Genomic DNA, 72,089 nt, shown 5'->3' with positions numbered 1-72,089 from the left:
TTTACCACATTATCTCCGTCCCTTTCAACTGCCTTGCTCTACCATGGAACTAAGGCTATATACCATATTGGTGGAAGTCACGAATATCGTATTTAAGCCACTCACTCTTAGCAGAACATTCCGGGCTGTTATTCCATGGTCGAATGGTTTTCACCTTGAAATCCACCGTAGCGCCCCATGTGTGCAGGATATTTTTCGAGGGGGGATCATAGCTTCTTTTAGTGTCCAATACACACTCTCGCTTGCTAGTGACTGCAGCAAATTCCGTTCACACGTGTTCCCGCGCAATGGCGTGACGTTACGTGCTATGAATAGCCGAGCGCGATTGGCCGTTGTGTGTAGCCGTCGACCACTGTGGCTATCACCCAATGCTAGAAGAGTGGTACACATGTTTTTCAGCACCGTCATTGAGATTTCATTAAGTTTTAGCCCTCGCCCTTCCTACTGCTATTCCTGGAGTGTTCCACAATCTCAATGACTTCTGTCCATAGCCTTTCATGCTACCTGCTTGTAGCTGATGGTATTTGCGTCCTATCAAAATAAATGTGATGGTCTCCTGGCTGCAAACTAAGTTCCGCAACAACGGATCTGTCATTCGCCCCCATTCTGTAATTGCCTTGTGCTCTTCTAGTCGGTTTTCACCGCTCTTCTTGCATTACGCACGTATACCTCTCCACAGCTACATGAAATTCAGTAAATTCCTACTTTTCCTAGAGGTTTACGAGCGTCCTTGGACAATTTTAGGTGATACTGTGTCTTTCGAATGGTTTTATAGAATACCGCGATGTTCCATTTTTTCCAAGATTTTTCGCATGCGGTCAGTAACGTCCTTAATGAAAGGAGTTCTATTTCTCAGGCACTTGTGAATTGCTATGGTTTTTGCGTGGCTGTCTTATTGCTGTCTTTCCTCAAAGGACTAATAAGCATCCTTGAGCAATGCATTGGTGAGATGTTTTGGTTCCGCCTCAAGGAGGCCTTGTTTGCAGATCTTCATTGTCCTATCCGCCAACGTTTTTATGATGCCCCGCTTTTGCTATCGGTAGTGGCTCGAATCTCGACGTGTGCGTGGGTTTTCCGTAAAGCATGTGGCCAGAGTTATCGACTTCTTTCTTGAGAACTAGCACACGAAGAAAATTCAGTGTTTCACCTGCCTCCCTCTCCCTGGTAATATGAATCCTCGTATTAATCCCTTTTAGATGCCAGTGAAAACGACCAATTGCTCTCCACCATGTCTCCACAAACAAACGAGAATCTAATATACAAGCTAATAGCATTTACATGATATAAAACGTGTCGGTTCCGAAACTTGTATGATTCTTAATGTTGGACAGAAACTAACGACTGCATTTCATGTTAAAGTCCTGGTACATGTGCTAGCTCTTTCTATTACAAATTTTGATACTTTTATTTGTGAAGCACAAATATTTGGTAACGACGAGTTTTTGCGTTCATCGTGAATACTTTTTCTTTGTATTAGCGTGTTTGGAAAATAGTTTCCGATGGGCTCTAGTATTTTGAAATCGATTTAGAAGTAAGACAGCGAATTATGTTTCATTTCTAGTAAATCATCTGCAGAGAAGAATGGCTGCTTAAAGTACAAAAAGTATTAGCATTCTCGTTATTGCTTTCGTGATTACAGATTTAAGTTTTTTTAACACATTTATATTAGGACGTTTCCTTATGTCTCTCTCTGTCTGGTGCAAATACTGCAGTTGATTTGAAAATAACTTCCCGATACAGAGGCTACTTGAAAATTTACAATGAGTGGAAGTTGGACGTCTATGATTCTGCTGTGAGCATATGTAAACTCTGAGTGTGAGATATTATTATCGAGAGTATTAACGAGTGAACAGTTGTCGAGTGGAGTCTGAAGTGGCGGGAGGTAGGGTGAGGGGGAGAGAAGCCCTACGACACGAGAGGTCGCAGCATGCCGTTATCATTCTAGTAGCGCTAGAGGAGACTTTGGAATTAATTGAGGACTTTCTGGTACTTTGGCTTTTCGCTGCACGTAGTTATTGGTTGCTTGCGGACAGGATGTATTCTGTCAGATTTTTGTATGTATACACTCAGAGTAATATTCGTATCTTTGTTGTGGCCAGAAGCGTGCTTATTGAGTGTAGTTATTGTGGAATAATGGAAAGTATGAGTAAAGTTTGTCACAGTTTAAGTCATCAGTTTCCTGAATACTGTTATTGCCATCGTTAGAACGGTACACACATATTTCCGTACATCTTTTAAAGTAATTTACACAAAGAACTTCACCTGTCGACATGCCTGCTAGGATTTCGTTTCGTTGGACGATTTCTCAGTTAAAGGTGCTTCGTTTTGCTACTGCATTTTCAAAATTTTATGTAATTACGCTAAGTAGTTGTAGCATAGCATTTGTTGTTGCTTGCACGCTGCTTTGCGTTAATTCAAAACTTTTAGTTCAGCAGTTTTCTAGTTCGGTATTTATTTTGCAACAGTGAAGTTAACAGTCTTGTGTTCAGATAGTTGTTTTGCATTTTTGTGCCGTTTCCTTTATTGCTGTAACGACAATGAAAACTAGAGCACAGGCAGGAATGGATAGGACAGTAGATGTACCTTCAAATGATGTTTCGGAAAATTTGAGGCATGGTGAAGAAAATTCTTCTCAGGTTAATTATGTTAGGGGACTTTCAAACAATGCTGTGAACAATCAGAGTATAGGTTACTACTTGCCGATTATGCGTGATGAACTGCAGGGTACTACACACAATTCAGGCGATCAAAATATCGTAACACAATCCGATTTTGTTATGAAAGATTAAGGTATTGCTTCTACTTCTACAGAGCAAAATAATTTTGTTTTCCCCTCTTCCATTAATAATGTTATACAATTAATATTAGCTCAACTTAGTGGGATTAAAAAATCTAATTAGATAAATGACAAGAGCAACGAATCTAGCAGCAAACAGAAACAAACCTTGAAGTTACAGGAAGAGAATTTCAAATTGTTTCAGGATGAGATTAATGACAGTTTAAATCGTAAATTCGAGGAAATGCTTGAACGGTTGAAAATTCTGGTACATTAGTAACTGAAGTCAGATTTTAATAATATTGAGTCTGGACTTGATCATGTACAATCAGTTGATATTGTTAATATGAGACAACAGATGTCTCAACAGGAATTGCGGATAGAGGAATGAGCACAAAAGTTGGAGTCTTTACAGTTACAGACTAACACCGAAGTTTCAAAGACGCAAAATCGTTGATGACTATTGCAAAACGAGTCGAAGAGTGATCAGAAAGAGTGACGCAAATGAACAGTGATTCAAGTAAAAGGTCAGACGGTACGCACCCGGTTCTGTTCACTGATACCGGAGAATTTCAGTCTCTGCAACGTATTAAAGAAGAGTAGATGACGATTAATCAGAAAAACAAACGTTACGTAAGAAAGATACAGGAACAGCTTGACGTATCGAACGAAAGATCGGTTGCGATAACGATACCAGTAGGTTAAATCATTCTCAGGATGGAAATCACAAAGAACGCACTGATTTTGGAAATGCTGATCACTTCTCTCATGAATGTGATATGTTTGCGGGACACGAGGACTGGAAAGCGAGATACATACAATATGAGAGAAAACTCATTCGTTCAGAAAAATGTTGATTTTGATCACAAACATTTTCTCGCAGTTAAATTACGCGACACATGTTACTTTAACACTATGGCAACACACGATTTATGCATTGTCAAGCAACTTGTTTGTAACTGATCAAATGTTGTTTTGTAATTTTTGTAATTGTTGTGGTACATGTACATGCTTATAGATTAATGTTTGTTATTGTCGAAGTAATTAGCAACTCGATTATAACTGACCAAAGATTGTTTTGATAATTTTGTAATCATTGTGGTCCATGTACACGCTTATAGATTAATGTTTGGTGCTGTCGAAGTAATTAGGGTATGTTTACACAAAATTTTCTGTGGATCGTCTACAGTTGCGCTCCAACGTATGGTGTAGAACTTAAGAAACGTAGAAGAATTAGATCAATACTTATATCACGCTTTATGCCATCCTGTAACCCTTTAGAACGTATTATGGAAGAATTAGTTAAACTTTGCAGATTGTACCGCTATTGTCAACACAGAAACTGCGATTCACATCTATCTTATTTTCAAAATATCATTAACAAACTACCGAATGACTCTACAACTTTACCTCCGCACCTCATAATTAAGAATAAACCACCACCAGATCGCATAAAATAGCTAGTAGCCTTCCCGACACAACGACGTTTAAGATACAATGAAATAATTTAGTATTGGAAAACATCAAGAAAGTCGCAGAGAACAAGAAGAAGCTATGGAATTCACGAGCGAACGTCAAGAGTTTTAAGGTAGGTGAGAAAGTGTTGCTCAAATCGCATGGTTTATTTAGTAAAGAAAAATATTTAAGTAGCAAGTTTTTCTTGGTGTATGGATGTTCTTTTCACGTACGCCGAATCGCACATGCAAATACTGTGGAACTTGAAACCATAAGAACACATAAATTAAGAGGTCTGCATCATGTATCGAACACCATACTGTGCAAGAAATAGTACCCCAGGAGGTTTACTGTACTTTGGTAAACATTTGCAGTGTTGGGCATAGGTGCCCCTGCTGTTACAGTCCATTTTCTTACTTTAGCTTTCAGCACTGTTTCATATTCTTCACCTAATCTGTGTACTTATTAATGTACCTCCTACTGTCAATGTACTTCATAAGGAATTTTAAAAAGATAGTGATAATAATGAGCGAATGGCATTGGTGGCCGGGAGACCCCTCACGGGGCGGTTCGGCCGCCGCTCCACAAGTTCTTTAACGCCACTACGGCGACTCGCGAGGGAATGAGGATGAAATAGTGATGAAAGACACACAACACCCTGACCCCGCCTGGAATCGAACCCGCGACCCCGTGCGCGGAAGAGAGAACGCTGCCGCAAGACCAGGAGCCGCGAACAAGATAGAGATGTTCTATGACTTGTGATGTGTGAAGAAAAGTGATCTGAGTTTGGTAAGCGTAGTCTGACAAGCTGATAAGACAGTCGAATCAGGCTTTTTTTTTTTCATCTATATTTACACCATGAAAACATGGAGTGGAAGCCATCCGTGAACAATCTGAATTCAGCTGGTATTATTTTGAGCTTACTGGTGAAGTGTGTGATCGAAATCTGACACTGTTACATTATTTCTTGAGATTGGATATTTCCTTTTGAGATCTTCGTATAGCAGAGTAGACTGGGTTCTGAGGTTTTGTGGCGGCGTTCGTAGCGACAAACAATTCGCTGTAGAAACGGCTTACGAAGTCACCGCCACACTTTTAATAGCGGGCCGACCGGTCCGCTGGAAAAGTGAACAGAAAGATAAAACCCAAACACTCTGATTAAATAAAAGTCGGTACTTATCTTTATTAACGAAGATACAGAAACACAGTAGTGAACTCCGTGTCTACAGAAATCTGTCTAGTTCGAGTCGGAGCGGCTAGGTCAGCGTCGGCTGACGACAAACAACAACTCTGCTGCGATGAACACACAACTGACTAGCAAGTACACAATTCGGTGGCGAGTATACAACTGAGCGGCGAATACAGAACTGTCCCAGCGCTCGCGACTCCAGCGCTTAAGAAGCCAGAAGCCAGCGGTGGCGCGCGCAGACTTGCGGCGATATCCTGTCTCGCTGGCGCTGCTTATGCGGACGGCGTCCGGACTTTGATGCTGCCAACCTTTTGGCAGCGGGCTCGGGTGGCATTACTGGCTAGGATATAACATGAGGTTCTAATATACTCATTCTTTTTCTTCAGGCAGATAGTTTGCACATTTGAAGTTTTTTGTGTTTTAGTAACTTCTGATGTACGTTTTGCTTTACCTTTACCGGACAGAATGCTGTGTTATTTTTCAGAAAAGTACTTGAGACGACATTTTCTGCAGGTACATATTTTGTGTGATAGGTCATGAACTGTAGAGGTAAAACAGATGACATTATTTTGAATGAGATACTGGGTACTGGTGGTTCTGAATTGAGGAAGGTATTTTTGATGGGCAGTAGTTTACCTAGGGATATTTCTGACGAGCTTGTTGTCCTATTTATGAATTATTTTTGAAGAGTCTTAATTTCAGAGTTGTGCGCATACACATGGTGAATCTAGGGAATACTGTGCGCTATAGATATGGGATATGATGAGGAACTTTTCTTTAGGATTGCCGTGTGAGGCTTATGATGTTAGTATTGATTATTATGGTGCAATTATTGTATATTTTTGGTGCAGTTAAGGTATGTTATTTGAGGAGAACTATGAATCGTAGGATGTTATGCTGAAGGTTAATGAAACATGTTGTTTTGAGGAAGACAGACGAGACGAGGCAGTATGTACGATTTAGTGAGGAAGCATTTCTTGCAGCTATTTATGGAACAAGCCAAGGTAACAAAAGTACACTCTTTAAACGAAGCAACCCACAGCTGTATTAGATACAAGGAGGTTCTGTTTGTGCACACTTTATTCGAAGGTAACGTCACAGTTTTATCTTCATAAGAGATGTATTTTGTCTTGAAATAGTTCCGGAGAGAACAGTACTACTGAAGTTTTGTTGCTATTGACGAGGTGTATTATGACGATGACAGTTATCGACTATGGAAAGAAAACGAATTACAGTTTGAGATATCAATCATACCTGCTATAGAAAATGCGAAAATTTTGTCTGTATAAAATACCAGCGCTTGCATATGACACTTATCTTTCCATTTAGTTGCAGATAAGAGTGCATGTATGGATGTATCCGTCGAGTAATGAGCGTGGATAGCCTTACGAAGACTTTTTTCCTACGTGAAGAATGCTCGAAATGAATTTTCTAGCTTTATGAAGTTGTGGAATGAAAAACTTTTTTTTTACTGAGAGTAAATTGTTTTTCTACATATTACTGTTTACACTTATTGTACATTCTTTTTGTATGTGACTTGACCATAACTGAATTTTTCTTTATTGCAAAAGTAGTAAAAAGAACACAGAACTATACGCATTTGCAGGAACTGAATAATGTTTTCCAGATCGGAGTATTACGTGCGTAGAGAGCGAGTTACATTCTAGCAATACGAATGCTGCAGTGGTGTGTTATGGAGAACTACATATTGCAGAAGTACCCAGTCGTGACTTCAGTTTAAATATGTTACGCATTTTGACAACCTTTACTTTTCAGTGTGTAGCATTTTTATGCCTTGATCTAAGTTGATCAGCTACATTTTTTATGCATTTTGTAAGTAATTGCAAAAAATAAGTTACTTCAATACATTAGTGTCCTGTTTAAACAATTTTCTTTCAGACTTTCTCTTATGGTTCTGCTACAGCAGTGATGCACTGCCGATTCTATCACGTGAAGTTAATGACTTTAAGATGATGACTTTCTTCTCATCTTATTAAGCAATGCTGAACCTCACGAGAAATTATGTGCTTCATTTACCGTTAAAAAACTATTTCTTTCAGCTACTACTGAACAATTCGAGGATTTTTTTTTTTTTTTGTGTTGCATCTTAGAGTAAGTTCTGTCATTATTAGTGGCTTTATAATGTACGTCTTTTGAATATCATATTTATTTTGATGTTGTTACTAACTACATATGGCCACACAATTCTGATTCTGCACACAGACAAGTTGACATTTGATATCTGATGACACTGACCTTGTGTTGCTACCTGCTCTTTTCTGTTCGATGATCATCATGTAAACGTTGGTGTGCTTTTTGAGGAATCAAATAATTATTTTGTAACAATAAGAAACTGCTTGAGATAATCACAGGCCCATTACTCAATGACTGAATGTGTTATAAGTTATGAGAACTAGACTGAAAATGCAGTTATAAGAAATGACAATCTTTTCTAATTTACATTTACTCAAACTCAAGTCACTCATATTCATAAGAAGGAATTGCACGTTGAAACACGTATGTAACATAGCAGCGATGGCGAGGCATTGTAGCATCTGTGACCAGAGAGTATGCGCTTGACCGCGCGAGTGTTGCGAGCGGCTCTCAGTCAGTAGCAGTCAGTCAGTCGTTGCGAGTCTGTAGCTCTGTCTAGTTGAGAGCAGTCTCAGTCTGTAGTCGTCATGCAGAGCGGTCGGTCAGTAGTAGCAGCCCAGTGCGGTTGTGTGATGTAGGCGGTCGGCAACACTGGTCAAGATGAGGAATAAGGTATACTGTTAATTAATATAATCATTAGATAATGAAAAATTTTATTTATTGTAATTATTCTCCAACAAGTCTCCCAATAATAATTTTTTTATTTCAAAAGCATTTTCTCAAAAATTTAATTTTTATTGAACTCAAGATTTCGTTGCACTTCCCATTTCATTCCACTTCTTTTGAAGAAAAATTCCACTAAAATCACAAAAAAAGGAGAATATTATTATTTGCAATGCAGTTGCTCCAAGCGGTGCGCAACAACAAGAGCAGATATGTGACATCCATTTATTCTGAGGTAAGACTTTAATTCTGATTGCTTTACACAGGGCCAAAGACCGATATTTCGGTTTAATTGATTTTTTTTTGTCACTGAATGGACTTTACTTTTGAAGGATTTATATTTGAGTCAGATTGCGTATTTCACATTTTTGTTGCCATTGTCAGTACATTTCATTGTGGGCAGGTTACGCATAGAGCCATGTCCATCAGCATTTCTAATTAGTATCGTCGTTTTCTTTCAAAATTTTTGTGGGGAGGTTACACTTGGCGACACCCAGTCCAGGATCGTATTTCGTTGAGAGTCTTTTGAGCGACAGTCAGATATCTGCTCTTATTTGCTTAGATAATTAGGATTTGGCGCAACGCTTTTAATAATATTGTGACTTTCTTTATACAGGTCAACGGCAATTTGCTGCTTTGTTGTATTTGTGTGTTGCTTTTGCATTGTGCATATTTATTTTGTGAAAAATTGTGACTATTGTAAAATGCCGCGAAAGACTGTGAATAGTGTATCGCGAGGTATTATGAATGAAATTACCGACCCAAACAACTTTGCCGATAGGACATATGACACGCAGTGTAATGATGACAATCCTGCGTTCACTAACAATCAGTGCATTCCAACCACTAATGATGACTTTCACCTTAATGATGAACAAACGAACTCAATTGTCTCGTCTGTTAACTTGACGACAATTGATGACGCGGAGCGGTCTATAGTAATGAGCGCTGCCGAGCTTAACACACCCGATTTAGAAAATCCAAGTAATGTACAGACAAATTTGTCTAATGAAAATGAACAGGATACTGAAAGTACGTCGGATTTATTTAATTCCGAAATAATGTCTGACAGTGTATGTCTAACTGGCAAACCTTTTTCTAAAATACAGAATAACCAAATGGTTACAGTAAGCGAGAGAGTTCCAGATCCACCACTAAACAGCACAGAGAGTATAAACGCTAACTTTGGTTTTGAACAAATTATGGCAAGATTGCTCAAACAACAATTTTGTGAACAGGATAAAAAATTTAATAAAATTAATGAAAAACTTGACAATAATGACGAAAATTTTAAACAACTTAGGGAACAGAACAAACAAGATAACGAAAATCTCAAACAACAACTCAATGAACAGGTCAAACAACTTAGGGAAGATAACAAACACTTAAATGAAAAACTTGACAATAATGACGAAAATTTCAAACAACTTAGTGAACAAATTACAGCCGTTGCCGCGCAGTGCCATGACACTAAGGAACAGTTGCGCGTGGAAATTGAGGCTTGTTCACAAAAAAATCGCGAAGAAATAAAGTCGGTTGCGCAAGAATTAAGGGAAATGCAAACAGCCGCGACAGATACACTCAGAGACGAAATTAGCGGAGTCGCCAAACAGTGCTCTGAAAAAGCTATACAATTACGGGACGAGTTTAGAGCAATGACGGTAGAACTTTCGCGCACTATGGACTCAAAGATAGACGCGAAATTCGAACAGCAGAACACTCAGATTAACGAGCGCTTTAATCAGCACATACAGAACAGTGATACGCGTTTCCGCAGATTTATTCAGGATCAAAACAAAGTAAAACGACAAGTCATGGAAACAATCACTGCACAAAGACAAGAGGACAAACGTAAAATATTCGCGAAAGCGAAGACGTATGTAGACAATAATATTACTACAGTGTCCGACAAAATTAATACCATAGAACAATTGAACGCGGAATTACGGGATGAAATTTCTGACCTTAAATCAAAAACAGATACACACACAGTAAATATTCAAACAGTGACAGATAGATTCGAACAGTTAGATCTAACACAGGATTGTGATGTTATCAAAGCTGATGTTAAAAAACTGAGCGAAACTACGCGCAAGTTGCAAAAACAGATTAATGCGTCTGATTCTAAAACCGATGATCAGGTTAAGATATTGACTGAAAAATGTGATGAATTGGCCAGTCGTATTGATGTTATCGAAAATGCTAATGACAATAAATCAGACGATACTGCACCGGTTTCATTTATCCAAACGCCTGAATTTCAAAATTTACAGCAGACAATTAATGAAATCGATTCATCTAACAACACGTTACGTCGGAAGTTATCAAATTTACAACAAGAAGTAACAGAGATGAAAAACACGTCAGTTAATAACATACCACAACAGACGCCACTTTATGAACATGTGTCAGACTCACGCAGCGCGTATAATTTGGGTAATCTACAGAGAGTACGGGACTTAGATTCCGAACAACCACAGTTCAATAGATACTCTTACGATCCTGAACCTGTTGCATCACACAGAGATGATAATTTCGACTATAAACATTTTCTGTCAGTAAGAAAGTTCAAAATATTTAAAAACGATAGAACGCAGATTCACCCACTGGATTGGATTCAACAGTTTAGCTTTGCTCTTCCACCGACTTGGCCTGTAACACATAAACTTGAATTTATTTGCAGTTTTTTGGAAGGCGAACCGGCAACTCGCATGAGACCGATCGCAAGGCAATGCTATTCAGTAGAGGAATTTCAGAATGCTTTTCTGTCAGCGTACTGGTCGAAGACGACACAGCGCGGAATTAAAGACCAACTAATTAGTTTGCCAAACTATGAAAACTCAAATTTTCCCAGTGTAACGCAATTTTTTGAGCACATGGTACAACAAAACCAGTACCTAAGTGAACCGTACAGTGAATCCGCACTTATACAACTATGCATCTCTAAATTACCACGGTCATTACGAGTGTCACTTCTAACGGGCCAGCAAAAAGAAAACATTTCAGCATTCAGAGATCTTTTACAGCTCTTGGAAGTACAGCAATCTGATTATTCTTTTGTAAACAAAAACTTTTTGAGTAACAACCAAGGTCAACAACAGTACTACAATTATGATCAGGGACGTAATTCCAATCGGAAAGATAACAGACGTTTTAGGAACGACAACTACCAAAACTTTAATAACAGGCAAAATTCTAATTATCAATACCGTCAAAATTTTCAGCAACAGGAACAACACTTTAGTAACAATAGAGGTGTTTCACAACAACAACATCAAAACCAGCCGGTTAACATACCTAACCAACAATGGAATACACAAGGTCAACCAGGCTTTAGTGTTTCGCCGCGTGGACGTATAGCCCCTGGTCCAACAAATAGTAACGTACGTCAGCAAGGAAACAACTACGTACAAAGAAGACAGTATTTCAATTCCTATCGTAATGCACCGTATAGGAATGACTATTACGACAGACGTAAAAACGATGAGCACAATTACCAGCGTACATATAATAACAGTCGGTCTCACCAACAGCAAAATCATACGCAAGAACATATTCTCATGAATGAACCCGACAGTAGGTACCATCCAGAGCGTAACACGCCTGGAAGAAGTAATAGGACAGTTCAAATAGTAGAAATGCCACAGAACCCTCCTAATAATAATAACACGTCAGATAGAATCTGACTAGATAATGTACAGGACGCATCTTGCAATAATACAAGCACTACCTTAGACACGCAAAATGTTGTTCACGAAAATGTAATTACCTTTGACGACATCAGAGACACTCTTTTACAGGAAAGACCAGTTATTCAGAAAACCATTTCACATCCTGTTATCGAAATTAAAATTGGTTCATCGAAATTCTCAGCAGTAATTGATTCCGGCTCACCTATATCAGTAATAAATGAGGAGACTTTTAATAAGTGCAACAAAGAGAATACCTATCCGACACTACCTTTAGGCAAAACAAAAGTGAAAGGAGCAGTATCGAGTAAAGGTGTAGACGTTAAATTACAGACGCATTTATCATTTTGTATTGGAGGTCATACTTTTCACTCTAATTTTTGGATTGTGCCTTTATTGACAACAGACGTTATTTTAGGTACGAATTTTCTGGTACAACACGACGCAGTTATTGATTTTCAGAATTCTTATTTAATGTTAAAGGATGAAAATGTACAATTGGCTTTAGAATTTCAGCACTCTTTATCTGCGGAAGAACAAACAATTAACCGCACAGAGGTCATTTCCGCAACACGTAACATAGACTGTAATCCCACATTGTTCACGGATACGTACGTACATAACTATAATACTCCAGACGAAGCTGACTACGACGTTATGCAGTTAATTTCTGATAAGGTTAAAGAGAGCAGTGCAACTACAGACGACGAACGAACGCAATTACACAAAATTCTTTTACAGCAAGCTCCAGTTTTTGACAACATTCCTGGTACTATGTCCGGCTTTATGTATGAATTTCAAGTCAAACCGCACGACACATTTAAAGCTAAGCATTATCCCATTCCGTATATTCACAGAGAACAAGTTAAAAAAGAATTGCAGGATATGCTTGATCAAGGAATTATTGAACCAGCAGTTAGTCCGTACATAAACCCGCTACATATTGTTAAGAAAAAAGATGGCTCACTTCGCCTTGTACTTGATTCACGTCACATTAATGACATTATTATTAACGAAACAGATCGACCACAGACATTAGAGGAACTTCTACAGAAATTTCACGGTACAGCTATTTATTCTACACTAGATTTGAAATCGGGATTTTGGCAAATTCAACTTCATCCAAATTGCAGAAAATATACAGCTTTTCTCTGTTTCGGCGACTGTTATCAATTTTGCAAATTACCGTTCGGCTTAACTATTTCTTCTGCAGCCTTTATTCGCGGTTTGAACACAATACTTCCGACAGAACTTAAAGACAGAATTACGACGTATGTAGACGACATTCTTATCGCAGAAGCTAACTGGTCTGAACACAATCTGATTCTTGAACAACTGTTGCAAACTTTTCATGCACAAGGACTTACAGTTAATCTCAGTAAATCGCACTTTGGCAAAACTTCTATAAAATTTCTTGGACACGTAATTTCAGCAGAAGGCATTGCACCTGATCCGGAAAAACTTCAAGCTCTACGTGACATTAGTGTTCCTACGACGAAGAAGCAATTACGCAGTTTTTTAGGCTTAATTAACTTTTTTCGTAAATTTATTCACCATTCTGCTTTAGACACGCCTAGACTATGTCAATTAACAGGTAAAAACAGTATTTGGTCTTGGGATAAGCAAGCACACTCTGAATTCATGAACCTGAAATATGCTCTGTTGAATGCACCACTTTTATCGCACCCAGATCTTACTAGAAATTTTTCCATTGCCACCGACAGTTCCAACACCGCTTTAGGTGTACATATTTTCCAGGAAATAGAAGAAGATGGTTCCACAGTAATTAAAAACATCGCATTTGCAAGCCGCATTTTGTCACCTGCTGAGCGAAATTATTCTGTTACAGAACTTGAAACATTATGTGTTGTATGGGCTTTCACGAGATTTAGGCATTTTCTTTATGGCAGACACACCACCGTTTACACTGACCATAGAGCCATACAATTTTTGCTTTCAGCCAAATTCACTCACGATAGATTAAGTAGATGGAAACTATATTTGCAAGAATTTAATTTTACGATTGTTCACATTCCCGGCACACAAAATGTTATAGCAGACGCACTATCGCGTTCTCTCGGCAACAATCAGCAAGACGTAGCAACCAACTTCTGTAAAACAAATTTCAGTGTCATGTACGTTCAGCAAGTTGCATTTGAAAACTTTATTTCATCGTCATTACAGGACATAGCGCAAGAACAAAATAAAGACAATGTGTGGAAAGAAATTAAACACCTTTGGCAAGATAGGGATAATGTTACGATTAGAAACCACTACACTGTACGCAATGACATTCTGTTTCGCCGCTCTCATCCTGACAGCAACAATTGGTTAGTATGCATTCCTGACGAACTGGTCAACAAATTAATTTGGTACACTCATTTAAGCTACGCACATTACGGAGCACGAAAATGTTTTCTTATACTGAGACAGAACTGTTATTTTGCCAACATGGAGAAACGTATACGACGAGTTTTAGCGTCTTGTAAAATTTGCCAGAAAGCTAAATCAGACACCACTTCACATATTCCTCCTTTATATCCCATTATACCTGTTAAATTAAGACACATGGCCGCAGTAGACATTTTTGGTCCGATTCCCAGAACTAACAGAGGTTTTTGCTACATATTTGTCGCTGTTGAGCTCACTTCAAAATTTGTTACTTTCACTCCGTTACGCAAAGCTACTGCTAAAACTGTTTCGAAAGCATTTGTAAAACATTTTCTATCTCATGTAGGGCATGTAATGAAAGTAATTTCTGATAATGGATCTCAATTTCGTAGTAGTGTATGGACACGCATGTTACGAGCCAGAAACATTTCTCCGATTTATATATCCAAGTACCACGCTTCTTCGAACCCTTGTGAAAGATTAATGAAGGAAATTGGTAAGCTGTGCCGAATATACTGCCACAAAAGACATATTGATTGGGATACACACATACTCTCATTCCAAGATGTAATTAATTCCATTCCAAATGAATCCACTATGCTATCTCCGACTGTTATACTGAAAAACGTTGAACCACCGAACAAAATTAAAGAATTAATAGAATTTCCCAAAAGTCGTCGCCTACGACACCACGAAATAATTGACATTGCGCTGAACAACATCAAACGTGCCGCAGAGCGCCGGAGAAGACAGCAAAAACAGGTTTGTACACGCCGCGTCTTTCACGTTGGACAGAAGATACTAGTACGTACACACTATTTATCCAGCAAATTAAAAGGTAAGTGCAGTAAATTTGAACTTCTATACGCAGGTCCATATCGGATTCGCAGCATTCCTCACCCCAATGTTGTACACGTCGAAACTTTGAGAACCAGAAAATCGAAAGGCAATCACCATATATCAAACATTAAACCGCTTATTGAGTGAAACCACTGTATGATTCAACACACTATGATGCCATTTACTAATGCAATTATTTCACGTGACTAATTATTGATGATTATCGTATTTTTTCTTGGCAAGTGCCCGGCAAGGTAAGGTTAGCAGGTCGCTCTTCTTGTCGTTACATATCAGACCGTGCACATTTTCCACTTTTTTGTGTATATGACTGTACTCCAGTTTTGTTTGTATGCACTATGAAATAGTTAAGATATAACACACACCAGTCGACTTTGACATTTTTTTTGCCTTATGACATCTCAACATCGTGACTGTTTCACATTTTTTTTGCTGCTGCATTGTATTATTCTGTGTACATTTTTGCATCTGAACACTGTCAACGTCTTTAACATATTACGTTTTCTGTCATGTTATGCTGTAGGGTTAATTATGTTACCATAAACCAGTCATTATCTAGTGGGTATATGATTTAAATGCAGGACATTAATCTTTGTTCATCAATTTCAGAAAGGAATGATGATTCTAAGAAATAAATTTAACATAAATGGGAATTTCACCTACGGAATAAACGAAAGGAGATGCAATAACTTTATGAGGAAGAGTAAATGGATCAGGATTAACAAACATTAACAAGAATATACTATACTCATCGAAGAATAGCAGTCTTAACTAATTTTTTCTTTCAGAATACAAGGTGATTGATGCAGGCTGTCAGAGAGAACTACACATCTTAGTTTTAGTGATGAAATATGCTAGAGATAAGGAATAGTTATGTAATGAGTAATGAAGTGATATTTTGCAGATGATAATGAATACTGATGAATAATGATGAAGGAAATGGTATTATGAATAATGAAGTTTTTCTTTACAGATGATGATAATAGTGAAGTTATGATGATATTGATAATGAAGTTTTTTCTTTACAGATGAGAATAATGTTGAAGTAATGTATTTATGCTACGTAGTTATTTAAGTATTTGTTGCGGTTTGCTTTGACAGCAGGTGTTACATTGCATAGTAGGATGACTGAAAGTTTTGGAAAGGACAGCTATGGAACACATTTTTATACACGCTTCACTGCCTGTTAATTCGAAGTTCACTTCTTTTCAGCATAGTGTGCGTTTCTTCTTTCAGGTCAATAATCCATTTTGTATTTTTTTCAGGAGAAACTTTTCATGATACTTACTAAACCAGTTACTTATTATACCTGTTCTAGTACTTGCATTTTTTATTTTTTACCGATTTGTGTCTATCGTTTATAAATGTGATCACATGTACTGCGTTGTTACATAATCTTGCTACAGCTGACTCATGACGAATGACATTACCTATCCTCATTTGCTGCAATAGGTCAAAAGCAAATAGTGTTATGTTTCAGCAATTAATTATCGATCCCAACGCAATGCATTGCTAACAAAAAACATGTATTACCAGTCCCACATAATGTCACTAGTTTATGATAATTCTGAATAATACTGATCAACTCTGAATAGCATGTCACTTGAGTAATGACCTCTTAATGAGATTATATTCAAAATAATGCTTTGTCACTAGCTAATAACTGCCACTGTCTATTATAATGATACTACGTATAATGCCTGTGATTATTAATGATTTGCCTGTAATTAACTGATTTTAATAATGACTTTGTAATGGTCTGAATACTACTGAAGGAGGAACACTGTTTATTGTAATGTTACCACTTATAATGCTTGTGATTACTAATGATTTGACTGTAATTAACTGATTTTAATAATGCCTTTGTAATGATCTGAATACTACTGAATGAGGAACACTGTTTATTGTAATGAGTACTTGTAATGCCCATGATTATTAATGCTATGACTGTAATTAACTGATTTTTAATAATGACTTCGTAATAATCTGAATAATACTGAATGATGATTTTATTCAATACTTGCTGGCCACTGAGTGCCAATAATTAATGTCACTCCACGAATTGTTATTAATTATGCCATTGATTAGCTCTTGTTTCCAATGTTGATACTTTGTTGTTGGAAATGAATGTGACTGTTTCATACTGCTTTGTAATTAGGAAAAGACTAATGATCCTTAATAGATTGGAATGACACATAATTAATTAACTATGGTACTGTTTAATAATGCTTTGTAATTAATTAAGGCTAATAATTCTTACTATATTGAAATGACAAATGATTAATTAATTAACTGTAATTAGACAAATGATTAATTAACGACAAATGATTAATTAACTGTGATTAGACAACTGATTAATTAACGACAAATGATTAATTAACTGTAATTATACAAATGATTAATTAACTGTAATTAGACAAATGATTAATTAATGACAAATGATTAATTAACTGTAATTAGGAAAAAGCTAATGATTCTTAATTATACTCTGTAACTGGAAAAGAATGCGATTATTTAATAATGCTTTGTAACTAGGAAAAGAAGATTACTGATTCTATGTAAAACAATTAATGAACATTTTTCTGTAATACTACATACATGGTACAGAAATGTTCAATAACTAGGCTATGAATGCCACAAACTACTCATGAAGACTGTAATTGTCAATATTATGTGACTTGATGTCCTTCACCTCATAAGCTGACTACCCTGAATTACTGCAATGTCCATTTGTCCTGTTTATCCTAGTGATCATGGAGCACTATCTTTGGTTTTGCACTAATTCTACGTTGGTGTGCCTTGTAAGAGTGTGGTGTTGACACGACATGCTGTCCACCACCGTGAGCAATGAAGACGTTATTATGGTCCCACTGTTTGGTGTACCTAATGTACTGCCAAAATGAAAACATGGAACATTACTACGACAGTTCAGTGTCTTTGCTACACTGATAAATTCTGATGGGAAAAGATCTTCAAGTTGTGTCACTTGGTGTTGTACTTCTGTGGAAAGATATGGACTTTCAGAGCAGCTGTGTGCAATCTAAAGTGCTACAACCATGATGCAATCCTTCCCTTTCCTATCCTGATTCTTGTCACATAAAGAAAAAATTTTTTTTGGTAACATCATTTATGTTCATAGGTTATACATTTTTCGATTCGCTGAACTCCAATGCGAGTACACTTATGTCACTTGTCAACATAATATTTTTTGCCAGTCTGTTTATTTGTTCTGAATATGCTAAAGAATTTTTTCAGTGCCTGTGCACTTTATCTGTCAAATAATTTGTATATACTTTTCTGATTTGCTACTATGTTTTGTACTCACATTTTGTCTTTGTCTGATATATTTTGTACTTAGTGCGTGTGCACAACATTTACTTTATGTACTACATCTAATTATTCTTGCCATTCTGTTTATTTGTTCTGCATATGCTAAAGAATTTTTTCAGTGCATGTGCACTTTATTATCTGTCAAATAATTTGTATATACTTTTCTGATTTGCTACTATGTTTTGTACTCACATTTTGTCTTTGTCTGATATATTTTGTACTTAGTGCGTGTGCACAACATTTACTTTATGTACTACATCTAATTATTCTTGCCAGTCTGTTTATTTGTTCTGCATATGCTAAAGAATTTTTTTCAGTGCATGTGCACTTTATTATCTGTCAAATAATTTGTATATACTTTTTTCTGATTTGCTACTATGTTTAGTATTCACATTTTGTCTTTGTCTGATATATTTTGTACTTAGTGCGTGTGCACAACATTTAAATATTCTGTAAGTTGTAGGATTTTGTTAATTAAAGAAAAATTTTGCCGCGCTTGGCAAGTCCAAATGACTCACCATCGCTGCCAAATTTTTGCCCCCCCAGTGGAGGGTTATGAAACACGTATGTAACATAGCAGCGATGGCGAGGCATTGTAGCATCTGTGACCAGAGAGTATGCGCTTGACCGCGCGAGTGTTGCGAGCGGCTCTCAGTCAGTAGCAGTCAGTCAGTCGTTGCGAGTCTGTAGCTCTGTCTAGTTGAGAGCAGTCTCAGTCTGTAGTCGTCATGCAGAGCGGTCGGTCAGTAGTAGCAGCCCAGTGCGGTTGTGTGATGTAGGCGGTCGGCAACACTGGTCAAGATGAGGAATAAGGTATACTGTTAATTAATATAATCATTAGATAATGAAAAATTTTATTTATTGTAATTATTCTCCAACAAGTCTCCCAATAATAATTTTTTTATTTCAAAAGCATTTTCTCAAAAATTTAATTTTTATTGAACTCAAGATTTCGTTGCACTTCCCATTTCATTCCACTTCTTTTGAAGAAAAATTCCACTAAAATCACAAAAAAAGGAGAATATTATTATTTGCAATGCAGTTGCTCCAAGCGGTGCGCAACAACAAGAGCAGATATGTGACATCCATTTATTCTGAGGTAAGACTTTAATTCTGATTGCTTTACACAGGGCCAAAGACCGATATTTCGGTTTAATTGATTTTTTTTTTGTCACTGAATGGACTTTACTTTTGAAGGATTTATATTTGAGTCAGATTGCGTATTTCACATTTTTGTTGCCATTGTCAGTACATTTCATTGTGGGCAGGTTACGCATAGAGCCATGTCCATCAGCATTTCTAATTAGTATCGTCGTTTTCTTTCAAAATTTTTGTGGGGAGGTTACAACGTATACTCACATATATTTTTTCTTAAATATCTCCCACTGAAATGGAATTATATGAACTTCATATTTTGATGATTTACCTACAATTTCACTGTGCATGTACATGTACCTTCGAGAATAGCTAATTTTCTATTCTATGACAATTTAAATGACATGTAACTACCATGTATGTACCAATTCTGGGATCTATGATTAACTGGAATATTTTTAGATATTTCACTATTAATTTCTTTGGACACATCTGTATGTCACTCAGTGACGTTATGAGTCACATATTTTGTATGTTCTGGATCCAGACATGTACTTTGTGGTACGCTGTCTACTATACCATTAGAAAAGGAACTGGTATAGAACTAGTTTTCCACCATGTGATTGGCCTAAAATTCATATTTACAACTATGTACTTCAAGGAACTTCCCTCACATACATAATCATCTGTGGTCATGCAAATTTGAGTCATTTACTGAGCACTGGGATATGTGGTTATGCATGTAATATTGACCTTTATATTCAAGAGCATGTAACTTTTTATTACTCACTTATTCAATATGATTTGTTTCTGTTAGTCTGTCATATATGAGACTATTGATCTCCTATATCAGTTATGAGAACCAGTTTTCTCAAAGAGATATGACATCAATGCTTTTATAATCATCATTAATCCTTTGGTACTCAACAAGGTATACTTGTGCCTCATACCATTACTACTGATTCTCTATTGCATCTTTATCCGAATAGGAAAAGGAGTGACACGCTAAAATATTGTGGTGTGGTTGTCACTAGACATAATGAAATGAGTCCCTGAGTCAGCTTACACATCAAACTTGTGTGTCATCAAATGAATATATGAACATTGTGGTGTGGTTGTCAGTGGACACAATGTGTGTATGAGTCCCTGAAACTGCTTGCACCTCAAACTTGTGTGTCATCAAATGAAAATATTAATATTTTGGTGTAGTTGTCCGTGGACAGCGTGTGTCGCTCCTGAGTCTGCTGCATCCGTGTTTCTTTACTTCGTTTTCTGTTGTCAGATGATTTTCATTCTGTTGAAGAACTGTATGTAACATTTTGTTGTCTTTTGAAATGAACTACCGCCAACGTCAGGTAGATCTGAGTGCTCAGCAGCACAGCGATACTTGTATATCTATTTTCTCTCTCTTATCACTATTTTCAATTCAATGTAATATTTGTATCTACACTAGTAAAAGACATTTTCTTTACTCTCTTGGAGAAATATAAATAATGTTTTGTTATCCTGTCATATGAAGTGCTATCAATTTCAGGTGGTTATGAGCGCTTACATGCAACCAGATGATATTTGTATATTATTTTTATTGACAATATTGTACAGCTTTTCAATTTCCTATTATGTACAAAACTTATGTCATCTTATGCTTATGTTCATGTATTCTACTACTTTTGTAAAACATCTGATTCTTCTCAATTTTGTTTTGTAAGAATTTTGCGTTTGCTCCTTGCCAACATGTTAGGCAAGAATCACCACACAAAACTCTTAAAAGTGAGGGTGGGGATTATGAAAGTTGGACGTCTATGATTCTGCTGTGGTCGGACGCATGAAAGGTCGCAGCCTGCTGTGATCATGCTAGTAGCACCGGAGGAGACTTTTGTATTAATTGTGGATGTTTTGTTACTTTGCGTTTTCGCTGCACGTAGTTGTTGGTTGCTTGCACACTGGTGAGATTTTGTCAGATTTGTGAATGGATACATTCAGCGTAGTATTCGTATCTTCATTGCGGCCAAAAATGTGTTCACTGAGAATAGGCATTGTGGAATAATTAAAAGTCTGTGTAAAGTTTGTCAGCATTAAAGTAATCAATTTTTTGTATACAGTATATTAAAAGTTCTTATTGTTTTTTATCATTTTTCTTTACATCGTTTGAGGTTAGTTGACCAGACCCCTCCTGAGCATTCAATATCTATTTATAAATGTATTGTAGTAATTGTTGCAATTAGTCCATACATTGTAGTATTTATTTATTTACACGTCAAGTTCCGTATTACCAAATTGAGGAGGAAATCTCCAAGCTCATGGAACATATCAGTACATGAAATTACAACATAAAAGTAATAACAGATAAAAATAAATGTTTATGAACCTGAAAAAAGTCAGTCCATAAGTTCAAGTAAACGCAGTCAATAATGCGATAAGACTCAGCTTAATGTTTCAAGGAATTCCTCGACAGAATACGAGTGACACATGAGGAAACTCTTCAGTTTCGATTTGAACCCGCGTGGATTGCTGCCAGGGTTTTTGAATTTGAGTGACAGCTTATTGAAAATGGATCAGCGATATACTGCACACCATTTTGCACAAGAGTTAAGGAAGTCCGGTCCATATGCAGGTTCGAATGCTGCCGAGTATTAACTGAGTGAAAGCTGCTTAGTCTTGAGAATAAGCCAATATTGGTAACAAGAAATGACAGTAGACAGTATTGAGAGCCAAATGTCAAAACACCCAGACTCGTGAGCAGGGGTCGACAAGAGGTTCGTGAACTTACACCACTTATTGCGCGAACCGCCCCTTTCTGAGCCAAAGATAACCTTTTATAATGGGAAGAGTTACCCCAAAATACAATACCATACGACCAACGCGAATGAAAATAAGCGAAGTAGACCGATTTTCGTGTCGAACGATCACTCACTTCTGATACCGTTCGAATAGTCAAAATGGCAGTATTAAGTCTTGGAACAAGATCCTGAACGTGGACTTTCCACGACAGCCTACTATCTATCTGAGCACCTAGAATATTGAGCTGTTCTGTTTCACTAATCATAAGCCCGTTCTGTGAAATTAAAACGTCAGGTTTTGTTGAATTGTGTGTTAGAAACTGTAAAAACTGAGTCTTACTGTGATTTAGCTTTAGTACTCGGCATGGATCGCAGCATTGCTTTTTGAAATTTTCTAGTAAGTTTCTGATCACGCAGCTAAAGCAGCAAGACGACGTACGAGTTGTCATAGCAAAGCAGTTTTTAGGAGACGTTAGAGGATATTTTTAAACTCCCAGTCCGATGATTGAGAATTGATTTCCTTATAATTCTAAATAGAATTCCATTACTGTTAAAAATTTCCATATATCTTCTATAAAAAACGAAATTTGCCCCAAAACAGTTTCAACATCTTATAACTGGCTGAAAATGACGTTATCTCGATTTCTTTTCGGTCTGGCCGTTACGGATGGGAGTGAGATTATCAAAACTTTGCTAACTCCTGACATCTCAGCTGCCCTACAGGACCTTCGTGTTGTGTATCTATATCTACATCTGCATGACTGTTTCGCAATCCACACCTAAATGCCTGGCAGAAGGTTCATTCACCCACTTTCCCCCTCGTTTCTCTATCGTTCCTTTGTTAGATAGCGTGCAGAAAAAACGAACACATACATCTTTCGGTTTGAATTCTGATTTCCCTTCTTTTATTACGATGACCGGTTTTCCGTGTGTAACTGGGCGTCAATAAAAAAATTTACAATTCGGAGGAGATAGTGGGTAATTGAAATTTCTCGAAGATATCTCGTCATAACGAAAAAAGCCATTGTTTTACTTATTGCTACAGCAACTCGCGTTTCATATCAGTGACATTCTCTCCACCATTTAGCGACAACATTAAACGACTTGCTATTCTCTGTACATTTCCGATGTCCTCTGACAATCCCATCTGGTAAGGATTCCACACCGCGCTACAATACTCCAGAAGCGGACTGACAAGCGTAGTGTAGACCTGATAAATCTGTCAAATATACTGCTGGTCTTGTATCTCTTCCCCACAGCATTATCTGTGAGATGGATCCAGTGTAATTTGTTTGTTGACAGCCTTTGATTTATGTGATTTCTCGTGCAACCGAAATTTAACGGATTCCTTTTAGTTCTCTTGTGGACGAATTCACACTTCTCACCATTTTAGCCAACTGCCAGTTTCCGCAAGATACAGGTATCTTGTATACTTTTCCTGAATACTTTTACAATTACTTTAGGTCTTCTGATGGTTTTATTGGGCCGTAAATTACGGCATCATGTGCCAACAGTCTAACTGCATAGATTGTCCGCTAATACTTTTATGTAGATTACGAACTGCTGAGGCCCAGTTACCATGAAAAGTGAGATTACGAATCCTGTCGCAGAACTGAGACGACAGTCCATAGGTACGCAATTTGATGAGATGCCGATTGTGCGGAGCAGTGTCAAGAACCTTCTGGAAATCTAGAAATACAGAATCAATCTGAGATCTTCTGTCGACAGCACTCTTTAATTTGTTTGGATAAACAGGTAGCCGCGTTTCGGAGAACGATATTCAATGAATCCGCGCTGACTGTGTTTCAGTAGATCGTTTTCTTCAATGTTCAACACAGTGTATTTTCAAAAGTCCTATCTCAAAGTGATTTCAGCTATGTGGGTATGTAATTCAGTGGATTCCTCGTATTTTCTTTCTTGATTGTTGGTGTGACCTGCGCAACTTACGTGTCTTTAGGTGTGTAGTTACTATGTTAAGAGACATTACATAGACATACTCTGAAAGGAACAGAATTGGTACACAATCTGGATAGGAAGACTTGACTTTTATTGATTTAATGTGCTTCTCTACAAATAGGATATATACTTAAAAGTTACTAATGTTGGCAGCTGTTCATTATTCGAATTTGGAATATTTTATTCGTCTTCTTTGCTGAAGGAATTTCGGTCAACTGTGTTTAGCAACCCTTCTTTAGCGGCATTGGTAGCAATACTCTTTCTATTGCTCCTTGAAGATATTTATTTTCTTGTTGCTGGTGTACTTTACATACGCCCAGAATCCCTTTGGATTTCCTGCACAAATTTCGAAACAGTTTCGTTGCGGAAATTTTTAAGAGCATCTGTTTGCTATGTTTATAAGGTCGAAAGCTCTCTAGGACTGTTCGTATATGATGCGGTTCTCTGTAAGAAAGTTTCAATGCCAGAAGACAACATCGAAGTACAGAATCACCTGCAGAGGATTAATGAATGGTGCATGCTCTGACAGTTGACCCTGAACATCTATTAATGTAACATACTGCTCGTACATGGGAAAAGAAATGCAGTACTTCAAAACTACACTGTTGACGACAAGTTTCTGGGAACAGGATCCACCGTAAAATATTTTGGTGTAACTATTCAAAGCGACCACAGGTGGAATGCCGACACAATACAAATAGTAGGGACAGCAGATGCCAGACTGAGATTCACAGGAAGAATCTTAAGGAAATCTGACTGATCCACCAAGGAAGTGGCTTACAATTCGCTTGTTCAACCGATTCTTGAGTATTTTTCGTCAGCCTAATATCCTTACCAGGTATGAGTGATAGGAGAAATAGAGCGGTCGTTTAGTCAGCGAGAGAGCGTAACAGATATGCCCAACAACTTCATATTACTAGAGGCTTTTTGCATCAAGGTCAGATTTGCTATTGACATTTCGACGCGTCACTTTCTGCGAATCTTCGGACAAGGTATTAGTTCATCCCAAATCATCTCACGAAATGCCCATGACGACAAAACTCGAGAAATTAGAGCTAATGCAGGGACTTACCGACATTCTTTCCCCGCCCCATACATGAGGAACAGGCGATCAGTTTGTGGTACTAGAAGTAACCTCCGCCACACACCAGTGGGTGGCTTGAACAGTAGGATGTAGACTTAGATGAAGTGCGCCGAATTCTAGGCAGTACGCGAGTGGCTGGGTACGGCTGAGCAGTGAGAGGGGGGAGAAGAGGAGATGTGTGCATTAGACATGACACACCCGTACACGAACGAAGCAACGGGAATAAAGCTAGTGAAAGGTGGCTACACTGAGCCACTGCGCCAGAGATTGCGCCAAAGAGTATTATTCAGCCGCCTCCACAGTGCTTGGGGAGAGCTCGTAGCAGTCAGTGCGTGGGCAGAACTCGTAGTAGTCAGTGCTTGTTAAGAACTCGTAGCAGAGAGTGCTTGTTGAGATGTGCTAGTGAAAAGTGCTTGCTGAGATGTGATATTGGAGAGTTCTGGTTGAGATGTGGTAGTAGCGAGTCGGTGTGGAGAGATTGTAATGATTAAAGTGCTTTTCATCAATATAAATTAAGGTAACAAACTACTTTTCTTTTTTTCTCATTATTTCAATGTCCTGAATAATGCGTCATTACAGGTTCAGTCAACAAAGCATCTGGCTTGTGTTCTTGTATTAGAGTGTAATTCTGGTTTTATTGCGCAATTATAGGATTTCTATTTTTCTTAATTACTTCACTATAAATGATATTTAAAATTTCTTGTCTTAGTGAAGAAGAACCGTGCCAGATGTGTACGTTGAATCACACTTCCACACACAGAACAGCTACACTTGTGCTTTGTTGGGTTCGTAGGTTTTATAGTTGCTGGGGACTTAATTAATTACTTGTATTAACGAAAATTTTCATTTCATTCTTTGTTGTTGTTCCATGCAGTCAGATTGCGGACAAAAACTAGTCAGGGCCAACCGTTTACGAGACACAGCGTAATCGGACATACAGCTACGAAAAATAAAAGAAAGTATTTTCATTATAAATAATTAAGGCCCCATGCACGTGGCGACCGCTGCTTCGGATCGTCCCTTGGAATTCTTCTGATTGTAAAAATAGTAGACGGTAGTATTGTTGTAGTAATTTGTAGTTTATATTGCATGTGTAGATTTGGTAATTGTCATTCTTATAATGGTATTTTTTCTCAGAATTTGATTTGTTGTCTTGTATACGCGTTTGACAATTTAGTGCAATTATTTCAATTGTTCGTTAATCGTGTTTGAAGGAAACATTTCGTGTGAATGATATTGTTGGAGATAAAGAGTCATTGTGTGTAATTTTCGTACAGTGACGAGTTTTGAATGTTTTGTAAATGATTACGCGATCGATGAAAAAGGCAAAAATGATGAATAGTGAGAATGACGAAATTGTTAACATGGCGAACTCGCCAACAGAGGAAAACAGTATGATGGATAATGAAGTGGAAAACAATGTAATAAGTCGGGAAAATAGTCCGGAACCATTTCAAAATTTTTCTCAATCAGAAAATTCACAGAATACGAGATTAACGATAGAAGATTCTGAAATAGTATCGAACACAGATAGCCTTACAGCTATGACGAAGGAAGCTGGTTTTGTGGGAAATGTTAGGGGTGAAAAGAATTTTGAAACAGTTACTATGGAGCAGTTGATGAGTGCTATATTAAATATGGGAACAATGGAAACACGGTTTAGATCTGAATTAAAAACACAGATGGGAACAATGGAAACACGGTTAGACTCACTGGGATCACAAATGGGACAATGGAAAAACGGATAGACTCACTGGGATCACAAACGGGAACTTTGGAAACACGGTTAGATTCACGAATACGGACATGTTTCAAAAATATGAAAGATGAATTAAAGAAAGAAATCAGAGAAGAAGTACAACCGATTTTGAATTCTCACAATAATAGATTGATTGCAGTAGAGATTAGACAAAGGGAACAGGATAGAGAACAGGAAGAAGGAGATCGCGTGATAGTACAGAAATTTTCAGAGTTAAATTTACAACGTGCAAAAGATAAGGAAGAAATATTTGAGAGAATCGAGGAATCCGTACAAAATGACAGATTAAATAACCTAACACAACAGTATGAACAGTTAACTACTAAATGTGCTAATACTAAAACGCGAGTCGCGACACTTACGGAAGACGTAAATAAACAGAAAGAACAAATAGATGATTTATCGGAAAGAGTTGAGGAGATTTCAGATAAACTGACAAGTCTTAGTTTAAGTGGGGATAGAGATTCAGATGAAACAGCACCATTACCATTTGCGGAAACTGAAGAGTACCAGAACATAAATAAGCATGTTGAAAATCAGGGAAAATTTAATGAACGCGTAAAAAGGGAATTTGAGGCATTAAAAAAGCAAGTCAAACAAATTGAAGGCGAAATCGTAGGAAAAGACGGCAAAAGAAATATTGAATCACAGTTAGCAGAGGGGTTTGAAGAAAGTAATTTGTTTCATGTACGGGATGCAACAAGAGAGCGCCAAGCGCGTGAATTTAACAATAATCGTCATTGTGACTGGGACAGACGCGGTAGGTCTTTGTCGCCACGAGGCGAAAACTTTGACTATAAACACTTCTTAACTGTTCGGAAATTTAAGATCTTCCACAATTCTAAGAATGACATACATCCATGTGCATGGTTAGATCAATTTACGTACGCACTTCCACCAAATTGGCCACTAAGTCACAAACTAGAAAATATGTGCAGCTATTAAAGTCCTCAGGGGATTCACTACTCTAAGTGAATATGTGCCGTAGCGAGCATAGGGCCCCGAGCTGTAGTGGTGCTATTTCTCTTTTAGTTTTCTGTACCGCTGCCTACTCTTTTACTATTCTTTGCATCTGTCAAAACAACTCTTCCACTATCAATCTATCTAGACAGTAGATAAACAATAACCTGATATGATTAATTGTACCTAAAAGTGATTTCGTAAATTACCATTTGGACTTATTGTACCTTCAGCAGCATTCTTTCGTAGCTTAAATGAAATTTTACCTGTTTATCTTCGTGACAATATTACTTCATATGTTGACGACATTCTTATTGCTAAACGTTCTTGGAGTAAGCACAACAAAATTTTGGATTCATTATTACGTATCTTTGCAAGAGTGGGCATTACAGAGAACTTGGAAAAATCTGAATTTGGTCGTTCTCAGGTGAAATTTCTCGGTCACATTATTTTTACAGAAGGTATTCTTCCTGATCCAAAGAAATTAGACGCTATTCGTAACTATGCTGTTCCTACCACAAAACGTGAGGTTCGTAGTTTCCAAAATTTTTGTGGAATGATATACTTTTGAAAAATTTTTGTAGAATGACATACTTGTGTGAAACTAACAGCTACATGTAAACATGCGGAGAGTTCAAGGATACCGCGCTGTGTTTTGGCGGCGGCATATACTCAAAGCAACAGTCAAGTCTGCGCGCCGCACAAGGCAGTCGTTGACCGCAAACAATTGCTTCCTACGTCACGCGCCTACAGCTGATCGAGCGCTCAGTGCGAATGCACTGACAGCCGTAAACAAATACACAGTCTAATTTCTCCGACTAAATTCAGTATAAAGCTATAATGACTTGATGAATTCTGTTATTAACATTCAGTATTTTTCAGTATACGTTTGTATAAAATATTTAAGGACTTCAGGTAAATTCTGTGCGTGTCCGACGTTAAGACGACTTGCTATCGAGAAAATTTCAGAAAGAATGTAATTTTCGAAGAAGAAACTAATAAACTAAAAAAGGTAACTATTAATTGAGTTCATTTTTCAGGTAACATATTTCCACTTAGGTACGTACTTTAGACGTAATTTGCTGCTCGCGATTACGTCATTCATACTTTGTGCTAAATTTTATGTTCTATGAAATTACTTGAGAAGCGACGTTCTTGCGTACGATAACTGATTTTGACAATGATTATTAATGAACAGGGTTGTTATTTGTATATATTATGCATCGCTTGGCTGCACTGCTTTTTCACTTATGTCACATTTTTTTATTGTGTGCCTGCTGTGCTTATTTATTTAAATTATAATTGTCACCTGATTAATTGTGCTGATGTGGTTAGGTATGTAAGTTATACTTTGTGATTTATCTGCTTGCGCCTTTATGTTTACTTATTAAGATGACATATGAACATTTATTTGCTTATGCTGATATGATGCTAATGACCTGTTTATTATGTAAGATACATGTTTGCTGCTATGTGTATGGATTGCATATTTACACATTTCTGTTTTGTTGTCATAACTACTCTTTTATTTGGTATATAGAAATGCTGATATAGTGTGTGTGAACATAGAGTTTAGGTCACATTATTGTATTAATTATAGATTGTTCGCTTGGCAGAGCCTCGTTGTAAGAATTGCGCTGCATCCACTTGTTGACATTCTGTTCTCTACTGGTATATTTACTCGCTATTGCATGTTTTGCTTACGCTCAGTGCCTTATATTTTTAAGATAAGAAAATGAACTGCTATAATTCGACGAACGACATTAGTACAAGAAAGTTCATAGAAATCACATGAGCTGGAGGTTTTATGAAAGCTGTATAAATGTATGCTAATAGGAAGGAAGCTAACGACATGACATACCAGAACTAGGTTTAGACCATTGACGGTTATTACACTGCATTTTTCGTGAGCAATTTAAATAGGAAGTGACACTTGACACAAGAAATACTCCACATGTTTGCTTCTGTTTGCCATAATTCTTGAAGTGGTGTACACACTGTGAAATATTATGATCATTCACACTCCTTAATCGTACTTAATTACTGAGAGTTATTCGAGCTAAGTCTGTTAGAGGTCATGTATGCATTTCTTTTGTTTATAATTCATAATGAGTAGAAGATTTGGGTCAGATGGATTACACAGAGGTTGTGTGTTGACAATGTGTCTTCGGATTGTATGGGATGATGAGGTTTGCATTAGGATTTTATCTGTACTTGTTCGAGGAGACTGACTAGAGGAAAGAGTTGTTATGGAAGTGAAATGATATTGGTAATAAGGTTTATATGTATCGACGTATTGAAGAGGTACTATTGAGGTATTATTGAGATTATGTGAAGTTGATGATTATTGGAGTTTTTGTGGACAAGAGGTAAGGTAAATGATATTGATGATAAGATTTATATGTATCGACGTAAGAGGTATTATTGAAGTATTGAGATAATGTGATGATTATTGGAGTTTTCGTGGGTAAGAGGTAAAGTAAGTGAGGTGAATATTTTTTTTTGGTCTATATGGAACAAGGAGGATGAAGATAGCAGACTAGAATACTGAAGTAGAAGGAAGATTGTCTACACACACTTGTTAAATCAATAAGCAGTACATTTTTTTTTTTTTTTTTTTTTTTTTTTTTTTTTTTTTTTTTTTTTTTTTTTTTTTTTTTTGGAGAGAGGAAGTAATTGCATATCTTGGCTCACTGACAGTTGTTCAGCAACCGTACATTTTGATCTGGCTTGGCAAACATTGGTCTTGACATGATGACTATGACATTTACTTAACTATTATTGACTGTTATACATTGCTGCCACTACCACTTGATACACATGATGAACATCAGATTTTGACAGAATTACATTTACACAGTTAACACTATTCAATTACACAGTAGTACTTAATGTGGATGAAAGATGAGTGAGTGTGTTTTGTGTGTTTTCCGTTCCTAATCCTACCCACCTATCTCCTAAATATTATTTTATTTGTTTGTAGTGGCTTGCACTGACACCCATAAATATTATAGGTTTACTGGTATTTGTGTATTTGTAATAGTTAATATGACAATTATCTTATATCATTTGTGTGTTTATTAGAATTTGTATGTTTAGTATAAGAGCATTGTAAAAGCATTTGTATGTGCATTCAAACTATTGTTCGTGCCTGAACTGTGTGATTAGTGATGGTGAATATTATGAACTGTTACCTGCACTTGTTCAACATTGATGGGTGCCACTTGGAAATGTTTAATTTCTGCTGATGAACTGTGTGATTAGTGATGGTGAATATTATGAACTGTTACCTGCACTTGTTCAACATTGATGGGTGCCACTTAGAAATGATTAATTTCTGCTGATGAACTGTGTGATTAGGACAGTGAATATTATGTACTGTTACTTGTACTTTTCTACACGATTGGTGCCACTAGGACATGTTTAATTTCTGCTTATAAACTCTGATGAACAGTGTGATCAGTGATAGTGAATATTATGGACTGCTCTCTGGACCTACTCAACTTTGCTGGGTGCCACTGACGGACTGCTTCTACTGAACTAATGTCACTTGTTGGTGTCTGCACTTGTTCAACACTACTGGGTGCCACTGTTAGAACTGTTCCTACTGAAATGATGTTACTTCTTGCTGTCTGCACCTACTCAACATTGCTGGGTGCCACTGATGGATTGCTTCTACTGAACTAATGTCACTTGTTGCTGTCTGCACCTGCTCAACATTGCTGGGTGCCACTGATGGACTGCTTCTACTGACATAATGTCACTTGTTGGTGTCTGCACCTGCTTTACTGGGTGCCACTGATGGACTGCTTCTACTGATATGATGTCACTTGTTGCTGTCTGCACCTGTTCAACATTGCTGGGTGCCACTGATGGATTGCTTCTACTGAACTAATGTCACTTGTTGCTGTGTGTACCTGTTCAACATTGCTGGGTGCCACTAATGGATTGCTTCTACTGAACTGATGTCACTTGTTGCTGTGTGTACCTGTTCAACATTGCTGGGTGACACTAATGGAATTGCTTCTGCTAAAATGATGTCACTTGTTGGTATTTGCACCTGTTGACCATCGCTGGGTGCTACTACTGGAACTAATCACTGAAGGCATTTTATGTGAACATTTGCATAAACTGATTTTTTGTGTATTGTGTAAACTATTATGTAAAGTCACATGTATGAAAGAATTTGTATTGCTTACTGTATTTTAAATAGTAGGTTATTGAAAGGTCAGTGCAAAGCCAAAACTTTTATCTAATTATGTGATATTTATGTATTAATATTATCTTTTATTTTTGTCTGTATTTTTGTGGACGAATTTGGTGGTATTTTCACCACCAATGCTGGCAAAAATACCATCAAATTCTGGCCTGTGGAGGAGGGGCATATGAAAGGTGGCTACACTGAGCCACTGCGCCAGAGATTGCGCCAAAGAGTATTATTCAGCCGCCTCCACAGTGCTTGGGGAGAGCTCGTAGCAGTCAGTGCGTGGGCAGAACTCGTAGTAGTCAGTGCTTGTTAAGAACTCGTAGCAGAAAGTGCTTGTTGAGATGTGCTAGTGAAAAGTGCTTGCTGAGATGTGATATTGGAGAGTTCTGGTTGAGATGTGGCAGTAGCGAGTCGGTGTGGAGAGATTGTAATGATTAAAGCGCTTTTCATCAATATAAATTAAGGTAACAAACTACTTTTCTTTTTTTCTCATTATTTCAATGTCCTGAATAATGCGTCATTACAGGTTCAGTCAACAAAGCATCTGGCTTGTGTTCTTGTATTAGAGTGTAATTCTGGTTTTATTGCGCAATTATAGGATTTCTATTTTTCTTAATTACTTCAGTATAAATGATATTTAAAATTTCTTGTCTTAGTGAAGAAGAACCGTGCCAGATGTGTATGTTGAATCACACTTCCACACACAGAACAGCTACACTTGTGCTTTGTTGGGTTCGTAGGTTTTATAGTTGCTGGGGACTTAATTAATTAATTGTATTAACGAAAATTTTCATTTCATTCTTTGTTGTTGTTCCATGCAGTCAGATTGCGGACAAAAACTAGTCAGGGCCAACCGTTTACGAGACACAGCGTAATCGGACATATAGCTACGAAAAATAAAAAGAAATATTTTCATTATAAATAATTAAGCCCCCATGCACTAGTATATATGTAATTGACTTGTAACTAATAGATTTTAGCTGTTAGTCGTCCTTTTGGAATTTTATTGCCAGATCTAGATTTCAGCTAGAAACTAGCCATTCTCAATGCACTACGTTTTTTGATCAATGCATGTAATGCCTGTTGGTCGGGCTACATCCGCCGTTCATTGAATACTCAATGAACTGTGGATGAGGCCCGACAAACAGGCATTACATGCATTGATCAAAAATTATAGTGCATAGAGAATGGCTAGTTTCTAGCTGAAATGATAGTGCATTGAGAATGGGTAGTTTCTAGCTGAAATCTAGATCTGCCAATAAAATGTCAAAGGGACGGCTGATAGCTTAAATCTATTATTTACAAGTCAATGTAACCGCCGCTGCGTGCAACAGCCTTCTGAATGGAAGGAAACCTAATATATGTAATTAATCTGCAATACACTGAGAAATTTCATAAAAGAGTTATTTAAATAGACATAAATTTTAGGTATAACATGTTTTGAAATATATAATAATTTCTCCTAGCCACGTACAATTCCTAACTCCGTACTTATAGTCCTGAAACGTTGTTCTTGTGAATTTTTAATACTTATGGCAGTACTTCCAAGATTAATAAAGAAAAACGTGGGGCAAATGCAGTAGGTAATAGTTATGGGGCGAAATATTTATGAATGAATTGTGTATTGCACGCGCCACAAATTTTTCGTTACGAATCTTACAAATATTGTCATCGTTAACAAATTTCACAATCACAAATCTTCACAGTGTCTGTATGGAGTCAGGAAAATTATAAAATACATTCTAGTCCAATTTAAGTACGCGTTATATTTTAGAAAATAGTAATTATTATGTTTGAAATTAAATCGGACAATCGGGAATTAAGGAAAACGGGAAGAACCGGGCCCACATATCAGCTGGTTATTATTTGATGCAAATAACAATTTATTGATTAGTTAAAATTTAACTTAAAATCAAAGAAATAAATACTGCAATTTAAATCTTACGGCTACATTTTAAAAGAAATATAACACGCTTTTAATAATAATAATAATAATAATAATAATAATAGAGCCAGTTACACAAAAGTACAGGTCAAATTTGCAATGCAAATCTTAATGCCACAGTTTAGAGCAATATAAAGTGGTGTCACCGCCAGGCACCACACTTGCTAGGTAGTAGTCTTTAAATCGGCCGTGGTCCGTTAGTATACGTCGGACCCGCGTGTCGCCACAATCAGTGATTGCAGACCGAGCGCCGCCACACGGCTGGTCTAGTCTAGAGACTCACTAACACTCGCCCCAGTTGTACAGCCGACTTTGCTAGCGATGGTTCACTGACTACATACGCTCTCATTTGCAGAAGCGACAGTTTAGCATAGCCTTCAGCTACGTCATTTGCTGCGACCTAGCAAGGCGCCATACCCAGTTACTATGTCATCTCAACAGATAATATTGTGACTCATGTACCGTCAACAGCGACGTTCATCATTAATGGATTAAAGTTAAGTAACAAACTAATTACGTCCGCTTTCTGAATTCTCATTCCTTGTCATGTTCCAGACCTCACGTCAGTATAGTTCTTCCCTCCTCACGCTAGCCTGTGTGAGCTAAAACGCGTGCATTTCGGCCTCCACTAGTAACACGGTGTTGTCTCTTCTGCCAACACAACATATAATATGCTTTTAATAATAACAATAATGATAATAATAATAATAAAAAGAAGAAGAAGAACAAGAAGAAGAATAAGAGGAAAAGGGCCAACTACGTAAAAGTTCAGGTGGAATTTGCAAAGTAAATGTTAAGGCCACAGTTTAGAGAAATATGATTGCTAGATTGCCCTTTTGAGACTACTGTAGTCAAACAAAACCACACTTATTAATCATGTTGTGTAATGTGTTCGTGCTGCATGGATGAAAGAGGTGCCTTGAGATGGTAAGTTTTAAACAGACGGTCGGTTGGAGTATCCTGCAGATCGGTCCAGGATGAAGCAGGCAAATCAGGCTGCGAGCAACGTGAAGCGGCATCCATACAATCAGATGAATTGCGGTGTCACTAACCAACGATCGGACGGCCACAGAGTTGCCCCTTTCAACACTAGCTGGCGGTCCGCCCCCGGTAGCTGAGTGGTCAGTCTGCCTTCGGCAGGGCAACGGAGCGGACGCGTCCGTGTTCACCGCGTGCGGTGCGCAAGCTCGCCTTGTTTACATTTTGACGGCCGTTGGTTAAGTGCCGCCTTGATGTGTACGATCCATGGCGAACCGTTACCGTAAATCTACATTCCGATTTACATTCTGCAACGATTTTTCCCGACCCAAAGCGCTCGAGGTGGAGTGTTTTCTGCGAGAGGAAGTGAAGATCCCGGCGACCGATATTATCAAAAAACATTTGTCAATCGTGAGCAGCACGGTCTATGTTAAAATCATTAACGACGCGGTTTGCGAACGCATCCTACGTGAGACCAAACAGGGGCTCCGCTTCTGTCATGCTGTTGGCAATGTGGGGGAGGTAACTGTCGACCACACAGGCTTAGGTATGCAAACGATACGTATTTTCGAATTGCCATTCGAACTTCCTGCTGAGGAAGTCGTCACGTCCGCAGCTTGTGGTCGTGTGGTAGCGTTCTCGCTTCCCGCGCCCGGGTTCCCGGGTTCGATTCCCGGCGGGATCAGAGATTTTTCTCTGCCTCGTGATGACTGGGTGTTGTTTGATGTCCTTAGGTTAGTTAGGTTTAATTAGTTCTAAGTTCTAGGGGACTGATGACCATAGATGTTAAGTTCAGTAGTGCTCAGAGCCATTTGAACCGTTTTTTGAAGTCGTCACGGCACTCCGCACATACGGCACAGTCCATGGCCACACTGCGGAGAAGTGGACACACTTTCGGACGTATCCTGTCCTAAACGTGGTCCGACAGGTCACCATTGATCTCCGAAGCCATGTCCCGTCCTACTTACAGATCGGCGGATGCCGTGCAATAATTATACACGACGGCCAGCCTTGGACCTGTTCCGGGTGCGGCAAAGAAGGACACCTTAGATCCGAATGCCTACAACGGCGTATTACGCAACTTCCAGCTCCCGAAGAAGCACACACGTCGCTTCTCCTTACCGCTTTGCAATGTCGCCCGGGCGCCACCAACGACGCCAGCAACGAGCCCCACCAGACACCGATAGAGAGCGCCTCAGACGGCCCGCAGCCTCGGCCGGCCATCGACGCCGCTCCGACGATGCCGACTCAACCGGACGCTGACCCTGACCTCGGCAACACGATGGACATAGACTCGCTCATCGTTCCTACAGCGGCCTTCCTGTCAAAGCGACGTGACTCCCTTCCGTTGTCGGACACACAGGGTCGCACAAGGAAACAACGTTCTCCGAAACGTTGCAAGCGAAGGCGTCGCACGGTTTCCGGCCAAGAGGAGACGTTGCAAGTCGAGGATGGCGCAACCGTCGACCAGCACGAGGCCCTAGAACCCGCTATTGCTGACGAAGACGTTATGAGCCCGGAGACATCCACATGTGTGCCTGCGCTCCGTGCTGACGCTGAACTAAATCATGAACATATCACAGGTGACACTAAAACACGCACCATTACATCTTCTGCAGACAAAATTGGACGATACACCGGTGCCCGCTTCCGCGGCGGGGCACGAGGAGGAGGTCGAGGAGCAGGACCCGTTACGGGACCCTGCGCCGTCACGGCCGCACCACTAATCATACTCTCCCCAGAATCGCCTGCGGGCCAGCGGGATAACGTTCCGCTGCGACGCCCATGCCCTTGCGCGGATGGCGGAGTGGACCAGCCTCCGGCAGTCCGCCACCAGGCCTACCGGATAGAAACCATCAACACCAACAACATCCGTTCCAGCGTTAAAATCCGCCTTATGCAGGAGATGTTCTTGGCTTCGGATATTGATTTCACCCTTCTGCAGCAACTTCGCTTGGCCAAGCTCCCGGATATCAATGGCTATACCGCCCACGCCTCCGCGAGTGATCCTATAGGCCGCAGAGTGGGCATCTACGTCCGCCACGGGACTTCTGTGACCGACGTCGCCTTCCTTCCATCAGCACGGGGCATGGCACTCACTGCCATGGGGACACACATCATTAATGTCTACGCTCCATCAGGCACCGACCGACGGCATGAAAGAGACCAGTTTTATTCCGAGAAAGTCGCTTCCCTGTTTTTAGGGCTTTATGACCACTGCCTACTAGGAGGTGATTTCAACTGCATTCTGCATCCCAAAGATCAGATTCCCCATTATACTACATGCCAGGAACTACGTATAGTAGTCCGAGACCTCCTGCTTCACGATACCTGGGAAGTTCAACACAGCGACCGTTCTGGCCATACCTTTCTTACCAGTCATTCCGCAAGCCGACTAGACGTGATATATGCCTCACAAACTCTTAGATCTGCGATACGGGGCGCCGAACGCTGGCTGCTGGCCTTTTCGGTCCTCCTTCCTCCGCAATCAGTATGGCGCAGCCGTGCGCCATGGAAACTCAATACTTCTCACCTGCATGACCTGGCATGTCGCCATCAAGTCACTGAAACGTGGACAGCATGCGAATGACGCCTTCCCCGCTATTGCTCGTTGTAGACTTGGTGGTTGGACTGCGCCAAGCCGGCAATCCGGAGGACACTGATGAGATACGGGAAGGACATGGCTGACTGGCATCGCAACACTGTTGACCTCTGTTATGCGATTCTCCGAGACCTGGACGCTCAACCGCCAACCCCAGACAACCAGTTGGAACGGCAAAGAACTAAGGCGAAGATAACTGCGCTGGCACGCCGGAAATTGCAAGGGGTCGTGATACGGAAGCGGCGCCACGACCACGCGCGTTTAGAAATTCCATTCATGCATCATATAGTGTCGGACGAACGACGCGTCGTCGGCAGATCATCAGCACCCCTCATGGCGCGCAGGTGACCCCTCAAAATGACATCGTCCACGCATTCGTCGAGCACTACCGCCGTACTTACAGTGAAGAAGATGTTGAAACTGCAGCTGGCGGCTCCATTTTGCATTACGTCGTTACGTCGCGCGCACCCTCCCCCACACAGAGGCGGTTGCTTTGACAGTGGCTGTCACGCGAGACGAAGTCAACAACGCAATCGCCAAGGGTGCAGTCAACAGATCGCCCGGCATTGACGGCTTACCGATTGAGATTTACCGTACCTTCCGGAACTCATGGCACTGCAGTGGACGACTATGTATCAAGAGCTGTATCTGACCAAGCAATCCCGCCTTTGCTGAGTGCATCATCATACCAGTCCACAAACAAGCCCGTGGTTCGATGGTCACCAGTTACAGACCGCTCACCCTACTGAATGCCGATTACAATATTTTCGCGCGCTTACTTGTAATGCGGCTCCGAACAATACTCCCACATATCCTCTCGCCAGAGCAAACGACGCCTGGAGAACAGGTTAACATACAGACTGCCACAAGGGAATGCCGCGACTCAATTGCGATGGCGGCGGCCTGCAGACTCCGTGCAGCAGTCGTCGCTGTAGACTTCGACGGCGCCTTCGATAAAGTGCGCCATCGTTTCCTGTTTTCGGTGGCAGCCCCAATGGGTATGCCCCCTCCGTTTCTTGACGTCATCCGGCGTCTTTACAACAGTGCCAGTTCACGTGTCCAAGCAATACTATCTGCCGTTCCATATGGCAAGGGTGCCCCCTCTCTACCCTCCTGTATGCCATTGCCCTTAAGCCCCTCATTGGGGGCTTGACGACCTAGCTCTCTGGCCTCACCCTATGACAACATACTTTCACTTGCGGGCATATGCTGATGACCTCTTCCTCCTCATTCGCTCCGGCTCTGAGATTCGAGCAGTCCTCGAATTGATTACCCGTTATGGGGCTGCCGCTGGCAGGACACACTTCAACGGGTTGAGTTTCTTATGTGGCATCAAAATTCGTCCACATTGCGAAGGTTCTTCCTCGGGTAACTGCAATTGGGCACAACCTTCACGAGGCTTTTGGCTGTTATCTCATGGCTTGTTCCATATTTAAAGTCCATTATGAGACACCTACCCTGCCCCACGGGATGGTGGCGTCGGGCTCGTCAATGTCCGTATGCGAGCTGCAGTCTTGTACATGAGTACTATGAGAAAACAGTGGACTGGCTAGGGCACATCTCATACACGCAGCTTGCTTGAGGTCTTCCTTCCTGCTTCCACTTCGCCACCGGTGTCTGTCGGCCATATCGTGCCTCATTTGTCGCATATTTCGACCTATTTCGTCGACTACAGTTACATACATAGTAGTCTCCCAGATACGCGCCCTCCCAGGACTAAGGACTTTTGCAGCCGGCTGCTGCGCTGTGTTCCCCGGAATGTGATGGAGACCAAACATCCCTCCATCCAGTGGTCCACAGTGTGAGCTTCCGTCCACCAGCCCTTCCTCCCTACGAACGTCCGGGCACTGTGGTATCACATAGTCAACAAGAAATTTGCTACGAAGCAGCGACTGCACAACATTGGTTTGTCGAAATCCCCTCTTTTTCTCTTTTGCCAGCAACTGGACACTGATGAACATCGTCTGACATGCGCCTCTTAGCAAGATGTATGGTGCTTCGTGCAGCATATCATTGTCATCTCCGGGTGACACCATACACAATCGAACCTCGAATGTTTATATACCAGGAGGACAAACAATATCCCGTCGCCAAATGTCATGCTATTACGTGGGTCAAAGGGTGTGAGGTCGCGTATCTCTTTCAAGAGGGACCTAAATCCCACTTCGACTTCTGGACCTATTTACAAACAGCCCATGCAGCTCTCGAAAACACGCCACGTTACCGAACATTATTTGCTAACTATTTTTGAGGAGTCTTTGTTAGACCTCCACTAAGTTGGGGGGTGCCTGACTCAGAGGGCACCTACCCCTCCTTCCTCGGCGGTGTCTGAGCTTAAGCCGCCTACGATCGATTCTACTTCTAACCTCCGCGGATGGGAGAGCGCGTCGCAGATTGCGCGGATTTTATTTCCTTTTGCTCTTCCTTTTTCTTTTCCTTTTATTTACCTAGGATATATATATATATATATATATATATATATATATATATATGTGTGTGTGTGTGTGTGTGTGTGTGTGTGTGTGTGCGTATGTGTGTGTATATATTCTCCGTCGCCGATGTGTTTCACATAATTTCATGGTAATAGTGAATATTATAAAAACACAATGCAAATAAATAAGTAACAACAACGACTTCCAGTTATGTTGATTCCTGTGTCTCCCACAGGCTCGGTAGTGGTGAATAACACCAAAGAATATATAAATAAAAGAAAAAAAAGTGGTCAGCGCGACAAAATGTCAATCCTAAGGGCCCGGGTTCGATTCCCGGCTGTGTCGAAGATCTCCTCCTCTCAGGGACCGGGTGTTGTGTTGTCCTAATCATCATCATTTCATCCCCATCGGCCCCCAAGTCGCCGCAGTGGCGTCAAATCGAAAGACTTGCACCCGACGAACGGTCTACCCGACGGGAGGCCCTAGTCACACGACAATTAGATTTTACTAGCTGGCAGACATTACGAAGGCAAACCCCACCGACTGACCGACATGCCCCACACACTATTCGTCCAACAATTTCGTGTGTCGGACGAATGCGGCTTTCGCAGACCAACTTGGCTCAAACAACCAAACTCTGCTCTCACATAGGAACTCGATGACAGAAACAACTCGTCTCTAACCGTGCAACTCCGCCGTCCCAGACGAACTGACTTCCTACCCAGAAACACACTACACAGTCAGCGCTTCGTCCTAGGTCGACATCTACCAGAGACGCTTACTGAACAAATGGTAAATCGATAGCAAATTCGAGCCAGTGGCGCCAGACAAGTCACAAGCGAAGTAAAATTTGGCGCCACGGCTCAATATTCTTATTCGTATTATTAGTTGATGAGCGATACATTATATATAGCAACAATCAGTCTGCATTGACTGCTAACTGAGTTTTTGACTTCAACGATAAAGCGTTTCTTTATTTCTACTGTTATACTTCTGGAACCAATCTGATTGACTACACTATGTATCAAAAATTTAGGCCAAATTAGGTACAATTAACTACCCTTTCGACAAATTCATATTTGACTTTCATACATCCTATTCACCTCATTATGCTTTTCAGTAACCATCTTTAATGGACTAGTGGGATACGAAGGAGACAAATTATGGACGTGACTAATTTATAAAGTGACACCAAAACCAACTTGACAAGCCAATTCAGGCGAAAGTGCGAACAACACTTTCATCGTGGAGGTATGAGACACATTTCGGTATAGGATTATGTATCACTTTTCATGTTTCTTCGTCAGTTCATTATAATATAAATAAAACGCCACAGAACAAATGTATGTAATGGATAAATATGGGAGCATTTAAAAAATTTTCAAATTTTTGTTTAAGAAGCAGTGACTCCATTGTAAAGAGCAAGGTACATACATATGACAGTGATACCCGGACGTACCTATTTTCCTTATATTCCACCGTTACCGTAAATACATATGTTGTGCACAAAACTATACCAATTACCTGTACCACTTCTTGTTCAATTCATGCTAGGAATTGTGGATTGAAGAAATCACACATTATGACTAAAATACGACCATTCTGCTAAGCTGTACATGTGAAACCGGCTTGGCAACTGAAACAGCACCTTAATGGAAACTAAATTAAAGCAAGTATTACTTCATCCAGTGAGCGCAAATGAGGCCACAATTTATTATTAATTGAGTCTTTGTCAGTTGTCGTAATCAAAATTATTACTTCCTGTATCTGTATTGCTTTTTGTTTAAAGTCGTGTCGCTTGGTTTGTCCTTATATTTGGTATTCCGACATACATTGTTTGTCACTTCACGCAGTCCGCACGCTCCGAATTTTGCTTCTCTCGACAAAGTTTTAATACCAAAGCGTAAAATAGAATAAAGAAAAGCGAGAAGTAAAAACTGTCATCTAACGAAAAGGATCAGCTCATTCTAGACAAAAAACAATTTTTTACTGGATAGTAGTGACTCGCCTGTGCCATTTATTTATTAAAAGATTCATGTAGACAGCAGCCATAACCCAGGGATGTCCTATAGTAATCATCCTATCGGGATATTTAGTCCCACACTTTCCAGTTGTCTGTCTTTTTCCTTCACCTCTCCACTACAGGATTCAGTGGGTCGTAAGGAGTTCAAGTGGTTCAAGTGGTGCTAAGCACTATGGGACTCAACAGCCGAGGTCAACAACCACCTAGACTTATAACTACTTAAACCTAACTTAACCTAAGGACATCACACACCCATGCCTGAGGTAGGATTCGAACCTCTGACCGTAGGAGCAAGGCGGTTCCGGGCTGAAGCGCCTAGAACCGATCGGCCACAGCGGCCGACGTAAGAAGTCTAATAACATAAAAAACATGAGGCACGCTGCATACGCTCGTCTATCAAGGTACAATTTTCTGCTTTGAGGAAAAGAGTTTGGGTAATTCCGTAAATCGCATCTTAAAATTTTTGAAGTTCATTGGTCGCTATCTTCGGTTTTATCTCAGTGATGTTAATGATCTTGCCGTTACACTTTAAACAAAATATTTGGCATTACAGTATTATCGCCAATTGTCTGTAGCACTCTGATTTATTAAAATGCTTCAGTTGTCTCTAATGTGGAATGTAGCACTGTATCTTATTCTTGTACTGTTACGTTTCTGGAATGACACACAAGCTACAGGCGCATATACACTGCAGACCCAAAAAAACTGATGCACCTGCATAATATCGCGTAGGGCATCCGCGAGCACTCAGAAGTGCCGCAACACGACGTGGCATGGACTCGAATATTGTGTGAACTAGTGCTGGAGGGAACTGCCACTATGAATCCTGCAGAGATGTCAACAAATCCGTAAGAGCACGAGGGGTGAAGTCTCTTAGGAACAACGCTTTGCAAGGCATCCCAGATATGCTCAATATTCTTCAATAAAATTCTTCAGGGTATCAGACCGCATCGTCATAATTTTAAAATGCGCCAACGTTTCGGCCAGCGTTGCAGCTAGCCTTCATCAGGGCCTTACGTTAACTGCTAAATGAACACACTTGGATTCCTTAAATAGCTGCACAAGAAAACCGTGTCGTTACTTGATTGGCTGTACTAGGAGGAGGAGGAGGAGGGGTGAAAGGTATGCTTCATTGGTGTTTCCTTTATTATCTGTTATTGGCTGAAATAGCTGTTTTCTATTGGTCTTTATATTAATCCACCCCATTGGAGGAGACGGACGAATAGCGAACAGGTGATGGCTGTGACGTCACACTGTTTCCATGCTGTCCAGAAGCCGGCTGCGGCGTGCCATTGCTTTGTGTGCCCGCGACCACTACTGTGGCTCTCCGTGTGTCCGCATGGGCCGCCTCGGCTCTGCCGCCGCTCCGTAGCCCTGCCATTGCAGGCAGCCAAGACCTCGGAAGCTTGTACCCGTCCTCTCTATTCATGTTGGCGGGTCTTTTGGCTATTTCTATCGCCTCTCTAATCTTTCTTTTGAAAGTGAGAGGCTGTTTCGCCAGGACGCGGGCTTCTTGAAAAAATATTGGTTTCCCGCACTCGTCTCGGTGTTCCGCCACTGCTGACTTAGTGTGTTGTTTCAGGCGGATATATCTTTCATGTTCCGAGAGCCTAGTGCTGATCGGACGTCCTGTCTCACCTATGTAAACTAATCCACACGCACAACCAATTTCATACACGCCAGCTGTGTGTAGTTTGTCAACTGCATCCTTGGTAGAACCGAGCATGTCTGATATTTTGTTTCTGCTTCGGAAAATTGGTTTGATGTCGGCTTTTCGCAGAATTTTGCCAATACGTTCGGTGACCCCTTGTACATATGGTAACACAGCAATGCTCTGTGCCTCCTTCTCCTCCTCCCTATTAGTCTTCTCCCTTGTCGACATGGTGCTGTCTATCATCTGCTTCCCATAGCCATTAGTTCCGAAGATGGACCTGAGGTGTTCAAGTTCTGTCTTCAGATGTTCTTCGTCGCTTATCCTGTACGCTCTCTTCGTTAGCGTGTGCAGGGCGGACTTCTTCTGCGTGGGGTGATGGTGGGAGGAGGCGTGAAGGTACCTGTCCGTATTGGTTGGTTTCCTGTACACTTTGTGGCCAAGTTTACCATCAGGTTTTCGATAAACTTCCACGTCGAGAAAAGGCAGCACCCCATTCTTCTCTGTTTCCATTGTAAACTGGATTTTTCTATGCTGTTGGTTAAGGTGCTTGTGGAAGTTCTGTAACTCCTCTTCTCCGTGGGGCCAGGTGACGAAAGTATCATCGACATAGCGAAGCCAACATTTTGGACGTAATGGTGCGGACTGGAGGGCTGTTTCCTCAAATGCCTCCATGAAAATTTCTGCTGCGATAGGCGATAGGGGTGAGCCCATAGCTACACCGTCAGTTTGTTCATAAAATTGATCTCTCCACCTGAAATAGGTGGTCGTCAGACAGTGGCGCACAAGCTCACATACATCAGGTGCCACGCGTTCTTCTAGGATGTTCACAGTATCTGACACTGGGACATTCGTGAATAGGGATTTGACGTCGAAGCTAACCATCAGATCTTGGTCCGTAACACGCATTTCCTTTAGGAGAGACACGAAGTGAGTGGAATCCTTAACGTAGGACTCGGTTTGATGCACTAGGTGTCGGAGCCTAGGTGCCAGTTCTTTCGCTAGGTAGTAGGTCGGCGAATTTATACTGTTACTATGGGCCTTAAGGGGAAGTCGGTTTTGTGTACCTTCGGTACACCGTATATCCTTGGTGCCTGTGTCACTTGCGGGATGAATCTTCTGACCTTGTCGAAATTGATTCTAGAGTGTTTGAGCAGTGCCTGAGTCGTTTTGATTACCTTGGCCGTCGGATCTCCCTGAAGTTTCTTGTAGATAGGTTCTGCGAGAATATCTTCCATTCGTTTGTTGTAATCAGTCGTGTCCAAGACTACAGTGGCGTTGCCCTTATCTGCCTGTATCACTACTAAGTGGGGGTTGTCCCTGAGTTCCTTAATGGCATGATATTCCTCAGCGTTGATGTTTTGCTTCGGTGGCTTTGCTTTATTCAGAACTCTGACCGTTTCATGCCGGATCTTCTCCGCCTCGGCCTGTGGCAGATGACGTACCGAAGCCTCTACGGAATCTATGATATCTTCTCTTGGAACTCGCTTAGGTGCGACTGCGAAATTCATCCCCTTGGCCAGGATTGCTGTGGTTGCTTCGCTCAAGGTGTGGCTGGAGAGGTTGACCACTGTCCGTCGCCTGTCCAGCGTCAATGTTCGGTCCGTGGCTTTCTGTTGTAGTTTGTCGTACTTTCCCATCTGGCGGTTAGTAATACTATTGCTGGTCCTTGATGCTTGCTGAAAGGTTAACCTGTCGACTTTATCCCAGTCTTCCATCTGAAGTTTTCCGGCCAGAAATAGGTGCAGATCACACAAATTCCTGTTGTGAACATCGAGACTTATGCGGATGTGGCGAATCCTTTCCCGTAGCAATGCTTTACTGGCTTTAACACAGATATTCCTCGCCTTGTTCGTTTTTATGTGAGACGTCAACCGCAAAGAATACGGCACAACACTCGTGTCTCTGCATCTCTTCAAAAAAGCAAGGTCATTCAGCAGTTTACATCTTTTTAAACGCAGTGCTTCTAACTTCTTGATGTTTCCGTGGATTTCCTGCCCATACAGGTTGATTAAATGTAAGCGTAGGCTTCCGCGGCCGTTGTCTTCTTCAATAAAATTCTTCAGGGTATCAGACCGCATCGTCATAATTTTAAAATGCGCCAACGTTTCGGCCAGCGTTGCAGCTAGCCTTCATCAGGGCCTTACGTTAACTGCTAAATGAACACACTTGGATTCCTTAAATAGCTGCACAAGAAAACCGTGTCGTTACTTGATTGGCTGTACTAGGAGGAGGAGGAGGGGTGAAAGGTACGCATTATTGGTGTTTCCTTTATTATCTGTTATTGGCTGAAATAGCTGTTTTCTATTGGTCTTTATATTAATCCACCCCAGCAGAAATTTTCATGGAGGCATTTGAGGAAACAGCCCTCCAGTCCGCACCATTACGTCCAAAATGTTGGCTTCGCTATGTCGATGATACTTTCGTCACCTGGCCCCACGGAGAAGAGGAGTTACAGAACTTCCACAAGCACCTTAACCAACAGCATAGAAAAATCCAGTTTACAATGGAAACAGAGAAGAATGGGGTGCTGCCTTTTCTCGACGTGGAAGTTTATCGAAAACCTGATGGTAAACTTGGCCACAAAGTGTACAGGAAACCAACCAATACGGACAGGTACCTTCACGCCTCCTCCCACCATCACCCCACGCAGAAGAAGTCCGCCCTGCACACGCTAACGAAGAGAGCGTACAGGATAAGCGACGAAGAACATCTGAAGACAGAACTTGAACACCTCAGGTCCATCTTCGGAACTAATGGCTATGGGAAGCAGATGATAGACAGCACCATGTCGACAAGGGAGAAGACTAATAGGGAGGAGGAGAAGGAGGCACAGAGCATTGCTGTGTTACCATATGTACAAGGGGTCACCGAACGTATTGGCAAAATTCTACGAAAAGCCGACATCAAACCAATTTTCCGAAGCAGAAACAAAATATCAGACATGCTCGGTTCTACCAAGGATGCAGTTGACAAACTACACACAGCTGGCGTGTATGAAATTGGTTGTGCGTGTGGATTAGTTTACATAGGTGAGACAGGACGTCCGATCAGCACTAGGCTCTCGGAACATGAAAGATATATCCGCCTGAAACAACACACTAAGTCAGCAGTGGCGGAACACCGAGACGAGTGCGGGAAACCAATATTTTTTCAAGAAGCCCGCGTCCTGGCGAAACAGCCTCTCACTTTCAAAAGAAAGATTAGAGAGGCGATAGAAATAGCCAAAAGACCCGCCAACATGAATAGAGAGGACGGGTACAAGCTTCCGAGGTCTTGGCTGCCTGCAATGGCAGGGCTACGGAGCGGCGGCAGAGCCGAGGCGGCCCATGCGGACACGCGGAGAGCCACAGTAGTGGTCGCGGGCACACAAAGCAATGGCACGCCGCAGCCGGCTTCTGGACAGCATGGAAACAGTGTGACGTCACAGCCATCACCTGTTCGCTATTCGTCCGTCTCCTCCAATGGGGTGGATTAATATAAAGACCAATAGAAAACAGCTATTTCAGCCAATAACAGATAATAAAGGAAAAACCAATGAAGCATACCTTTCACCCCTCCTCCTCCTCCTAGTACAGCCAATCAAGTAACGACACGGTTTTCTTGTGCAGCTATTTAAGGAATCCAAGTGTGTTCATTTAGCAGTTAACGTAAGGCCCTGATGAAGGCTAGCTGCAACGCTGGCCGAAACGTTGGCGCATTTTGAAATTATGACGATGCGGTCTGATACCCTGAAGAATTTTATTGAAGAAGACAACGGCCGCGGAAGCCTACGCTTACATTATGCTCAATATTGTTCAAGTCTGTCTGAAGGCACAATGGACGTGAATGGATGCGGGTGAACAGACAGGATAGTTACTTATGTGTCACCTGTCAGAGTTGTATCCAGACGTATCAAGGATTCCATATCACTCCAATTGCACACGCCCAAAGCCATACACAATCTCCAGGAGCTCGAACAGTCACCTGCTGACATGCAGGGTCCATAGATTCATGAGCTTGTCACCACAGCCGTGCGCGCCCATCCGCACGATGCAATTTGAGACGAGACTCGTCTGACTAGGCAACATGTTTCCATTCGTCAACAGTCCAATGTCGGTGTTGACCAGCCCAGGCGAGGCGTAAAGCTTTGTGTCGTGCAGTCATCAAAGGTACACGAGTGGCCCTTCGGCTCCGAAAGCCCATATCGATGATGTTTCGTTGAATGGTTCACAAGCTAACAGTTGTTGATGGCCCAGCATTGAATTCTGCAGCAATTTGCGGAAGGGTAGCACCTCTGACCCCTTGAACGACCGTTCGTCCCATTCTTAAAGGATCATTTCCCGGCCACAGTGATGTCGGAGATTTGATGTTACCGGATTCCTGATATTCACGGTACACTCGTGAGAAGGCGTACTGTAAAATCTGCACTTCATAGCTACCTCGGAGATGCTGTGTCTCATCTTTTGCACCGACTGGAGCAACACCTTCAGACTCACTTAAATCTTCATAACCTGCCATTGTAGCAGCAGCAAACGATCTAACAACTGCGCCAGACACTAGTCTTATATGGGGATCGCCGACCGCGGCAGTGTATTCTGGCTGTTTACATGTCTCTGTATTTGAATACGCATGCCTATACCAGCTTCTTTGGCGCTTCAGTGCGTGATCGATATGTGGCAAAGTCTTGGTCTTTGAAACGACCTTCTTTACTAACACCCCTGTTTATAATACAATAGCTATGTTTTCACGTGTTTAGAATTCTCGCAAGAACACGTCTAAACTTACTTTCACAGAATATCGCGTGTCTCGGAGACAAGAACAAATTGAACTCAGACAGTTCTCTGAACCGATGCCGTTTCATCTAAATCAGGCATGAAACCCTGGACTTCGTAAAGTGTCCACATCGTTCTCCCAGGTATGAACATCAGAGCTTCAGCTCTCCGCCTAAGCAAGGAAGATGCTTGATTCCACTTCACAACCTTTCTTCTAGATTCAAGGTTATTTACCCTCTGTCTTCAATCCAATTAGTTGTTAATAATTGCCTTCCAAGTTACTGGCATAATTTATATTTTATGTATCAGTAATAAACTGCTCAGGTAGACATAAAAATTCTCTAGTGTACCGTTATTATTCAGGCAGAAGATAAAGCCACAAACATCACATAATCAAATTAGAAGTGCAGAATTCTCTCGGAAGATCCTGCTTGTGCACACTGTATCAGTGTGTGTGTGTGTGTGTGTGTGTGTGTGTGTGTGTATGAGACAGAGAGAGAGAGAGAGAGAGAGGGGGGGGGAGTGAGTGAGAGAGAGAGACATGGAGTAGGGGGAGGAGTAAGTATGCAGGGTTACTGTGATGCGTGAGTGCAACGCTGCCGATTTCTGTTAGTACAAAGCATTTATCGGCCATGCGCCGCCATTACTTTGTCGAAACGTTTTTCAAGAACAATTGGTGTGTGATTGGGTGACAAAGAGGATTTCGTAATTACTTTGCGCTTCACAAGCGGGCTGTGCGTAATGATCCTTTTGTAAGTTACAAATACACATTCTAATGGAGTGGTATTAACCACCTGGCAACTCTACCAGCTCCAGTATGGCTGAATAAAGTTCAAATGATAAAGCAGTCACAGAGGACCGTCGAAGAGTTTCTGCCATTGAATTCCAAACGAAGTTGAGTGAAGTATTGAACCAGATTCTTGGGATGCATCTCTATGAATACAATTAGGGACTTTGGAATCTATCTCCACTTCCTGAAATTTTGAAACTCTTTATACGGTGCTATAGGTCCACCTTTTGGAGCAATATTCGTGTCTTCATCCTGATGCTCTGACTCCCTTTCGATCGCAGTGAACGGCCCAAGAAATCTCTTTTCATACAACCAGACATGCGGGCGTCTGGGTACTGAACTTTTTGAATGAAAAGGACGTGTTAACTCTCACGTTCTCCACATACAGCTGCATGATTACTCAGCAATTCACGCTTCAGAATTCTCCGGATGTTTCACAGAACAACTTTCAGAGCATTTCTAGATCATTCTACTCTCGAATAGCATGTGAGACAAATGAACACATAAATCTTATGATTAGATTGTGATTGTTTTCATTTTTTTTTCAATAGTTATTACTCCATGGTTAGTGGGAAGACATTTTGGCATGCGGAGGAGAGAGCTGCTAATGGAAATTTAGTGGGCAGATCTCGCTGCAGCTAATACCGCGTTCGTTTTAATGAGTGGCACTACAACTCGCTTCTCATATCCCTGAAACTCTCTCGTCTATCTCGAGACAGCACTGAACTAACAGTCCTTGATTAAACTTATTCTATGTCCTTTATCAGTCCTGTTTGACAATAATCCGAAACCGCGCAGCAGTATGCTACAAGCGGGAGGGCAGTGTATACCATGACATTAGACAGTTTGTTACATCTGCTAAGTGCTCTTCCGGAAAAATGCAGTCTTCAGTTCACGTAAGCCCCATCTCCCCCTCCCAGTATTTTACATGACATTATTCCAAATTAAATTATTTACAACTATAATCCCTCGATCGACTCCAGTTGCCTTTCTATAGTTTTTCAAGCAACTGCAGTGTATGATATTGCAGTACCTGTGTTGTTCAGAAGTACGATGCATGCATCGCCGAAGAAACATTACATCGTGCTTCTGAACAACAGACCTTGCAATATCGTTCAAGTTAAGATCTTCTGGGTTATTATGCCACGTCATATTTCGTCTAAAATAATCGACGTTCCGACCCCTCTGCTGGGATATTCCTCAGGATCTCCCGGTGTCCACTATTGCTAATGGACACCGGAAGATCCTAAGGAAGATCCCAGGCTGAGAGTTGGCAAGCCAAGTATCACCAGGCAACGCCCCTATCGTTGTTGTTCTACACCTATATGTCAGTCCCAGGACTAGACCCCTGCACTTTCCTGTGCTCACCGTAGAGCATCTGCTGGACTTACAGGCTCTGCGAGTCTAAACGTTCGACCCATAGTTCACAACAGCGATTAAGAGTGCGTTGTAGTACGTTATTATTGCATTTAGTGGCAGCTGAGAACTTTTTAGGCCAGTTGTTGCTACATTGTTCAAGATTTTAATGCTTCTCTGTTTGAATTTCTTATTTTTATTCTCTCTATTATTTAATGAGCGTTTTATAAATGTGATTGCATATTATTATTAATTGATTTTTATTTATGGTTTGGTTTAGCGATTCATATTTACTGTTTGCTCCTTTTATTTGTTGAGTCCTCTTTATTATGTTTGCGGGTCGTTATGAAGTCTATATTGCTAACTGTTCTCCGTAAGTTATAGAATACGGTACTACCATATGCTTTTTGCTGCAGCACATCTCGTTGAGTATCCTTGCTGGAACTTCTCCACCTGAAATCCCTAAAGATGATTTATTGCTCTACGGAAATCGATTGGTACAGCCATTTGCTGCAGCAGATCTCGTTGAGTATCCTTGCTGGAACTTCTCCACCTGAAATCCCTAAAGATGATTTATTGCTCTACGGAAATCGATCGGTACAGCCAAGTGATATGCTGTATCATGTGTATGGAATGTGGCGTCCAAATTTAGTTCCTGAAATTATTTAGGTCTTCGGAGAAATATTCTCGACGAGTCCCAAAACCGTGTAAAACTGCAGGTTCGCACCATAAAACCACACAACACTTCCGAACGACTTGCGTCTTTATAATCACTGAATGTTTCTTTGGAAATGATTAAGGGTTTGAACTCTACACACCTGATACTCCTTTTTATATACATTTATTTTCTTCAATACCGTAAAACATAGATTAGTGCCTTAATGCCGGCATCCAACAATCTCCTCTTAGTCCGACATAGAATAACTACTTAAACCTAAGGACATCACACACATCCAAGCCCGAGGCAGGATTCGAACCTGCGACCGTAGCGGTCGTGCGGTTCCAGACTGTAGTGCCTAGAACCGCTCGGACACCCCGGCCGGCGTCGATATTTATGCTGAGGTACCTTCACACTTCCTTCCTTTGCGCAGATCACTTATTCTGAGTGTGGAGTTTTTCGATATTGATGGTGTTCCTTTTAGTTACGTGTGAATTGTTTCATGTGCCCCTATCGCTTGTTTTCCGCACATCAATAACTTAGTCTGCCAACAACAACTTACCACGTTCGTGTAATATAGGTGTTGTGTTGGCGAAACTGTAATTAGTAGATCACCTGCGTAGGCGATGCAGCCCCTAGTGTTTATTATACTACGTAGTTGGTTCAGCAATGGCTCTGTACGAATATCCCAATACTATCGATCACAAACAGATACCAACTGGCAGCTTTAGGTTATGTTCTTCACAATTTTATTTCTGCGACGTTCTATTTGTACCTGCCTCTCTGTGCAATAATATCGCAGGCTGTTGAGGCCAGAGGCAGTCCGCCTGTTTTTATTGATCAGGGCCGGTCACCATAAATTATCAAACTCCCGAGCTGTATTAATCATTGTGCCTATAACATATTTATTGTCTAAAGTATTCACGGTATACATTGCGTCGTTTATCGAATCCTCGATGGATTTCCCTTTTCTGATATCCTAATGCAGGGGGCTCATGCCTACGACTTGTCTGTGGTAGCTCAAACGGCGGCACAGAAATTTTTCCTGTACATTGGCTAGAGCATGTAGCAAACAAATTAGCCTTCAAGATTTCGATTCTTTGGGTCTCTGTCTTCTTCTTACTTTAGTGTAATGATAGTATTTCTTTCAGATTTTGTGCACACGTCCATTCCAAGGACATTCGTTAAGTAACACTGCACAATAAGGTATAAGTGCAATTTGGTTTATCGCAACACGTCTCCCGGTATTCTATCATTCCTTGGTTCTTTTATTTACTTTAGGTTCATTATTGTCGGACTCACGTCCTCAAGGGCAAATGGAACATCACTTTTATTCACATGGTGATCTAGTAATTAACTGCGAAGATGTTGATGGTATTCTGCGCTTTTGTCATCATCGTGCCGTCGGGTCGTCTAAGAATTGATAATACAGTGGGTGATAGAACCTTGTTTTTGCAAATCTGTGCGGAACGCCCCAACCATTCATCTCAGTTGGTACTTAACATACGCCTCCCTTTTTTGTACCGTCGCTTAGTGCGGTAGTTCTGTATATTGCTAGATCGGGAATCAGCATTTTTATCTTTGTGCTTCTCCTAACGTTCTTTGGTGGTATCTTGTTGCGTACCTTGCTCTGCGTCTAAAAGGGTAGGATGGGTCTCCGTAGAGTTTCGTGCACTTTTCACTACCTAACATTTGTTTTGATCTTGCACCATCTGCAACGTTCGCACCAATTCGTCGGCTTTGGCGTCAACATGATATCCGCTTCCCTGTAATGGTTGTATCTTCAATTCTGCTTTAAAAAGTTGACACTTCGCTTTACATTAATTGTAATTGAGAAGCAAATGAGATTATGGTCGCTTGTTGTAAGTCCATCAAATACTTTCTAGTTGCAACGTGATCATTGACTTCCCAGATTTAGAAAGTGGCATATATATCTGTCACCGCATCTGCACGATTTTGGATAGTAGGCGTATTGAGAGATCTACTCAAGACATGAAGACCTAATTTTTGTGTAACGTCTGCAAGGCAAATTCCTCTTTCATCTGTTACTATGCTATGGGACAGTGTTTATTTCGCACTTGCGTCCATTATGTAAATGTGTTTGTCGTGTCGACCCAGTATTGTTGCTGTAGTTCACTTTTCTAGTTGTAGTTGCATCTCCTGACTGTATTGAAAATATTGACAAGTTGAGTATAATTTTCCTAAGATTGCTATTGTAAGCGTGTGCTCGTCAAGTAGTTGATGTACGTTTGCCAGAGTTATTTCTTTATCTGAAACTGCTATAGCGGCTATCGATTGTTGACCTGATGTTATGATCTGTGCTGCAAATGGCGTGTAAGTGAGATTCAGGATCTTGCTCAGCCTCAGCCTCTTGGAGCACATGAGTTGACACATCGGCAATTTGGTTTTGCCCACCCCTAATACGATAAGCTCCAAACAAAGACGGAGCTCCTCATGACCTCACGTGCTATCTGCCCGGACTTACGAGGACAGGCTCGTTGTCAATTTTGAGCTGCAACTTACGATGTTATTAGTAAAATTTATATTTTTCCAGGGCGAGAAAGACAGCAACTGTTCCTATTCGTATCCGTAATATTTGGATTCAGCAGCCGACAACTCCCACGACGTATTAACAAGATTCCGCCTTCCTCATTTTGTTCTCGTAACACAGCTGCCACCCCTACGTTGGACGTATTGGTCTGAACAATAAACGGAAGATTGAAGTCCGGAATCCCTAACACCGCAGCAGCACCTAAGGCCTGCCCTAGACAAACTAAACGCGCTCTTAATTGTCAGCTCATGCCTTCCCACACTGATTTTGGTGTCAATATTCTGTTCCTCATCCCACTAACTTAAGGATGACATCTGGCGTTGCTGAGCCAAAATTTCGACCATCAATTTGTGAATTTCAGCTGACAGCGAGGGGTTTTTATTAGCCGTACGAATATCATGAACTCTGTTAGCCAAATGGTCAATGACGATCTTTACTCGGGTTCGGGGGTAAGAATAGGCCCGCGGAATTCCTGCCTGTCGTAAGAGGCGACTAAAAGGAGTCTCAACTGTTTCGGCCTTTAATGTGATGGTCCCCTGAGGGGTTTGACCACTCTATTTCCAAATTTTTCCGTTAGTGCATACCACTTGGGGAAGGACACCATACGTGGTGCTTCTTAAATCCATCTTGCCCTAAGATCTGGCACACCTGATATTTTCATGGAGTTGGACTTACATCGAGCTTCCGGCCACATCCGCTGCAGTGTGTTCCCGATAGCATCCCTTCCTTCCATTGTGCACTTCCATCTTTGCCCTCGTGATGTACATGGATATTTCGACACCCGACATCCAGCACGGTAACCAGTCCGTTGTGGTGGTGTCGTCATATACCCTCTTGGTGGTAGCCCCCTGACTACACAGGGATCGCACTGCTGATGCCTGAGCTGCCACCTCCCCACGTATGCCGAGGAGTAGATGCCTATCCCTTTGGGGCATCGGGACTCCCGGCAAAGGCCATCCTACTAGGTGGTCTTTGCTGCGGCTGGGTGGCGCCCGTGGGGAGAGCCCCTGGTCGGAGTGGGTGGCATCAGGGCGCAATGAAGCGTGGTACATCATCTCTCGCTGGTGGGCCTCCACCAGCAGTCTCTAAGCGATCGAGGTCTAACCTCAATGGAAAGAAATTTGATCAGAGATCATTTCCCTCCCTGGCCACTCCATGGGAGGAACGTATGTCCAAAGAAGGCAGTGGAGATTATTCACCCTGATACCTCGTGTATACGCGAGTAGATGGGGAATCATTTATGTCGACCAAGCCCCAGTTTTTTGTGGAGCATTTAGAGGACAAGTTCGGGGAGGTGGAGAGCTTGTCCAAAATGCGCTCTGGGTCAGTTCTCATCAAATCAGCATCCTCTGCCCAGTCACGGAGGTTGCTCACTTGCGACAGGTTGCGGGATGTTTCCGTCACCATCACTCCCCATAAGAGTTTAAAAATGGTCCAGGATATTATATTCCACAGGGATCTTCTTCTGCAGTCCGATGATGACCTATGCGCCAATCTAGGACGACGAGGTGTTCACTTCGTCCGGCGCGTCCATCGGGGTCCGAGGGATAATCAGGTAGCCACTGGTGCCTTCATCTTGACCTTCGAAGGTGATGTTTTACCCGAAAAGGCCAAGGTGATGGTTTACCGCTGTGATGTAAAACCATATATCCCTCCCCCAATGCGGTGTCGTAAATGCTGGAAGTTAGGGCACATGTCATCTCGCTGTACTTCCGGCATCACATGTCGAGATTGGGGACGTCCTTCGCATCCCAATACTCCATGTGCTCCGCCTCTCATCTGTGTTAACTGCGGAGAACACCATTCCCCCTGCTCTCCGGTCTGTAGGATATTCCAGAAGGAAAGAAAGATAATGGAATATAAGACCCTGGACCGCCTGACCTACACTGAGGCTAAACGGAAGTATGAACATCTCCATCCTCTGGCAATGACGTCGACCTACGCCGCTGCTGCTGCAACAACGGTTCTCCCATCGCCACATATCGTCGGCTCTAAGATCTGTCAGAATCCACCGGCCCCCTTGGTTGTGGGGGGCACTTCACTCCCTGTTGCTCCTGCTCCATCATCTTCAGAAGCAACACCCCCCCCCCCCCAACCATCAGGGACATCAGTTCCCCCTTCCCAGTCGGAGAAGATTAAGACTTCTTCGGCTACTCTCGCCAGGAAGGGGTCCTTTGGGGACCTACCTTCGCAAGTTCCGACCAGTGGAAAAGCGGACACCCGCAAGTGGCTGAAACAACCATCAGTCCCTGGTCATAGGGCCTCACGGTCGTCGTCCGTCCCTGAGACTGACCCAGTGAAGCCCTCCAAGCCTGAACCACCGAAGGCACAGCAAGAGAAACAGAAGAAGAAGAAAGTCCCCAAGGATAACGACATTGCGGTGGCACCCATCCCATCGCTTCCTACAAGCACTGTGTCTGAGGACGAGGTGGAGATTCTGGCGTCCTCTGAGGACCTCGATCTCGCCGGTCCCTCAGACGCCATGGAAAGCACTAGCACAGGTGCTCATTCGGAGGCAGCAGGTGACCCAGCCGCGTAATCTGCCTTCCCAGTCCCGTCACGCCTTTCTCAGACATGGACAATACCATCCTCCAGTGGAACTGCAGCGGTTTCTTCCACCATCTAGCTGAGCTCCGCCAACTTACCACCCTTCACCCTTTCTTCTGCATTGCACTTCAGGACTCTTGGTTTCCAGCAATGCGAACCCCCGCCCTCCGTGGCTATCGGGGTTATTATAAGAACCGGGCAGCTTATGAAAGGGTGTCTGGTGGCGTCTGCATATACGTCCTTAACCCTCTTCACAGCGAGTCTGTCCCTCTACATACAGCTTTAGAGGCTGTCGCTGTTTGGGTGTGGACGCCACAGGCTGTTACTGTCTGCAGTCTTTACCTTCCACCTGATGGTGATGTCGCGCAGCATGTCCTGGCTGTGCTGATAGCCCAATCGCCGGCACCTTTCTTGTTACTGGGCGACTTTAACGCCCATAACCCTCTGTGGGGTGGGTCAGTGGCAACAGGTCGAGGCGCCACCGTTGAGCATTTATTGGCGCAGCTCGATCTCTCGATTTTAAATGATGGTGCCTCCACACACTTCAGTGTGGCGCATGGCACATACTCCGCCATTGACCTATCGATCTGTAGCCCTAGCCTCTTACAGTCTATCCAATGGAGTGTGCATGACGACCTGTGTGGTAGTGACCATTTTCCAATCTTTCTGTCACTGCCACGGCTTCACTCTTCTGGGCGCCGCAGCAGATGGGCTATGAATAAGGCTGACTGGGACTTGTTCTCCTCCATTGGCGCTATTGAGCCTCTCTCTAGTGACGACATTGATGCGGTGGTTCACTCAGTCACCACCAGCATCGTTACTGCCGCAGAATCTGCCATTCCCAGTTCTTCTGGGTCCCCTCGGCGGCGGACTGTGCCTTGGTGGTCGCCTGAGATCACTGAGGCGATTAAAGATCGCCGGCGGGCGCTACAGCGTCACAAGCGGCATCCCTGCATTGAACACCTCATCACCTTCAAACGGCTGCGTGCGCGGGCCCGCCGCCTTATCCGCCAAAGTAAGCAGGAGTGCTGGGAGCGGTATGTGTCCACCATTGGCCTCCATGTCTCTCCATCGCAGGTCTGGGCCAAGATCCGACGCCTCTATGGCTACTTGTCAGCGTCCCTGCGCTCTCACTGAATGGAGCAGTTTGTACAGACTCCGACGAAATTGCGAACAGCTTGGCAGAGCATTTTGCTCTTAGTTCCGCTTCTTCCAATTACCCACTGGCCTTCCGCTCCATTAAAGAGCGGACGGAACGTCGGAGCCTTTCTTTTCGCACCCACCATTCTGAATCCTACAATGCTCCATTCAGTGAGTGGGAATTTCACAGCGCCCTTGCCGCTTGCCCTGATACCACTCCTGGGCCACATCGCATTCACTGTCAGATGCTGAAACACCTTTCAGTGGACTGCAAGCGACGCCTCCTCGACCGTTACAACCGTCTCTGGGTCGAGGGTGAGTTTCCGTCGTAATGGCGGGAAAGCATTGTCATCCCCGTTTTGAAACCGGGCAAGAGCCCTTTGGAGGTGGACAGCTACCGCCCCATTAGCCTCACCAACGTTCTTTGCAAGCTTCTCGAACGGATGGTGAGCCGGCGCTAGAACTGGGTACTGGAGTCTCGGGGCCTTCTGGCTCCGTCTCAGGGTGGATTCCGTAAAGGCCGCTCCGCCGCCGTCAATCTGGTGAGCCTGAAGTCGGCCATCCGTACTGCCTTTGCCCGCCGTCAGCACCTGGTCGCTGTCTTTTTCGACATGCGGAAGGCGTACGATACGACATGGCGTCATCACATACTTTCTATGCTCCATGGATGGGGTCTTCGGGGCCCTCTGCCGCTCTTTATCCGAAATTTTCTGTCGTATCGTACCTTCCGCGTGCAAGTCGTAGCCTCTCATAGTTCCTCCGGAGTCCAGGAGAACGGGGTACCACAGGGATCTGTCCTCAGTATCTACCTGTTTTTAATCGCAATAAACGGGCTCGCTGCAGCGGTGGGAAATTCTGTCTCCGCTTCCCTGTATGCTGACGACTTCTGCCTTTATTACAGCTCTACTGGCATTGCAGCTGTTGAACGTCAGCTACAGGGCGCTATCCGCAAGGCGCAGTCTTGGTCTGTAGCGCATGGTTTTCAGTTTTCGGCTGACAAGGCCCGCGTTATGGATTTCTGCCGGCGCCGAACGGTCCATCCTGAGCAGCGGCTTTATCTTGCCGACGAACTCCTTGCTGTGGTGGAGACCCCACAGGTTTTCGGGTGTAGTTTTTGATGCCTGGCTGACTTAGCTGCCTCATATTCGGCAGCTTATACAGGCATGTTGGCGGCATCTAAATGCTCTGAGATGCTTGAGCCACACCCGCTGGGGCGCCGACCGATCTACCCTGTTACGGCTCTACCAGGCGTTAATCCAGTCCCGTCTGGATTATGGGAGCCTGGCTTATGACTCAGCATCCCCATCTGCGTTGCAGGTGCTGGACGCAATCCTCCACAGCGGGAGACGTCTTGCCACTGGTGCTTTCCGTACCAGCCCTGTGGACAGCATACTAGTGGAGGCAGGTGTCCCTCCACTGCGGTTACGGCGCCAACGTTTGCTGGCCGCTTATGCTGCCCATGTTTTCAGCCTGCCTGGGCATCCTAACTATCGGCTGCTATTCCCAGAGTCGCACGTCCATCTTCCAGAGCGTCGACGCAGGGCTGGCAGTACGATAGTGGTCCGCGTCCGAGCGCTTCTCTCCGGGCTTGGGGCCTTTCTTATTCCGCCTCCTTTCAGGGCACCTCTGCGTACACCCCCATGGTGTGTGCCTCGCCCTCGCCTTCAGCTGGAATTGGCACAGGGCCCGAAGGACTCAGTCCCTCCGGAGGCCTTCCGCCACCGATTTCTTTCTCTCCTTGCAATGTATCAGGGCTCTGGCACTGCGTTCACTGACGGCTCGATGGTTGCTGGTCGTGCCGGTTATGCACTTACTCTAGGGGACCATTCCGAACAACGTTCATTGCCGGCTGGCTGCAGCGTTTACACTGCTGAGCTGGTCGCCATCTTTCGTGCCCTAGAGTATATCCGCTCCTGCTCAGGCGAGTCCTTCGTGATCTGTAGCGATTCCCTGAACGGTTTACGAGCTCTCGACCAGTGTTTCCCTCGTTCTCGTCTGGTGATGGCTATCCAAGAGTCCCAGCATACTCTTGCCCGTTGCGGCCGCTCTGTGGTCTTTTTGTGGACCCCCGGTCATGTCGGTATCCCGGGCAATGAATATGTTGACCGCCTGGCGAAAGAGGCCATCAGTAAACCATCTATGGACATTGGCCTCCCAGAGACTGATTGGCGAGCAGTGCTCCGCCGAAAAGTTTTTGCGCTTTGGGACGCTGAATGGCCCGATCGGATCACCCCCAATAAACTCCGTGCCATTAAGCAGACGACGACTGTGTGGCGGTCATCCATGCGAGCCAACCGCAGGGACTCAGTCGTCCTTCGTCGGCTCCGCATTGGCCACTCTTGGCTGACACACAGTTACTTACCGCGTCGGGAGGACCCTCCTCTGTGTCGCCGCGGGGCGGCTTTGACAGTGGACTTTTAGCTGTGGTCAGGCAGACATTTGCGCTGCCTGATACGCTCCCTGCCCTTTTAACTGATGACCCTGCCATGGCTGGCTTAGTTTTACGTTTTATTCGGGCAGGGGGTTTTTATCATTTAATTTGAGTGTTTATGTTTCATTTTATTGTTTTGTGTTGATTCTGGCCTTTGGCCTACGGTTTTAAACTGAGTTTTTACTGTGTTCTCGGTGGTTGGCTTTTCCTTTTTTATTCTATGGTCAGCCAACCACCGCCACACTCCGTGTGATTTTAATTGGTTCAAATGGTTCAAATGGCTCTGAGCACTATGGGACTTAACATCTGTCGTCATCAGTCCCCTAGAACTTAGAACTACTTAAACCTAACTAACCTAAGGACATCACACACATCCATGCCCGAGGCAGGATTCGAACCTGCGACCGTAGTAGTCGCGCGGTTCCGGACTGAGCGCCTGAACCGCTAGACCACCGCGGCCGGCGATTTTAATTGGTTATGTCTGTTCTTTGTCTGAGTTTTTCTTGTCCTGTGTTGTCTGTTGTCTCTATTATACGTTTTTTTACTCTGTGTGGTAGTCTTTAAGTTTTGGAACAAGGGACCGATGACCGTTGCAGTCTGGTCCCTTTAATCCCACAAACCAACTAACCAACCTACTCAGCTCGCAAACTTAACGACGGGGAGGCAACTTCGAAACCTGACACGTCGTCCTGGAGATACTCCAATATACTTTTAGGAAAGAGAACAGCATCAACCACCTATCTCACAGACGGTTGAAATGTTTATTGGCACGGTCAATGCAGCCCGCATAAGTTGAGATAGTTCTCCCACGCTAACTCCTTATCTTGTTACGTACACGAAACTCCGAGCAAAGTGATTTCGACGAGCTGAACACGAGCTCGCCTGAAGGTCATATCTGCAGTAGCAAAGCAGCTCACCATTTAACACAATCTCCAGTCGGCAACAACAGGGGCACAGGAAGATAGCAAGCACCGCGCCATCCCCAGTATACTGTGAAAAAATAGCGAAGTGAAAATAAGCGGTGGAAAGTTATGTGCACTGCGGCGTATTAAGCCTTTTTACCACCTAAACGGTGGTCTTCAAGACATATGCTGAGTGCCCACTAGATACAGCTGAAAATTGGTTTATAGCCGGTTCTGAATTTCGCCGTTTTGGTTACACGAAGATAACACGGACGCTATGGAATTAAGGTCCCTAAACTTATTCCGCAATTGCGCCTTGTATCGTCATTGATTATCTGGATGTCTTTTAGCTCACCTGGAGTCACCTACAGATGTATAGTTGATGCCATTTGTAGATACTGATGTCCCCACTGGATTCTTGTTTTCACCAGGTCGCGAGTTCGTTGCACCTGTATTGAATAGTACAAGGACGAAACCTGGTACAAACTAAAATTCCAACTTATGACTCGGCCGGAATAAAGAACCGGACACTGACCTACGATGCGACAAATGCCTTTCCAAATTTGTTCAAACTTTGCCGTAAACAGCTTGCACATGCACAAAGCTAGTAAATTTTGAAACTTGCAAAATCTCCCGAACACCGTGAATAACATTCTCATTGCAAGCAATATGTTTCAACACTCTGGTAATATCACACGAAACATTTCAGTGTCACTTACAACACACGTTTCTACACCTTTCAGTCCTGAAGACGCTTACCACTGTTTCGCTCCTGTCTTCTCCTGCCCGCTTCTGCTTGGCCCATCTCAAAATCTTATAAAAGTTCACCTTAATTAAAACGTCTAACTTTTCTCATAAAAAATATTAATGTTGTTGAAATTACTGAATGATTGTTCTCAGTACGAGCAAGGCTACCGGTATGGTTGGAAATTAACATTTAATAGTAATCTACAGAACCTTATATCGGGAGATATGCGGCTTGGCGCCCCGTCCAAAAGGTTACTCTCCTCGCCTCCTGCATAGAAAGCCTGGTAACGTTCCATGTTCCCACTCTACGTGGCCATCTGGCGTCGTGTGGTGTGAGGTCAGCTACCGCCAACCGGCTACTGAAGCAGCTTCGCTCTATTGCACTGCGCCGGCCGCAGTGGCCATGTGGTTCTAGGCGCTTCAGTCTGGAACCGTGCGATCGCTACGGTCGCAGGTTCGAATCCTGTCTCGGGCATGGATGTGTGTGATATCCTTACGTTAGTTAGGTTTAATTAGTTCTAAGTTCTAGGGGACTGATGACCTCAGATGTTAAGTCCCATAGTGCTAAGAGCCATTTGACCCATTTCTATTGCACTGCGGCCTATAATGTCGGAACAAAAGCGGGCCGCAGTGTGGCATAAATGCTGCACCAGGACAGGCTACAGCGGGCGCAGGAAGGTACAAAGAGCCCACGATAAGTGACTGTTTCGTGACCACTGCCATATTCCTGTCCCGGTACAAGGAAGACCCCGCATAGCGCCGTCCAATACAGCCGCTCCCCAACTGCTCTTCCGCAATGACAACTCACTGCAACAATGCTCCGAACGAACTCGCGACCTGCGGCCCGTCACGCCCTACCTTCAAGCCGCGGTCAACCAACCACAGCGCTCCTCGCTGAACTCAGCGCTCTGGCAAGTAAACCCAAGGCAAGACAAGAACATCGCAGGGCGTTAACGATCACTACCGCTCATTGCTTTTTATTAGAAAAACGTTAATTAATTTAACGTTCCTTGCTACAAATATACCACACAAAAATGACCTTGTCTGTAATGCTATTCACTTCGGTGTGAAACTTTGTACCTCAGCAATTGATCGGTACGAGTTCCGTGAATTGATAGTGCCGGCCGGAGTGGCCGAGCGGTTCTAGGCGCTACAGTCTAGATCCGAGTGACCGCTACGGTCGCAGGTACGAATCCTGCCTCGGGCATGGATGTGTGTGATGTCCTTAGGCTAGTTAGGTTTAAGTAATTCTAAGTTCTAGAGGACTGATGGTCTTAGAAGTTAAGTCCCCTGGTGCTCAGAACGATTTGAGTTGACAGTACTAGAAGACAACAACAATTGATTACGTCTCTCATATCCTCTAACCCTACAATGGCTGCGCTAGTTACACTTTATCCCTGGACTAAGCAAACAACTTCGCTGAACTCTCAGCCAAACTGATAAATGTCAATTAAAATTGACCATATCATAAAATATTTTTGTGTCTGTCACTCTTTGTTACTTACTGACCAAGAAAACTATACTCTTTAAGAAGCTCTTAACTTTAGTTGATGTTGTTGGGTTCGGCGCCGCGCGGGATTAGCCGAGCGATCTCTGGCGCTGCAGTCATGGACTGTCGGCTGGTCCAGGTGGAGGTTCGAGTCCTCCCTCGGGCATGGGTGTGTGTGTTTGTCCTTAGGATAATTTAGGTTAAGTAGTGTGTAAGCTTAGGGACTGATGACCTTAGCAGTTAAGTCCCATAAGATTTCACACACATTACATTACACTATATTCGGTTCGGCTGTTAGTTGCTGGCTGCATTTTGTTATTAAATACAGTTGAGAACCGCGGACTTCACGAATACTTGATTCGGGCCACAGGCGGCGCGCGGGTGGGAGTTCGATGAAGACTGCTCTCTGGTAATCCGTCAAGTAAAAATGCAGCCACACGCGTAGTACTTCAATAATGATGACCAAACCAGTGCCTGTTTTTGAATCTAACGTCTATTCTTCATTTTAAATCATGCTACTAGTTTCGACACTACGTGCTGTCATCTTCAGGCCCCGAACGTAACTTGCCATCCACAACCGTTTTCATTTACAATCTGTTTTTGAATCTAACGTCGTTTATTCATTTTAAAACATGCTACTAGTTTCGACACTTCGTGGTGTCATCTTCAGGCCCCGAACGTAACTTGCCATCCACAACCGTTTTCATTTACATTGAGCAGAACCGTATGAAGCGGGGCATGATTAAATGAAAGGTAAGGAATCCATTTAATTTTGGCCAGCTTCATACGATTCTGTTCACTGCATATGTAAACAGTTGTGAATGTACAAGTTATGTTCGGGGTCTGAAGATGACACCATGTGGCGTCGAAACTGGTAGCATGTTTCAAAAAGAATGCACGAAGTTAGATTAGAATGCAGCTGCTGGTTTTGTCATCATTTATCAACTAAGACTGGTCTAGCCCCTGTGCTCTTGCCACCATATCAAATTGTGCCACTTGTATGCAAATGTCAACGGAAATCAGTGAACTGCCCTGCGGGCAAGGACTCCTCTCGTTGGGTCGCCGTGCAACTGTGGAGCTTGAAACTGTGTGCCTTTCAGTCCTGTTAAATGAGGTTGCAGTTGCTTCCGCTGTTACGGCACGGGTCCTTCTTGCCTGTTGCACAATGTAACGATCATATGCTGCTGTAGATGATATTGGTCGACGACTTCCTCTCCTTCGGGTAACAGAGTCTGTGGAATGCTCGTCACGCACATGAAACTACTCTATCAGCAACCTCAAGGTCCTGGGGTACACTCGTCCGCCATAAGTCCTTCTTCCGGTTTTTCAATGATTCATTCCCGCATGAAGTCGTGCGGATGCTGTTTCCTAGCCGCTTGGGAATGAAGACCACCGCCATACCGCACCATAACTGCTCACTAACTGATACTCACTACCTTATCCCGTTCCGTCAACTGACTCGTGCTTGGGGACAGCCCCACTTGAAGCTATAGGTACGCTGACTTCACGCCATAATACACCCAAATTTCTGCGCCCGACTGCGAGATTAGTGGCAACCTGTTCCCGCACTTTAGTTCGTTTCCACGTAGTACTTAATATGTTCGGTACTTTATGTATCTCGTCCTTAAGTTTCCGAGAACAAACTGTATTGTGTACGTAACTGAAGCGTGTAATTTTGCAGACATTGTAGACGTGGCAACCATAACTGCGACTAATCATCTTGGGGATTAAGGAGCCGCTTCAGCTGTGTTTAATACCTTTATTATCAGACCACAACCGGTTTTGTGGCACTGACAAGCGCATTCTCCGGTGACATGTAATTAACAGGAAGTCATAAGATCTAAGTATTCCAGAACATGGAAACCAAGATCATCGTCCAGACATCGGGCGCTTTACCACGGTTCGCGCGGCTGCCCCCGTCGGAGGTTCGAGTCCTCCGTTGGGCGTGTGTGTGTGTGTGTGTGTGTGTGTGTGTGTGTGTGTGTGTGTGTGTGTGTGAGCGTGTGTGTGGTCCTTAGCTTAAGTTTGTTTAAGTTAGATTAAGTAGTTTGTAAGCCTAGAGACCGATGTCCTCAGCAGTTTGGTCCCATTGGAACTTGCCACAAATTTCCAAAACATATTTCAGAAAACGGAGTAGCACAGTAGTTGCAGCCTGACCGCCTTTGATGTCTGCGACGGGATGTGCTGTCAACATGGCGGTGCAACACCTCACCGAGATACTAATGCCCGCGAGCACGTGAAAAACAAAAGCCATATTGCTGTAACTTGACCGTCTAATCTCAAAAAATTGCTCAAATGGCTCTGAGCACTATGAGACTTAACTTCTGAGGTCATCAGTCACTTAGAGCTACTTAAACCTAACTAACCTAAGGACATCACACACATCCATGTCCGACGCAGGATTAAAACCTGCGACCATAGCGGTCGCGCGGTTCCAGACTGTAGCGCCTAGAACCGCTCGGCCCCGTCTAATCTCACTCCTGCGTTTATAAAGTGTTGAACGAAATTTCTTGGCATATGAGAAACCGGTGCAAACTGTAGGATCACTGGCGTACAAGACCCTAGCTACGTGGCCCATCATTCATTATCACTGTAGAAGAATCTGGATCAGATTTTTACACCATTTCGCCACTTTGAGTTTTTCTTATTAGTTCACGTCAATTTTATGAAATGTAAATTACCTCAATGAAAGTCTGTGTATTCTACCATATGTGTACTATTTATTTGAAGCAACAATATTGATGGTTTAGATTCACTTGTATATCCCCAAAAGGGTAAGACATTCGTGTCGCTAAAATTTTCTACGCATGTTTGGCCGTAATTTAATGTTATTAGAGATAGAGCGTTAGATGGAAAACTGTAGGGGATAGAAGCAAACGTGGCTATATTAAACGATTATCTAGGACAGTGATCCCCGGCATGGGGGAAATTATCCCCTAGGAGGCATAAAAAAGGGTTCAATAGTGTTTGGGTATTGAAATTGAACTATTTTGAAAGGATCATTATTATTATCATGACTATACCGTGAAAGTGTAATACTGATTAGATAAGTTACCAATAATTAAATTTTTTATTTGAAATACTAGCATTAACGAATGAAACATTGTGGTGGACATTACAGCTCGTGAAACGAACATATGAACAACATCTTCCGTATTCGCCACACAGTCCCACTCCACATTTACTCTGTACCACACATCTGTGAAAGTAAGATACATATATAGGATGTCAAATCAAACACATTTCAGCCACCTAGTTTCCAAACTTATTTTATTTGGCTACGAGTTTCGGCGATTTACTACGCCATCTTCTGGCACCTGACCGACGTGTTGGAAGATTCCACCTCGGTTCTGGTCAAATGTAGAAGAATGCGTAGTAAATCGCCGAAACTCGTAGTCAAATAAAATAAGTGTGGAAACTAAATGGCTGAAAAGTGTTTGATTTGACATCCTGCATCAAACAGTCGAGTCCCACAACCATCTTTGAAAAGGTGGACCTACAGAAACTTGAAACATACATGGGTAAATATCTCACGAAAACGCCTTCTCCGAGTTGTATGTAGTTTTCACGGTCGACCAGAAACTGCTTCCTTACTCACTTCTCTGCAATAAACAATCTAATTGAGAGCACTACACAGAAATAATTATGTAATGGCTACTACAATGATGCGCGGCAGTGGTCAGACGGAAAGCATTGGCAGCTTGAAGTTTTCCAATTTCTACCAATTCAGGGTTTAGGAGTCCAGGAATCTAGAGGTACACAAGCAGTAGGTATAGTGAACATCCTTTGTCTTGCTTGATTTTAAAATGGACCTGCAGGGTGTGAGTGACACAAATGTCTCTTCGGAGACGAAGCACGTTTTGTAATAAGTACCTACCATCAATGTGAGTAATTAGCTGTCATTTCTGATGAGGAGTTGTAGGTACCACTCACGTTGATATGAGAATTACCTCATGTTCCTATAAATGCAAACAAAATGTTGTTAGACTTAAGCGCTACTTATTGTCTCATTGACTCATTATTTCAGGGTTTAATAAGAGACCTACGAAAAGTAAATATAATTTATCTCCCAACTTTCAAAAAATAAGGGCGTTCAAATAAAATTCATATTTATTCTAAAGTCTACTTACGCGCTAATGTTGGAGGGGGGGGGGGGGGGGGGGATCTGAGGAAGGGAAGGGAAGTGAGTACTAGCCAAGCACTCAAGAGTATTAGCCTCAAAAAAATTGGGAACTGCCGATCTAGGCATTTGCCGGAAGTAATTTGAGGATACATAGAACAAATAAGTCAGGATCACATGACAGGCACCACAATGTTGGTTTCCTTGAACATATGTGAATTACTCTACCTTACGTAATGCGATAAAATACACACTTTGTTGAAAAAGCAAGATATTGGAACCTTTAAATGCTCAAGTTTAATGTTATGAATCCACTGAGCTTCCTTCACATTACATACCATGTCAGATTAGCTTTAAGTTTTTTGTCGTTACCAATTTACCTTGATGAAAGAGGAAATGTGAAATAACACTAGTAGGAATTTTACTGCAGCTAACTGGATGAAAAGCAGCATCTAAACTAACCGTAAAATACTCGAGTCTTGTTCAGCTATCTTCACCACTTAGCTACAATCTCTGTTAGCAGTACTACGAATGGCGAACTCGGCGTTGTTGTGGTACGCTAATCTTAGTGCTTAGGCATGTACTCCACGTCATGATAGTGGCCAGGCAATTACGTCGAGTATCGATCCATTGTGTTAATTACCCTCCACCTCGGGACGTAAACCGCAGGCTTGTGAGATGCTAAACGTCTACAGTTAATGGCCCCGAGCGCGAGTTGCACACACTTCGGAAAGCAGATGCGGCTGCCGGTCGACACCGGAACATAGGAAGGCCAGTGAGGGACACTCTGCAGTCAGTTGTAACACTAACTGACTCGCCAGAATACGTTGCAATAAATTTCGATAGAATCTGAAGCCATTAGTAATGGGGTAGATTCTATGCTATCATCGTTTTCTCTGTCGTGCCAATATTTTCGTTTTCACTAATTCATTACTAGCATTACTTTGTTTAATTTGTTTAGCATATTCGGGTGTTTTTTGACGTTTTACTAATCTCTGAAGCAGCTAGTTGTTTACTTCTGCAGGTACCGATCGTGGTGGCGCTGTGGTTAGCACACGGGACTCACATTCTGGAGGACGACGGTACAAACCCACGTCTGGCCATCCTGATTTAGGTTTCCCGTGATTTCCTTAAATCGCTTCAGGCAAATGCCGGGATGGTTACTTTGAAAGGGAACTGGCGATATCCAGCCCCAATCCGATGGGGGCAATGACATCGCTGTTTGGTACCCTCCCCCAAATAAAGCAATCAACCAATCAACCAACTTCTGCAGACGACAGCAGAATGTTCCATCAACCTCTGCCATCTATTTCTAATCAATTTACATCCATTCTTGCTCGTTCTGTCACACTTCATTTAAGCACTTTTTTTAAAAAAATATACCCTATGCTTCCAATCACTTTATTTTCCGCTAGCCAACAGATTGCAGACTGTGAAAGAATACGCGAGACCACTAGCCTTATTTTTATACAGAACCACAGAGCTTCACTGTCTCTTAACCAGTGTAACATGCAACTACCAACATATTGTCTACATGTGTGAAGTCAAAAACCTGTTCGTGCATTTTCAGCCGGTTGTAGATAATTTGGGAGTTTATACAGTGTTTCAAAATGAATATACGGTTTTTAATGTTCTGTAGCATATGATACATTCAACCTACAATTATAAATAATAAATCCAATGGAGGAGTAGCTCAGACAGGTCTGATTAGAGGCATGTGCGCAAAGGGAGAAGTATGGAACAATCAAGAGGGACAGAAAAACCTGTTGAATGAGTCAGAGTCTTTCACGCTTAGCCGCAAGAAATCGGTTCGGAAGGCTAGTCGTGAATTAGGAATTCCAGTGATGTCTGCGTGGAGAGTTTTAAGCAGACGCTAACAATGGTCTTATAGATTGCGCTAGTTACAAGCTCTAAAGCCTGCAGACTACGGTTTACGTGCCATCTTATCACACGAATGGTTGCTGCATGACGGTCAGCATTTTCTGTATCATGCCGTCCTCATTGATGAAACCTTCAGTGATGGCTCAATGGCTCTGAGCGCTATGGGACTTAACAGCTGTGGTCATCAGTCCCCTAGAACTTAAAACTACTTAAACCTAACTAACCTAAGGACATCACACACATCCATGTCCGAGGCAGGATTCGAACCTGCGACCGTAGCAGTCGTGTGGTTCCGGACTGCGCGCCTAGAACCGCGAGTCCACCGCGGCCGCTTCAGTGATGAAACGACATTTCACGTAAGTGGAAATGTGAAGACACATAATGTGCGCGTTTGCGGTTCGTTAAATCCGTACGAGACGCTACAGTTGCAATGATAGTTCCCTAAACTGAATGTTTTTTGAGCCATACCCAAGGAACATTTATGAGCTTTTCTTATCTTGATGCGGTGAATCTACGGCTTTTTCCTCAACTGGAAAAAGCTGAAGCAGCAGCAAAGTACTGCGCCTCTTGATTGGCAAAACTCAGTAAGCGTTTGGTCAAGGGACATTCTGTCTGTCCGCTGGACTGGCCGCAAGGGACCAGGTGTCAGAGCTTGTTTCGCATGAGCTCCAGTGTCACACAGGATCCGAGACCATGCGATTTGTATCAGTGGGGCAAAGATCAGGTGTATGTCTATCTGCTACCATCTAATGTAACTGACCACACAAATAGCATTTTTGCAACAAATACTGCGGACACATTGAGCAGTGTTTGGGAAGAAATCGCCTGTCAACTCAGTGTGTGACGAATGGTGTTCACGTTCAACACTAGTAAGAAAAACTGGCTGATTTGTTCTTTTACTTGGGGTATTATTTACAAGTTGAATACTACAAAGCCTTAAAACCCATATATATATATATATATATATATATATATATATATATATATATATATATATATTCGAACAGCTTCTATTGCTGCTCACTAATTTGTCTCTATTTTTACCTGATTTGTTCAGTAAACAGAGAATCAGCGAGAAAGGAAATATATGGGAAACACTGACAGGAATAAAGGATAGGATGATAGGACATCTGTTAAGACATCACGAAATAGCTTCCAAACTGTCGAGGGAAACAGAGATTGGTATACGTCCAGCAAATCATTGAGGACGAAGGTTGGATATGTTACTTGGAGATGAAGAGGTTGGCACAGGAAAGGAATTTGTGGCGGGCCGCGTCAAATCAGTCAGAAGACAGATGACTCAAAGAAATAATTAAATAAAAAAATAACAAAAGACTCAATTTGCCTGCTATTAGCTGTTTCTCCAGCAAGATTAGAATCGATAATGAAAGCAGTCTCTTCCTTTAACAGCCAACGCTTCACTGCTAAGCTATCATACAATTGCTGTAGATATCGCTCTTTGTTTTCTCATTGATGGATAAGACAGAGAGCCGGCCGGAGTGGCCGTGCGGTTCTAGGCTCTACAGTCTGAGGCCGAGCGACCGCTACGGTCACAGGTTCGAATCCTGCCTTGGGCATGGATGTGTGTGTTGTCCTTAGGTTAGTTAGGTTTCATTAGTTCTAAGTTCTAGGCGACTGATGACCTCAGAAGTTAAGTCGCATAGTGCTCAGAGCCATTTGAACCATTTTTTTGATAAGACAGAGAATTCGCAACATAATGCGCAATAAGCTGCAGTTTCTATTAGAGTGAGTTTCCCTGGCCTCAGAAATAGGAATTTACCACCTCTTTGTCAACCTTTGGATGAGAATAATTCAGAATATTTAATCTAAATGGCAAGAAATAGTTTGTGAATTTACCACGATAATTCTGAACCACTCCAGGAAGCAAATCAACTGTCACACAGCAATTTTCCATTAGACTAGCGACAGACGGAATACGATTCCTCAGCCGATGTGTTTCTCTCGCTGGTTAGAAACGGTAACGCTGGCTGCTACTAAGCTGACTGGGGCCATATGTACGTAGTATAGTGCAATTGTTTTATTCGGATTTCTGTATGATATGGATCAAAAGTGTAGTTACAAATGATGTCCAGATACACTAACTGCCACTCGAACTTCATAAATAAGGACCAAGGCAGCCTCCCTGTACATTATCTGCCATACTTACTTTTGTTTTCCTGCCTTAAGTAAAACGAAAAATAAAAACACTCATTCACCGGAAGCGACTCACTTTTAGTATCACCAACCGTTGTTAACATTATGAGTAAATAAGATCCGTTTTAGTATTATATACTTGGAAACAGTTGTTTTTATGATCACTTTTATTGACACCACCTGTAACACATAATAATACAAATGAAAAGACAGCACTGATTACAAATCGCGTCTGTCCACAAAGAAATTTCACAAGCTCCGAGTAATATATTAGTTTCAAAAAGCAATATGTGCAAGAAAATGTTTCACAATGAACAGAGAATATGGCTCCAAGTGACTGACTGCAGTGTAAACTAGATTCCAGTTTCTGATAACGTGAAAAAAAATGCTATTATGATGATAAAGTGAAACAAGGAACAAAATGTGTTCATAGAAAAATGTCGAATATGTCATTTTAAACAAAGCTGCCTTCCTTTTTCTAAAAACCAAGTGGGGATAAGTACAATCGATAATTGTGAGGATTACAACATAAAAGGTTTACAATGTAGCTGGAGGTGATACTTTGTCAATAAAAACCTAATGAATAAGATTC

This window comes from Schistocerca piceifrons, chromosome 4 (genome assembly GCF_021461385.2).
Source record: "Schistocerca piceifrons isolate TAMUIC-IGC-003096 chromosome 4, iqSchPice1.1, whole genome shotgun sequence".
Lineage (NCBI taxonomy): Eukaryota > Metazoa > Arthropoda > Insecta > Orthoptera > Acrididae > Schistocerca > Schistocerca piceifrons.
Note: the sequence above shows the minus strand (reverse complement) of the source record.